Source organism: Phyllobates terribilis, unplaced genomic scaffold (assembly GCF_046119375.1).
Source record: "Phyllobates terribilis strain yellow unplaced genomic scaffold, ASM4611937v1 Scaffold_2__4_contigs__length_985480577, whole genome shotgun sequence".
NCBI classification, from domain to species: domain Eukaryota; kingdom Metazoa; phylum Chordata; class Amphibia; order Anura; family Dendrobatidae; genus Phyllobates; species Phyllobates terribilis.
This window is the reverse complement of record NW_027362762.1, coordinates 536,487,799-536,559,887: the sequence shown is the minus strand read 5'-3', so window position 1 is coordinate 536,559,887 and position 72,089 is coordinate 536,487,799. Positions and strand designations below refer to the sequence as shown.

Genomic DNA, 72,089 nt, shown 5'->3' with positions numbered 1-72,089 from the left:
GGAACAGTCGACTCTTCTCAGCCCACAGTTGCTTGGCTTCCTCCGGAGCGTCTGGGTCAAGGCGAGCCTCTGGCCGAGTCAGCATCTCCTTCACCAGCCGGACGGCAGGGTCACTGTCTTGCGTTTCCTCCCAGTTGTAGTGAGGCAAGGGGTTAAACGTAGCGGCTTGCTTACTCCTTACCCGATGGGAATACTGGATAGTCCCATGACGGTGGAACGCGGGGAGTTCGACTTCTTCCAGTCCCTCTGGATCTTCTCCTACGTCCGGTAGGTTTGGCATCCTGGACAGGGCATCCGCGTTGGTATTGGAGCGTCATGCCCGGTATTTGATTGTGAACTCGTAGTTGGACAGACGGGCCATCCATCTCTGCTCTAGGGCACCGAGTCTTGCCGTGTCCAGGTGTGTCAACGGGTTGTTATCCGTGTACACGGTGAACCGGGAAGAAGCGAGGTAGTGCTTAAAGCGTTCGGTGACTGCCCACACCATTGCCAGGAACTCTAGCTTAAATGAGCTGTAATTCTCAGGGTTTCTTTCGGTGGGTCGCAGTTTTCGGCTAGCGTAAGCGATTAATCGTTCTTTCCCCTGCTGGATCTGGGACAGTACGGCTCCTAGCCCGATGTTACTTGCGTCGGTGTAGAGGATAAAGGGCTGGCTGTAATCAGGGTACGCCAGGATTTCATCCCCCGTGAGGGCCATCTTCAGCTGGCGGAAGGACTCTTCTTCTAACTTCTCCCATTTGAAGGGCGGCTTCTGGTTCTTGGCCTTCCGGGACTGGCCTATCAGGAGGTCCTGCATAGGAGCTGCCTTTTTGGTGAAACCGGGGATGAATCTGCGGTAATAGCCTACCAACCCGAGGAACTGCCGCACTTCCTTTACACTGGAGGGACTTGGCCATTCCTTAATTGCGGTGATCTTATCAGGGTCGGGAGCCACTCCGTCAGCGCTCACCACGTGTCCCAGGTACTGCACCTTTGGTTTCAAGAGGTGACACTTGGAGGGTTTTACCTTTAAGCTGTAGCTTGCCAGAGCTTCGAACACTTCCGCCAGGTGTTTCAGGTGGTCCTCATAAGTCTTGGAATATATGATGACATCGTCCAGGTACAACAGGACCGTCTCGAAGTTTCTGTGGCCCAGACAGCACTCCATTAATCGTTGGAAGGTTCCCGGTGCGTTGCAGAGTCCGAACGTCATACAGGTAAACTCGCTAAGTCCCATCGGGGTGGTGAATGCGGTCTTCTCCCGGTCCGCCTCTGCTACAGGAACCTGCCAGTACCCGCTAGTGAGATCCAAGGTAGAGAAGAAGTTAGCAGATCTTAAAGCAGCCAAAGACTCCTCTATCCTTGGTAAGGGGTACGCATCCTTGTGTGTGATACGGTTAATTTTCCGGTAATCTACACACATCCTCATGGTGTTGTCTTTCTTTTTGACTAAGACTAGTGGAGCTGCCCAGGGGCTACAGCTATCCCTGATCACCCCAGCCTCCTTCATGTCCCTAAGCATCCCCTTGGCGTGTTGGTAGTGTGCAGGGGGTACGGGTCGATACCTCTCTTTTATGGGAAGATGGTCTCCCGTGGGGATGTGGTGTTCTACCCCCTTGACTCGCCCGAAGTCTAACGGGTGTTTACTAAACACTCTCTCGTACTCTTGAACCACCCGATAGACTCCCTGTTTCTGGTGTGAGGGAGTGGAGTCAGTACCCAAATGTAGTTGCTGACACCAGTCCTCCATTGTTTCTTTAGAGCCGTTACCTTCCTCCGGGGAAGATGGAGGCAAGGGTTCTACGGACTGTATGGAATTTTGATTGATGGTATACAATTTGGCTAGCGTGGCATACCGGGGCAGGTACACTTCCCTCTTCCCGATATTTATTATGCGAACGGGCACCCTCCCATGGCGTACATTGACCACCCCCCGTGTTGTCAAAATGGTGGGCCTACTGTCTGAGTAAACTGGTTCTACCATTGCCTGGTAATCTCTACCTCTCAGACCAATAGCTGCCCGGCACCAAATCATCATTTCACTTTTTGGGGGCATGGCAATAGGGAAAGGGTCACACATTCTTACGCTACCAATCTCACCACCGGAGAGTTCTATCTGTTGCCGTCGCATCAGTGCCCGGATCTCTTTCTGGAGCACTCGCTGCTGGCCGGAGCTGGCGTTCTTGGCAACCTGTTGTAAAAGGAAAATCACCTCTGCAAGACAATTTTCAATTACATTAGTTCCTAGAGTTATCTTTGGGTGACTCTCGTGTTTGTCAATGTCTACAATGATCAGTCCCTGTGCTGCCAGTTCGACTCTACCGATTTTAATGGTCACCTCTTTAAATCCAATCTGTGGCACGGGCTGACCATTGCTGGCGATGATACTCAAGTCGTCGTCAGGGTAGCGGGTGATATCCGAGTCATTCCAGTACTGCTTGAAGAGCACGTACGGGATAGTGGTGACCTGTGACCCGGTGTCCAAAAGGGCACTCATAGGGATGCCATCCAGTACCACAGGCAAGACTGGACGTCCTCCCACATATCTGTCGCGCCAGTTCGATCCCAGATGAGGGTCCTGTAAGGCCATTGCCCGCAACTGGGTTCGGTGGGCATTGCAATATAAACCCTCTATAAATTGCTCAGTCAACAGCCTGTCCTCGTCTCCCACGCCGTCAGGGTCGGTCTGCTTAATGGCTCTCAGGGCCTCTTGTAGGTTCAGGGCATAGTCCCTTATACTCTCATGAGCCCGCTGTTTGCACCCGTAGAATCTAAGCTTGATCTCGGCTGAGGTGCGGGTATCAAAGGTGTCCCTCAGCCGGGTTAGTATCTCTGCGACAGTCCTCCTCCCAGGTGGCCAGGACTTTACCTCCCTTTGGGCTGCCCCGGTTAATTGGGCCACCAGGATGCTCACTTTTTGCTCCTCTGTGAGGGGATACACCTGGAAGAGGCTATCCAGCTTTTCTCTAAAGTCATGCAGGGTATGTGACTCCCCTGAGTACTGGGGTAGCCAGGCTGCCCCCGGGATATAGGGCATGGTGAAAGGCATGACCGCAACAGCGGTGGCGCTGGCGGGGGTTGAAGCGGTGAAGCTCTCCTCCGTATCCGACATCCTTCTCCCCCCTAGTGGACCGTGGCCTACCTTGCGATGATCCTCTTCCGTAGGCCGCGGCTCCGCAGTGGATCGTCAGGGTTGAGGACCTTCCGTCGCGCTCCTGTGACGTCGGCGTCTGCTGGGCTCCTTCCAGGACCTTACGCAACGTCCGGACGTGAGGCGGGGCTTCAGTTCTCGCGCGCTTTCGGAGTCCACGCCCCTCTTCTTCCCGCGCGGCGTCTTCAAGATGGCGTCCAACGGCGGGAAAACTCCACGGATGGCGGGAAGAAGGCAGAAGATGGCGCCGGATGGCGGGAAAACTTCGCGGATGGCGGGAAGAAGACAGAAGATGGCGCCGGATGGCGGGAATCTTCACCACTGGTAAGTTTGAACAGTCTTTTTCAGGCACGCAGTACCTGGTGGTTGCGGGCACGAGATCCTGCCGACTACGCCAAAAGTTGACGCACCCCTGGGCCTGTGTCGCGCAGCGTTGCGCACGCGGGAGCTTACCCGGAGCCGGATCTGTTGAGGGTTGTAGTCTCGTGGCGGTGACCCGGTCCGTGCCCAGGGAGTCAGACTAAGTGGCGCTGTATTAGCGGTAGATGTTGGACGACTACGCCACCCGTTGAATGCAGCGAAGGAGCTGCCGCTGCAGGGCAGACCGAGGCCGGTGGTAGGATTGTGCAGCGTGATAGTATCACCCCCAACGGGAGGGGTATGGCCTCAGGGCAGCCGACGTGGATGATGGGGTAGCAGGAATCACTCAGAGACAATGCGGTGTAATTCAGGGTCTTTACTGGTGATAAAGATAGACCCTCCCGGAGTACTGGCTAGCGATCGGGGCCTGGTCAGTCCTTGAGCAGATGGGATCTCCCCTGGCCAGGCGGAGTTGTAGGCCTCCCAAACTGACTGTACTCTTCTGGCTACCTTGCTAGAGGCGGGTATAAGTAGCCCACGTCCCTGAGTGTACCGTGTGGTGCTCACCCGTATGGCCGGTGACTCGGGGCCTTCTAGTGGCGTCCGCTCCACGACGGCGGTGCTGGTCCCACGCGTGTGACCGTGCCTTCGGGTTTCTTGGCCAGAGGACCTGAAATCCCCTGCCGGGCGGTTTCTGCTGCCGGGTAAAGATTAGTCCCCACAGCCTCGGACTCCGGGTCCGGTGATAGCTTCTCAGTCAGGGCGAGCTCTGCAGCTGCCAGCCCCTGACTCCTTATAGCACTGCTCCCACAGAGCTCCTGATGTTCTTTTCCTATATCTGCTTCTCTTCTCTGTCTCTACTTCTTCTCTACTCACTAACCCTGCCTCAGCCCTAGGTTTATATAGGGGAAGTCCTTCCCCTCCCAGGACTGGGCAGGAGGTGTGGCATGCATAGGATTCCTGACCAAGAGACCTCCCACCTGCTCTCAGACATAACATTGCTGTTACTGTGGAAACCAGACCCCTGGGGTGCCACATAGGCACCTCCATTTTGGAGGAGGTGCTTTATATAGGAGTGGTCCTCTGGCCATTGGCCGGGGTCTCTTTAGGACGGCGAGCGTGGCCCCTTTAAGAGGGAGGGAGCGCGTGTGCGCCCTAAGCACAGTGCCCGGGTAGCTGCAAGCAGTGCACGCAACAGCAGCAGCAGGGGAGCTGGAGGATGCTGGACTGGGACCGCGGCGGTGAGGGGAACGGCGTCTCTGCCCGGCCGGAGGCAGAAATGCCGACGCTACATGGTCTTCCAGCTGCTGTTCACCGTCATTATTCTCATTTATCAGTTTAATTGTACTTATCATGTTTGACGCATTATCAGTTATAATAGCAAGAACCTGTTCTTTTTTGTTCTTAATCCTGCTTTCCTGTTCACTCTAGCAGTTCTGAGATGAGTGCAGGGATTCCATCCCTGTGTCTTTGTTTTTTTTCCCCTTATCTGTAGATGAGGAGCTTCAACACTAATCAAGTACATAAACTGCTGCACAGATTCATCTCAGCTAAAAGTCTAGCCCCTTAGATCAGGAATAAGACAGACATTTATAGGACATTTCATAATTTTCCCAAATTCTTATGATAAAATATTTCCCACAAACTGCATTGAACTAGTGTACCCAATTTATTATATATTTTAGGAGTCGATCCATTTTATACCGACTCCATGACTCTGACTCCAACTCCACAGCCACCCCCCGCAAATAAAATCCAGTGAAGTCTGCGCTTCCAAATCTAAACGCCGTCTCCTTCTGAGCCCCACTGTGCCTAAACCACAGTAAGCGGCCACATGCTTGGCATTATTGTAGTGTGGAGAGTGCACTTAACAATTTACAGTGTGCGTGTCGCCAGAAGCACAAGCTAGGCACAATATATGGGGGCGCTACAATATATGGGGGCACAATGTATGTGCACTAAACTGGCATATTTGCAATTCTCCAGAAAAAAAAGCATGGTGTGGATGTTGTAAAATAGTCACTACAGCCGTAGATTAATTCATTGAGAGGTGTAATTTCTACAATCGGGTCACTTTTGTTTTTTTGCTGTTCTGGCACTTCAGAGGCTCCAAAAATGTCGCCCATAAACTATTCTAGCAAAATCTGTGCTCCAAAAGCTAAATAGCGGTCCTTCCTTCTCAGCCCTGACATGTGGCCTAATATATGGGTCATTGCTGCATTTGAGAGAAATTGCACAATAAATTATGGGGTCCAGTTTCACCTATTAACCGTTGTGTACCTAACAAATTTGCAGCAAATACACAAAATAGAAGATTTCTCCCGAGCTTCCGCCCTACTCTGGAACTCTCTACCCCATCGTATCAGACTCTCGCCTACCGTGGAAACCTTCAAAAGGAGCCTGAAGACCCACCTCTTCCGACAAGCTTACAACCTGCAGTAACTACCGCTGCATGACCAGCTCTACCCTCACCTACTGTATCCTCACCCGTCCCTCGTAGATTGTGAGCCCTCGCGGGCAGGGTCCTCGCTCCTCCTGTACCAGTCGCTGTCACATTGTGTTCAAGATTATTGTAATTGTTCTTGTATTATACCCCTTTTTCACATGTAAAGTGCCATGGAATAAATGGCGCTATAATAATAAATAATAATAATAAAATTCTTACCACTAAAATGTCATATTTCCACGTCATAAGGTTATAAAACTTTGTGAGTCACCTATGGGTTCAAAATACTCACTACGACCCCCAGAATTAATACCTTAGGCAGTGAAGTTTCCGATATGGGGTCACCTGGGGGGGGGGGGGGGGGGGGGGGTTCTTCTGTTCTGGCACCTCAGAGGCTTGGCTAATGAAACCCACAATCTATTAAAAAAACAAACTACGTTCTAAAAGCCAAGTAGCGCTCCTTCCCATCTGATCCCTGCCATGTGCTGAAACAGTAGTGTACAACCACACATGGGGTACTGCCACATTCGGAAGAAATTGCATAACAATTTGTGGGGTCCAATTTCCCCTAGTGTATAAAATAATAAATTTGGTGGTAAAACGGTATTTTAATGGAATTTTTTTTTTTCTCATCTAAAAGTTATAACGTTTGGTCAATCACCTGTAGGTTAAAATGCTCAGTACACCCCTAGATGAATTCTTTGAGGGGTTTTGTTTCCAAAATGGGGTAACTTGAGGGAGGGGAGTTTCTGCTGTTTTCTCATGTCAGGGGCTCTCCAAATGCAACATGGCATTCACAATCTATTGCAAACAAATAAGTGTCTTTTGATTCCTAGCCCTGCCATGTGCTCAAACAGGAGTTTTTCACCACATATAGGGTATTTTTTTTTCTTTTGTAGCTCCACTCTGCATAGATACTCTCTGATGCTTACATTATCATAATTGAATGGGGCCATGAAGATGTTTGCTTAGAGACCATTCTAAGCCTCCTGAAGATCCATGTGAACGATATCCTCTGGACAACATTGCCATCGACGTCGCCTTCATAGACTCATTATTAACCATCCTATGGAATCACAATATATCCATCATTGCGTGTTGCTTTTCCGGACTCCTCATTAACCAATTCCTGGAATCGCAATACATCCATCATTGCATGGGTGATGGATTGATCGACCGCCGGACCAGCTATCCATAGACATTCTTCCAATATGGCATATTTGACATGTCGGTACCAGGTCTATTTTTTGTCACTATGGAACTGTCTCATGATTATGACTTTATGCGACCTCCATTTTTTTCCCTTGTAGCTGCTAGATCCAGCTTTTAATAAAATGCCCGTTTATAAGGATGAACTGTATATTTGGCATCATACGCCTTTGCTTGGGCATTGTCAAATCGCCTGATCTAGTCTAAATTGAGACCATTGGCCCTTTATTCTATAGGATTTGTTGGTTTACGATGTACATCCCTAATTATATAAAGCATTATCCTATAGGTGGATACAGTTTTAGGATATCATACTATTTTCAAACATCTTGACTACGTGTATACTTTACAGGGGTTTATATCTGCTGGCATAAATAGGATACCTTGATCCGATTTTTGACAATCCTTCATCTTTATATCAGGTGTCCACCCATGATGCCGCCATGGTGTCCCCCATACATTGATCTTGAAAAGATAATTTGGGTTTTGTTATGGGCATTACAATCCACCCTGTATATATGGGGGTATTATTTACCCGCTGGTAGTTAGATCATGCTAGTATTAATTTACGTGCATTGCCTATTATAATATCGCTATACAGGTCTAAATTATCTATATCATCGCTATAGAGGTCTAAAGTAATGTTGCTAGACCTCGTTCTATGGCCATTACAATCCATGGGATTCCACCATGATAGATTCCACCTTTTTCGCCCTCCAATAGGGCCATAACTAGACATGCCTAATATAATATCTCTAGGCACTTAAGTAACCTTATCTATGCATAGCCACTGGTGGCACCAGATGCCATGACCACAAGGCTTTTTTGATCGTCAACCAACGGGACCATGATCATGTGTGTCTATAATCACGTCACTAGACGTCAAGTGGCCATTACTCACCTTGTACTAATTGTCTGTAATCATGTCGCCAGACACTTTATGTGATATATGAGCATCATAAGAACCGATTTTTTTCTTTTTACATAGCAGATGTTGCCACCATATGCACCATTTATATCTGGTGTGCCTCCCTAATATGACCACACGAGGGTACTTTTTCTGTTTGTCTGTTTCCACCTGTGCAATTAGGCCTTGGTCCTTGCATACAGACTATGGTCACACCCACTTGATCATGTAACCGTTTCACCTCCCTGCTCTATGCCTCAGTGACATGCATGCAGGCGCAATCGCGCCAACCACAAGTAGATGAATGGCGGTCATCTATTCAGGGCGCAGGCGTTGCATTTGATTTTTATAACACAAGCATCTCATTATGACCAATTCCGGATTCTGAGCACACACCACCCCAGCGGGATGTGACTAATTAATTTTGAGGACATATATGTTTACTGAATCACCAGGGAGATTGCATTCCCCTGATGAAGCTGTGTGCTACACGGTGATACATGTGGGGTTCTCCCTGCATCCTCTTTTGTTCCATTTCCCCCTACCCTTCTGCACTCCCACTTACCTAGTAAGCAGATGCCAGCAGGTATATCCCCATTACTTCTGGGCTATTTTTGGGTTACTATCTTTGGGGCTGTGTTCTGCCATTATGGCACAGTTTTCATGATTTGTTTGCCTATTCTATTGCCTTCCTCTCAGATTTGAGATAGGCTCCCACTATTGTCTTGTGTGAGGCTATATTATTACCCTCTGTATCATGTCCTGATTCCCATTCTCGATAGATGCTTGCATTATGCGTGTATTTGATGGTTTTACTAGATAACACTAATCCTGCAATATATCTGCTTTATTTCATGGTGATATAACAACTATTGCCACTCATATATTCACATAGTGGGGATCTCTGTGCACCATATTATTGGCTCATGGAGGCTGCAATATATTTGGTGGATTAATGTGGCTATAGCAGACACTGTGTCCATTTCTGCAAAATATCTGCTTTATTCCATGGTGGTACAATAACCAATGTTTTTCATATGTCTACATAGCTGGGATCTCTACTTACCATATTATTGGCTCATGGAGGCTGCAATATATTATGTGGATAAATGTGGCTTGGGGATGCTCGATATGTCATTTATTGGTTTTTAAATGTTTTTAATGTTGTTTTCTGTGATTTCAATAAACTTTTTTGTATTGTATATTACATGAGGTGTACACATCTCTATGCAGTGTCTTTTTTTTTTACAGCTCTACCTTATAAACTTTTGTGAAGCACCTGGGGGTTTAAAGCTGCTCACCACACATCTAGATACATTCTTTGAGGGGGTCTAGTTTCGAAAACGGGGTCACTTGTGGGGGGTTTCCACTGTTTAGGCTCATCAGGGGCTCTCCAAACACGACATGGTGTCCGCTCTCGATTCCAGACATTTTTGCGTTCAAAAAGTCAAACGGTGCTCCTTCCCTTCTGAGCCCTGCCATGTGCTCAAACAGTGGTTTTCCCCCACATATGGGGTATCGGCATACTCAGGAGAATTTGCACAACAAATTTTGGGGTCCATTTTATCCTGTTACCCTTGTGAAAATAAAAAAATTGGGGCTAAAGTAAAATTTTTGGGAAAAAAAAAAGTAAAATGTTAATTTGTTCCTTCCACGTTGCTTTAGTTCCTGTGAAGGTTAATAAACTTCTTGAATGTGGTTTTGAGGACTTTGAGGGGTGCAGTTTTTTGAATGGTGTCACTTTTGGCTATTTTCTGTCATATAGGCCCACCAAAGTTACTTCAAAGGTGATGTGGTCCCCAAAAAAAGGTTTTGTAAATTTTGTTGGAAAAATGAGAAATTGCTGATCAACTTTTAACCTAACTTCCTAACAAAAAATGTTTAAAAATGATGCAGATGTAAAGTAGACATGTGGGAAATGTTATTTATTAACTATTTTGTGTGACATAACTCTGGTTTAAGGGCATAAGAATTAAAAAGTTGAAAATTTTCAATTTTTTTGCCAAATTTTCCATATTTTCACAAATAAACACAAGTCATATAGAAGAAATGTTGCTACGATCATGAAGTACAATATGTCACGAAAAAACAATCTCAGAATCAGTGGGATCCGTTGAAGCATTCTAGAGTAATTACTTCATAAAGTGACACTAATCGGATTTCAAAAATTCTGGCCATTAAGGTCAAAATTTGCTCGGTCACTAAGGGGTTAAAATGCTTACCAGTCTCTGACTTTCCCAATTGTTATCACTGCTATGGTCGTCTTCTGGTACATTTGTCTACTCTTCAGCTTTGTCCGTTTATACTATGTGGGGCGGTGCAGTTTTTGCAGTGAAAGTACATGAGACTTAAAAACTCAGACTACACAGACTTACAATGAGAAGGCAATTTTTAGTCCACAATCCCTTCCGTGTGCCAGCTCTGGATACCAGGTGAAAAGACGTCAATTGTATAAACCTACACTACAGTACATATGATCATCTTTAACCATGCATTACCAGTATACAAAGTAATGTTCCCAAGAATTATTTTCCTATTAAAAGTCCAGAAATATAGTATAAGAGGTTGTCCAATAAAAAAAGAAATATTAAGAGGTGTTTAAAATTGAAAAATCTATAAGTCATGACAAGTGATCTGTATGAAGGGGGTAGCAGACTGGCTCATTTCAATAGCTAAACCAGTGATAGTGCAGGGATATTCATCAGCAATATGATATTGACCTTATGTTAACTAAGAGCGACGATCGTACACAGGAAGAAACAGTTTGAGAGGTCTCTTCATAGCTCACACAAAGTGTCACCACTGCAGTCAATCAATTGGCATCAGGCTTCAGGGTAGAGGAACAGCGATAGTCTGGTAGGTATTTTTTAAATTAATTTTAGAACTCCCATGGGACCATTTTATAGGTAAATGGTAAGCTAGTACACATCCCCTTTAGCTGCTTGGCTTCTGCAATTACAATGGCTGACAGTGAACATTGTTTACTATCTTAATCACTCACTTGCCTTTTGAATTACCAACATATATTGCACATAATTGCATACTTGTCTCCATTTTAAACTTCCATTATCAGTAATTATGTTTTCCAGATTATTGTCACCACAATTCAAGCATTGTTAGATGATGTATTTTCTGATTTTGTGCTGCCTTATCCTTTGACTTCTCCTTGACTGCTGCCTGCAGCTTGCACACAGAGAAAAATCAAGGCTATGCTTTCACTTACATAACACATTAAAGCTTTGTAACTTCAATACTTTTATTTGCTTCTGTCTTTTATTTTTGTTTTATCAGGGGCTTACAAGAAAACAAATCTAATTCTCTAAGCAAAGTTTTTGGCAGAAATTATGGAATCATCCCACCTGCAGAATGTTCACTCAAATTCTTTACTTTGTCACACATACACAGATTATAGATATGATGCAAAATAATGTTTTTTTGATAACTAAAATTGAGCATTCAGACATCAGGGAACATACCTCATAAGCCGCCTATATGGCTATGTAGGACATAGGAAGCTGAATAAAATGATACATTGGATCCCAAATATCAAAGTATTATTCCAGAGAAATCCACGTTTTTCTTATTTATAAATAATCTGCTAAGATCTATGGGCCTGACACTGATCTGCATGAGACTCTGTCTCCAGAGCTTATTTGAAATAAAAGTGTGCATTACCAGTGTGATGCCTGACACTTTGCTCTCATAATCAGGAGAAGTGAACTTTGTCTCATTACAAATATTTGCAGCAGCACTTGTCCTCTCATAGTGATGGCAGCTCTGCTGCAAAGCTGTTCCTGATTAAAACTCCATTTTAAAAATACCTTTTTCACAAAATTTAAATTCATAAACCCTTAAAAAAAGTTTTATTTTTTTAACATTTTTTAAAACATCTAAAATATACTTTACTATTAGGCCAGTCCACTCTGGGTATTGTGGGCTTCTTACTAGTGTTTTCCTTGTGGGCTGGCTGCACCATGATAAAAAGGAGACCAGTTCCAAGGAAGAGGTATACCTTGATGAAGAATAACCGCGTTTTCTCCAAAATGCGTTGATTTTTTGCCTCTGGGCCACCGTACTAACCAATCAGAACGCCTTGTATGTGGTAGCCAGGCATGCTGACAGTCCGGGCATTCTTGGCACTTTTTCACCGCATGCACACAAGACTTTGTGTACACACCTACCAGCCCTACGGGAATTGATTGAAAGCCTACACCAGCATCTCCAGTTGTACTGGCATTTATACCTAGAGGAGCCGGTACTTCCACTACTAACACAAGTGAAGTGAACACCACCATTTATTTCATTTTACTCTCTCCACTTGATCATATTACTGAAAATTCTGTAGTAACTGTTACCCATACGCACCTCTATTTTCCGACTAACTCAACTTTTTATTACAATACCAGCAATCCCCGCCTATATAGCCAGAGAAGTATTATCTCCATTTTCCTTATTGTGATCATTATTCTTACCAGGATAGAGAAGACAACCCGGTTGTTTACCTCCAGCTACTGTAGCCCACTTCTTGTTTGGTGCGAGTGTTTACCACAACCTTTCTACTGATTAGAAAAACATGTCTGCTCTTGTACAGAAACTATGCCACACCTGTCCGGTATGCGTGTGGTAATGCCCCCATTCATTTGAGCGGAGCTGAAATTCCAGACACAACCAATGAAGAGGTGCACCATGGTATCTGGAAGAAAGCAATTGTGTTTTTACAATGCACAATCCCCTTTAACCACTTCCCTACATGTGATGCAAATGTAGGTAAAATATCTGGCACTGGTGTATCAACCAAGCGTCCGTTATAGCTGACAACGACTTGTAACTGATCCAATCAGCGCTAGCGCCAGTCATGATATTCCATGATAATCCACTAGATGATGCAATTAACAGTAATCTCAGCATAAATGTGGTTAGATGGGTTGGGGGCCTCTGTCTCACTATCAGTCCCCCACAGCGAGATTGATTAGAGCACTCATCAAATTTATTTTAGTACATTATAGTAAACTAAAGGATGATACTTAAAAGGGTTTTCCCACGATCAAAAGTTGATTTGAAACAATAAATATTGGAATAATAACAATTTCCACAATTGGATGTGTTTAAATAAAATGTTCCTGTGCTGAGATAATCTTATATATGTGCCCCTGCTGTGTACTGTGTAATGGCTGTGTCTCACCTTATAGGGTAATGGTCTGATCATACCTTATCTTCCAGGCAGGGGAGGAAGCAAAAAAGTATACAGACATTACAGCTCAGGATCACAGCTGATTCTGTGAGGTAAAACATTTCCCTGCCTGTTTTTAAACAATGTTTTGCTTTAAAGAAAGAATCATTTGCGATCCCTTGCTATAATGTCTGTATACTATTTTTCTCCCCTCCCCCTGCCCAGTAGATGTGGTATGATCAGGCCATGTTCCTACACGTGTAAAGCCTGCAGTATTAGTGGCGAAACGTGCGTCGGGGCTCTTTCCTGGCCAGATGGCGATCTGATCCTGTATTTCTCTTGTCTGTTCCCCCCCTTCTTCTGGCTCCCCTGCGAAATTGGCCGGTAAGCGGAACCCTCGGTTGAATGCTGTCACTGCAATCACACACAGTTGTGGATAATATATATTAGTAGTCCGCTGGGCGTGCCATATTTATATCAGGGTTTAGACTTTGTGTTAGCCTTTTGGGGTATTATGACCTGTGTGTACATTATTTTTCACCATGTATTGTGATAAATAACTTATATTCTGATAGTATTCTTGTGGACTAGATTTTAACTATATATTAAATAAAATAATCTGTTATGCCACCTAGACTCTGTTTCTCCTGTTATACATATAGTATTGAGTAGGCATGTGGCTGACAGACACGATGCATTGACAAGGTGTCTGTCAACCTGTTTTGAAGGATGAAGGCTGTCTTTTGTGTGTTCATGTTCCTACACGGTAGGAACACATTACACAGTACACAGCAGGAGCACATGTACAGTGGGGGAAATAAGTATTTGATAAACTGCCGATTTTGCAAGTTTTCCCACCTACAAAGAATGGAGAGGTCTGTAATTTTTATCCTAGGTACACTTCAACTGTAAAATAAACTGTCCCTGAGTTAAGGGGGACATTTTCGTGTGGCTGACCATCCTCTATGTGGTAATTATGTTTTGAAAAGAATTTATGAGGATTTGTTCAAAGTGATGGTGCTCCCTGGACATTGATATATTATGTCATGATGTGTTTGAACTATGTTTAGTGTCTAGTGTCCATACAGCACCATTAGCATGATAGGTAAACAGGATGATAAAAGTACTTAGCAAGTTGTGGTGAAAAATTGATTCCAAATTATTAAAACAAAGATTTGTTGTTTTTATAAAATATATTTATTAAATTGCAACACTATAATATTTTCCTAGCACTATGCACTTTAAAAAGTTGTATACTATGTAACCTGTTTATGAATAAAGATTTAATGAATTTTTCGGTCATGCCACTAGATGTCCATTACTGCAATATTTTCATGCCTTTTTTAGTTTTTTGTTGTTTTTAACTGTATATGCAATAAAGAGTTGTTAAATTTTTAAGAAACCTGTGTTTATTGGTTTTCTTGATTAATTAAAGAGGTTATTATAGAGTTGGCCCATTTATTGGTATTTTATAAAAGATAGAATCTTAAAAAAAATCCAGAAAATCACATTGTATGATTTTTACATAATTAATTTGCATTTTATTGCATGAAATAAGGATTTGATACAAAAGAAAAACATAACTTAATATTTGGTACAGAAACCTTTGTAATTACAGAGGTCAGACATTTCCTGTAGTTCTTGACAAAGTTTGCACACACTGGAGCAGGGATTTTGGCCCACTCCTTCACACAGATCTTCTCCAGATTTTTCAGCTTTCGGGGCTGTCGCAGGGCAACATTAAGTTTCAGCTCCTGCCAAAGATTTTCTATTGAGTTCAGGTCTGGAGACTGGCTAGGCCAGTCCAGGACTGTGAAATGCTTATTATGAGCCAATCCTTAGTTACCCTGGCTGTGTGTTTTGGGTCATTGTCATGCTGGAAGATCCAGCCATGACCCATCTTCAATGCTCTTACTGAGCGAAGGAGGTTGTTGGCCAAAATCTCGCGATACATGACCCTGTCCACCCTCCCTTTAATATAGTGCAGTCTTCCTGTCCCCTTTGCAGAAAAGCACCCCCAAAGTTTGATGTTTCCCCCACCAAGCTTCCCAGTTGGGACGGTGTTTTTGAAGTTGTACTCATCCTTCTTCCTCTAAACACGACGAGTTTAATTGATATCGAAAAGTTTTATTTTGGTCTCATCGGACCACATGACCTTCTCCCATGCCATCTCTGGATCATCCAGATGGTCATTGGCGAAATTCAAACGGGCCTGGACATGTGCTGGCGTGAGCAGGGGGACCTTGCGTGCCCTGCAGAATTTTAATGCATAACGGCGTAGTGTGTTACAAATGGTAATGATTGAGACTGTGGTCCCAGCTCTCTTCAGGTCATTGACCAGGTTCTCCCGTGTAGTTCTGGACTGATTGCTGACCTTTCTCAGAATCATCCATACCGCACGAGGCGAGTTCTTGCATGGAGCACCAGACCGAGGAAGATTGACAGTCATCTTGTGTTTCTTCCATTTTCTAATAATTGTGCCAACAGTTGTTGCCTTCTCACCAAGCTGATTGCCTATTGTCCTGTAGCCCATGCTAGCCATGTGCAGGTCTACAATTTTGTCCCTGGTGTCCTTAGCTCTTTGGTCTTGGCCATGGTGGACAGGTTGGCCTCTGAGGACAGGTGTCTTTTATACAGATAAGAAGTTCAAACAGGTGCAATTAATACAGTTAATGAGTGCAGAGGAGGAGTGCTTCTAAAAGAAAAACTAACAGGTCTGTGAGAGCCAGAATTTTTACTGGTTGGTAGGTGATCAAATGCCGTATTTTTCAGACTATTGGACGCACTTTTTTCCTTCAAAATTTTGGAGGAAAGTGGGGGGGTGCATCTTATAGTCCGAACTGTGACCTGTACTATATACCCATGGCTGTGGGTAGTGGAGGTGTGGGGGGGCAGCAGCAGGGGATGAGCGGGGCACAGGATGCAGCAGCCGCCTGCTGCAGCCTATGCTGTGCCCACTGCTAAAGAAAATGACTATTCACTGCTCCCCATGCCCATGCTCGGCTCACACAGTGAGAGTGTCGGCAGCAGAGCGGGACGCAGCGCTGGAGGAGAAAGGAGGTGAGTATAATTGTTTATTTTTGTGTGTGCAGTGTGATGGGGATCAGGGGGTGCCATGCATACCAGGATGGGGATCAGGGGGTGCCATGCATACCAGGATGGGGATCAGGGGGTGCCATGCATACCAGGATGGGGATCAGGGGGTGCCATGCATACCAGGATGGGGATCAGGGGGTGCCATGCATACTAGCAAGAGGGATAAGGGGTGCCATACATACCAGGAAGACGGATGAAAGGTGCCATACATACCAGGATGAGGAGTGCCATGCTAACCAGGAAGAGGGATGAGATGTCAAGCATACCAGGAAGAGGGATGCCATGCATACCAAGATGAAGGGGGCCATACATACCAAGATGAAGGGTGCCATGCATACCAGGATGAGGGGTGCCATGCATACCAGGATGAGGATCAAGGGGTGCCATGCATGCCAGGATCGGGATGAGGGGTGCCATGCATATCAGGATGGGGATGAGGGCCACATATAACATGAAGGTGGGGCCAATATATACCAGGATGGGGGATATTAACAGAATTGGGGGACATTACCCCTATAACAGTGTCAGCAGCAGACCCCCTCCCCCTTAACAGTGCATCATGACCACATTTTTTTTTTCTATTTTCCTCTAAAACCTACGTGCGTCTTATAGCCCGAAAAATACTGTACTTATTTCATGAAATAAAATTCAGTTTAATTATTTAAAAATCATACAATGAGATTTTCTGTTTTTATTTTTAGATTCTGTCTTTCACAGTTAAAGTGTACCTACGATAAAAATTACAGACTTCTTCATTCTTCGTAGGTGGGAAAACTTGCCAAATCGGCAGTGTATCAAATACTTATTTTCCCCACTGTATACACCCGGATGGGGCCCAGAATAAATGATATATACCAGGATGGGGGATATATATACCAGGATGGGGCCAGGATGAGGGACATAGAGTCACGGTCAGACTGGGGTGTCTGGACTTGTTAACACAAGTTGGCAGGGGGAGGCGTCATTCCACGCACCAATTAGTGGCGTACCGCCAATGGTGGCAGGCCATGCCACTGCTGTGGGGCCTGTGAGCCTGGGGGCCAGCAGTGAGCCCTCCACCCCGCACCGGGCCCCGCTTACACCCGTCAGCATCCACACTGCCCGGCCGCCTGCACAAAATGATGGGGGGGGGGGGAAGCCTCTGCTGATGCTCCCTCCTCTATCATTATTGCTTGCGCTGACAGCCGGAGAGGGGGCCCAGTGCGAGCAATGATGATGGAGGAGGGAGCGCCAGCAGACACTTCCACCCTCATCATTCTTCTCAGCATTTGACGTGTCAGCAGCGGGCGCGATGACGTCATTGCATGGCACCTGCTGATCTGAGATGTCTGGCACTTCACACCGCACTCTGAGAAGACTGGCGCATCCGCTGGATCCAGGAGAGGTGAGTACTGTATTTATTTTTTTTAATCAGTGACCAGTGGCCATAATACAGTATGCGGGGAGCATTATATTGTGTGGAGGACCATTGGGGTGCATTATGCTGTATGGAGGACCATGCAGGTCCATTATGTAGTATGGATTACCATGAGGGGAGTGCATTATACTGTATTAAGGACCATGGGGATAGTGCATTATACTGTATGGAGGAACATGGGGGGGTGCATTATATTGTATGGAGGAACATGGGGGGGTGCATTATATTGTATGGAGGAACATGAGGAGTGCATTATACTGTATGGAGGACCATGGGGGGTGCATTATACTGTATGGAGGACCATGGGGGGTGCACAATATTATATGGAGGGCCATGGGGAGAGCATTTTCTTATATGGAGGACCATGGGGAGTGGATTATATTCTAAGGAGGACCATGGGTAGTGCATTATACTATATTGAGTATTAGGGGGCACATTATACATATGGAAGGCTTTGTGGGGCCACTATAATATGTGGGGGTCCATTATACTGTATGAAAGCAATTATACAGCGTGAATGTTTGTGCGGGTCCATCATACTGTTTGGAGGGCTAGTGTGGGCCATTTTACTGTATGTAGGCCCATTAATGTGCATGGAGAGCTGTGTGGGGGTTACAGTTAGGGGATCATACTGTGTTAGGGTCACCATACTTTGCCGCAGGAGTTGAGGTGGGGTACAGTAGGGTCATTATACTGTGCATGTGGAGGAATTCACTGTAGGGGTATCATACTGTGTTTGGGAGGCACTTTTGTTTGCATAATATTTTATGGGGGCAATGAAAGAGCAATCTGGGACTTCAGCAGTAAGAAAATGACTATGTAAAGGCTGGAAAGTTATGAGATATGCTCTTCCGTAACCCCTTTTTTTTGGTGTGGGGGGGCAATTAGAACTTCTGCTATGGGGCCCCATGATTTTTATGAACGCCGCTGGCACCAATCGCCGCGCCCGTGACTGTGGGTCGCCGATGGGTTGCAATGACAGCAGGGGGGGGGGGGGGTCTGTTGAAGCCTCAAAGGAGACAGTGATTTTCGCTATATACAACAGTGTTGTGGCATTGGTGTATATTGCACAAGTAATCAGACAGTTACAGCTTCAAGTCCTCTAAAAAAAAAAATACATTCTTCATTAAAAATAAAGATAATAACAAAAAATACACGTGGTATTGCAGCGTTCTGAAAAATGTGATCAAAATATAAAGATAATAAACCGGATCAGTAAATACACAAAATTCAAGAACACCAAAATTATGTTTTTTTTTTGGCTGCTGCAATACCACAAAAAATGCTGTAATAAGCGATCAAAACGTCACATCTATCCCAAAATTGTATCAATGAAAAAAATGTCGTCTTGCCCCGCAAAAGATAAGCCATCACACAGCTCCATCGACCAAAAAATAAAAACGTTATGGGTCTCGGAACACAACACCAATTTTTTTGCAAACTTTTGATTTTTTTTTCACCACTAGAATAATAAAAAACTGGACAAGTTTGGTATCGCCATAATCGTATCAATGAGCAAAATCATATAGTGAGGTCATTTCTACCACAAAATGTACACCGTAAAAACAATTCCCAAAAAAACAATGTCAGAATTATGGTCCCCGCCCTGCCCCCCCCCCCCCCCCAATCTCTCCCCACTTGGAATTTTTTTCTCATTTTCCAGTACACTATGTGGTAAAATGAATGGTGCCATTGAAAAGTACAACTTGTCCTGCAAACAAGCCCTCATATTTCTATGTGGACAGAAGAATAAAAGAGTTATGGTTCTGGGAAGAAGGCGAGGAAAAAACGGAAACACAAAAACAGAAATTGGCCACGACATGAAGGAGTTAATGACCAAGTGAGACATTGCACAGCTATAGACTTTAAGCACACACCATTTTGCTGTAGCCTAGTAGTGCAGGAAATTCTGCCATTCTGCTATGGTACAACACAGGGCATATTAGTTATGGTGCCCGCCTGCATACAATGAACGTAGACCCGTTACCACCCATACAAACCCCATGAGGTGAGCACATGACTGCCTGCAGCGGCTCCAGCGAGTCACGGCACGTATACCGTCCTGAGGGACGTCATAGGTCACAGCTCTTATCACGCGGCTCAACTACATTCTGGTCTTCGGAAAAATGGCTTCTCGCATACTACACCGGGTACCGAAAAGTAAGTACCTCTACCATGTAACCGCAAACCATAACCAGGACACCGTCAGCAATCACCAATCAATGTCGAGTAGGAAGCAGCAAGGAGCCAATCAGAAACATAACGGAAGTATTATAAACCAATCATAAGCAAAGACTAGACAGACACAGCCAATCAACAGTCTAGACTAAATTACCTCAGCCAATCACAGTGTTCCTTGGGAGGGTTCTGGTGGGGCGGTGTCCTAGCTGGTTGTCTTGTAGTTCCCCGGTGAACGGAGTGAAGAACCCGGGGTTAAGGTGAGGCCAAGCGGGGGTACTTATGTTCGGGGCAGCAACTAGTTTGGTGACATAGTTCTACCGACTAGTACATGGGATAATACAGAAGGTAGAAGTGGAAAAGTTATTAACTACTGAAATGCTGAGACTTCACAGCAGTGTCAACGCGTCTACCTACATAGTAACCATATACAACTTATGTGGGCCAGTCAATACACTGGCTATACTGAAGGGTCTAATAATATAAATATATACATATATATATATATATATATGTCATGTATTATAGGGAGCAGGAAACATACCAGGTGACATGTAATAAACATCTGGTGACGATGTATCTATGTACAGTCTATGTCATGTATTGTAGGGAGCAGGAAACATACCAGGTGACATGTAATAAACCTCTGGTGAAGATGCATCTATGTACAGTCTATGTCATGTATTGTAGGGAGCAGGAAACATACCAGGTGACATGTAATAAACCTCTGGTGACGATGCATCTATGTACAGTCTATGTCATGTATTGTAGGGAGCAGGAAACATACCAGGTGACATGTAATAAACATCTGGTGACGATGTATCTATGTACAGTCTATGTCATGTATTGTAGGGAGCAGGAAACATACCAGGTGACATGTAATAAACCTCTGGTGAAGATGCATCTATGTACAGTCTATGTCATGTATTGTAGGGAGCAGGAAACATACCAGGTGACATGTAATAAACCTCTGGTGACGATGCATCTATGTACAGTCTATGTCATGTATTGTAGGGAGCAGGAAACATACCAGGTGACATGTAATAAACATCTGGTGACGATGTATCTATGTACAGTCTATGTCATGTATTGTAGGGAGCAGGAAACATACCAGGTGACATGTAATAAACCTCTGGTGACGATGCATCTATGTACAGTCTATGTCATGTATTGTAGGGAGCAGGAAACATACCAGGTGACATGTAATAAACCTCTGGTGACGATGTATCTATGTACAGTCTATGTCATGTATTGTAGGGAGCAGGAAACATACCAGGTGACATGTAATAAACCTCTGGTGACGATGTATCTATGTACAGTCTATGTCATGTATTGTAGGGAGCAGGAAACATACCAGGTGACATGTAATAAACCTCTGGTGACGATGTATCTATGTACAGTCTATGTCATGTATTGTAGGGAGCAGGAAACATACCAGGTGACATGTAATAAACATCTGGTGATGATGTATCTATGTACAGTCTATGTCATGTATTATAGGGAGCAGGAAACATACCAGGTGACATGTAATAAACCTCTGGTGACAATGTATCTATGTACAGTCTATGTCATGTATTGTAGGGAGCAGGAAACATACCAGGTGACATGTAATAAACCTCTGGTGACGATGTATCTATGTACAGTCTATGTCATGTATTGTAGGGAGCAGGAAACATACCAGGTGACATGTAATAAACCTCTGGTGACGATGTATCTATGTACAGTCTATGTCATGTATTATAGGGAGCAGGAAACATACCAGGTGACATGTAATAAACCTCTGGTGACGATGTATCTATGTACAGGCCATGTCATGTATTATAGGGAGCAGGAAACATACCAGGTGACATGTAATAAACATCTGGTGCCAATGTATCTATGTACAGTCTATGTCATGTATTATAGGGAGCAGGAAACATACCAGGTGACATGTAATAAACCTCTGGTGACGATGTATCTATGTACAGTCTATGTCATATATTGTAGGGAGCAGGAAACATACCAGGTGACATGTAATAAACCTCTGGTGACGATGTATCTATGTACAGTCTATGTCATGTATTGTAGGGAGCAGGAAACATACCAGGTGACATGTAATAAACATCTGGTGACGATGTATCTATGTACAGGCCATGTCATGTATTATAGGGAGCAGGAAACATACCAGGTGACATGTAATAAACCTCTAGTGACGATGTATCTATGTACAGTCTATGTCATGTATTGTAGGGAGCAGGAAACATACCAGGTGACATGTAATAAACCTCTGGTGACGATGTATCTATGTACAGTCTATGTCATGTATTGTAGGGAGCAGGAAACATGCCAGGTGACATGTAATAAACATCTGGTGACGATGTATCTATGTACAGTCGATGTCATGTATTATAGGGAGCAGGAAACATACCAGGTGACATGTAATAAACCTCTGGTGACGATGTATCTATGTACAGTCTATGTCATGTATTGTAGGGAGCAGGAAACATACCAGGTGACATGTAATAAACATCTGGTGACGATGTATCTATGTACAGTCTATGTCATGTATTATAGGGAGCAGGAAACATACCAGGTGACATGTAATAAACATCTGGTGACGATGTATCTATGTACAGTCTATGTCATGTATTATAGGGAGCAGGAAACATACCAGGTGACATGTAATAAACCTCTGGTGACGATGTATCTATGTACAGTCTATGTCATGTATTGTAGGGAGCAGGAAACATACCAGGTGACATGTAATAAACATCTGGTAACGATGTATCTATGTCATGTATTATAGGGAGCAGGAAACATACCAGGTGACATGTAATAAACCTCTGGTGACGATGTATCTATGTACAGTCTATGTCATGTATTATAGGGAGCAGGAAACATGCCAGGTGACATGTAATAAACCTCTGGTGACGATGTATCTATGTACAGTCGATGTCATGTATTATAAGGAGCAGGAAACATACCAGGTGACACAAAATAAACCTCTGGTGATGATGTACAGTACAGACCAAAAGTTTGGACACTCCTCATTTAAAGATTTTTCTGTATTTTCATGACTATGAAAATTGTACATTCACACTGAAGGCATCAAAACTATGAATTAACACATGTTGAATTATATACTTAACAAAAAAGTGTGAAACAACTGAAAATATGTCTTATATTCTAGGTTCTTCAAAGTAGCCACCTTTTGCTTTGATGACTGCTTTGCACACTCTTGGCATTCTCTTGATGAGCTTCAAGAGGTAGTCACCGGAAACCAACTATCTTGAAGGAGTTCCCAGAGATGCTTAGAACTTGTTGGCCCTTTTGCCTTCACTCTGCCGTCCAGCTCACCCCAAACCATCTTGATTGGGTTCAGGTCTGGTGACTGTGGAGGCCAGGTCATCTGGCGTAGCACCCCATCACTCTCCTTCTTGGTCAAATAGCCCTTACACAGCCTGGAGGTGTGTTTGGGGTCATTGTCCTGTTGAAAAATAAATGATGGTCCAACTAAACGCAAACCGGGTGGAATAGCATGCCGCTGCAAGATGCTGTGGTAGCTGTGCTGGTTCAGTATGCCTTCAATTTTGAATAAATCCCCAACAGTGTCACCAGCAAAGCACCCCCACACCATCACCCCTCCTCCTCCATGCTTCACGGTGGGAACCAGGCATGTAGAGTCCATCCTTTCACCTTTTCTGCGTCGCACAAAGACACGGTGGTTGGAACCAAAGATCTCAAATTTGGACTCATCAGACCAAAGCACATATTTCCACTGGTCTAATGTCCATTCCTTGTGTTCTTTAGCCCAAACAAGTCTCTTCTGCTTGTTGCCTGTCCTCAGCCGTGGTTTCCTAGCAGCTATTTTACCATGAAGGCCTGCTGCACAAAGTCTCCTCTTAACAGTTGTTGTAGAGATGTGTCTGCTGCTAGAACTCTGTGTGGCATTGACCTAGTCTCTAATCTGAGCTGCTGTTAACCTGCGATTTCTGAGGCTGGTGACTCGGATAAACTTATCCTCAGAAGCAGAGGTGACTCTTGGTCTTCCTTTCCTGGGGCGGTCCTCATGTGAGCCAGTTTCTTTGTAGCTCTTGATGGTTTTTGCAACTGTACTTGGGGACACTTTCAAAGTTTGCCCAATTTTTTGCACTGACAGACCTTTATTTCTTAAAGTAATGATGGCCACTCGTTTTTCTTTACTTAGCTGCTTTTTTTCTGGCCATAATACAAATTCTAGCTGTCTGTTCAGTAGGACTATCAGCTCTGTATCCACCAGACTTCTGCACAACACAACTGATGGTCCCAACCCCATTTGTAAGGCAAGAAATCCCACTTATTAAACCTGACAGGGCACACCTGTGAAGTGAAAACCATTTCCGGTGACTACCTCTTGAAGCTCATCAAGAGAATGCCAAGAGTGTGCAAAGCAGTCATCAAAGCAAAAGGTGGCTACTTTGAAGAACCTAGAATATAAGACATATTTTCAGTTGTTTCACACTTTTTTGTTAAGTATATAATTCCACATGTGTTAATTCATAGTTTTGATGCCTTCAGTGTGAATGTACAATTTTCATAGTCATGAAAATACAGAAAAATCTTTAAATGAGAAGGTGTGTCCAAACTTTTGGTGTGTACTGTATCTATGTACAGTCTATGTCATGTATTATAGGGAGCAGGAACCATACCTGATGACGATATATCTGTACAATGTATGTTATATTTTATAGGGAGCAGGAAACATACCAGTTGACAGTAATAAACATCTGGTGACAATGTATATGTACAGTGTATGTTATGTATTATAGGGAGCAGTAAGTTCAAGTACATCATGTGGAATATCTCCTGAAAAAAAATAATCTAGAGAAAAACAGTTTTTTTTGTATAGAGCACTCTTGTTAAATACAAAAGATCAAATGATAAACGACAATTGAAAGCAAAAAAACAATGAGGGAAAAATAGAAAAACCTAAAGCTTGCTCTTACACTGCTATTGGCACCCTTTACATTAATTTAGTATGGAAACACATTTTGACTCGCCTGTGGTAAATCACAAAAGAGATTCACCTGTGATTAATTGTTGGTGCCCATGTGACATGAATTAGCCAATGAATCATAACTTTTTAAAAAGCCACTTGGTAGGCCCTGTTCCTTTGTCACACTGGTGAAGACAAAGGAGCTTGTCTGAGGGCATCAGAACTGCTATTATTGGCAGGGTATAAGGCCATATCCAATGACCTTGGTATCTCAGTTTCAACAGTGTGCAATTTTATTAAGAAGTTTGCCAAGCATGGAACGGTCAAGAACCTCCCAGGATGTAGGGGAAAGAGGAATATTAACAACAGATGTCTTCGAAGTTTGGTGCGAATGGTGGAAAAAACACCACGTCAAACATCCAAAGACCTGAAGGCCAACCTGGAACAGTCTGGGGTCATGGTTTCAACAAGTATCATACGCCACACACTAAACCAAACAAAGCTTTATGGGGGAAAGCCAAGGAAGAAACCATTGCTGAAGAAAAGACATAAAAGGAATGACTGATCTTTGTCAATGAGTACCTTGACAAACCCCAATCCTCCTGGGAAAATGTTCTGTGGACAGATGAAACAAAAATAGAGCTTTTTAGCAAAGTAACAGTATGTTTAAAGACGGCACAATGAAGCTTATAAGGAAAAGAACACCTGACCAACAGTTAAGCATGGTAGAGGATTCATAATGTTGTGGGGTTGCTTTGCTGTGTCTGGTATTGGAGGCCTTGCCTGTATCACATGAATCATGAAATCAGAAAATTATCAAGAGATTTTAGAGCGAAATGTCCTACCCAGTGTAAGAAAACTTGGTTTGAGTCGAAGATCATGGGTCCTCCAGCAAGGCAATGACCCAAAGCCCACATCCAAAAGTACACAGAAATGGTTGAAAAAGAAAAAATGGACTGTTTTAAAATGGCCAGCAATGAGTCCTGACCTCAATCCCATTGAAAATCTTAGGGGTGAGCTGAAATTTGCCATTGGGAAAAAGAACCCTGCAAACATTCAAGAGCTTGAACAAACTGCAAAGGAAGAGTGGGAGAAAATTCCAGCTGAGAAGTGCAAGAAGCTTATAGATGGCTACAAGAAACGTTTGGAGGCTTTCAGCAATGCTAATGGGTGTGCAACCAAGTATTAATTAGTGGTGGCTTTATTGCTGCATATGCTGTTTATTCTATTTTTTCTTTGAAATTGCAACATGGAAGTTGAAAAACAAAACAATGTTTTATTGTTATATTACTTTGGACCACTAATAAAAAAAATCCTGAGGATATAACTTTGGTACATTTCCATTTATTTCTGAAGATATTGTACAATCTATGAAAAAAATGAAGGGGTGCCAATAATGGTGAGCAGCACTGTATATAGTGTATGTTATGCACTATATGGAGCAGGAAACATACAGTGGCATGTAAAAGTGTGGGGCACCCCTGGTCAAAATTACTGTTATTGTGAACAGTTATGCTAGTTGAAGATGAAATGATCTCTGAAAGGCTTAAAGTTAGTCATTTTTTTCATTTTAAAAATTACAAAAGGAAAATGGGCTGATACAAAAGTTTGAGCACCCTTGGTGATTTGTGTCCTCAGATTACTTTGACCAAGGTTTCAGCCCTTAATCACTGTGCTTGATTGGCCAGATGAGCTGAAGGCTGCTATCAAAGCAACCTTGGCTTCCATAACACCTCAGCAGTGCAACAGGCTGATCGCCTGCATGCCACGCCACATTGATGCAGTAATTGATGCAAAAGGAGCCCCGACTTAGTATTGAGGGCATTTACTGAACACACTGTTACGTGTCCGGATGATGGAACCACTGTGCCGTGGTACAAGAAGGGACCGGAGGGGCATAACTAGGGACCTCACCCTGGATCGACCTTGGCTATACGGCGACTTAGGGTATGTGCAGACTATCCTGAGCCGGCAGTGGCCCCGCCTCCGATTTCAGCTCATTATGCTAATGAGCGCCGGCCTCTCTTTTTTTTTTTCTTTTTTTTCTCACATGCATACTTTATCCATAGAGATTAGGTCTATGGGGAAGCCCGCATGCGGACCCGCAGGAGAAATTGACATTGACAAGCTGTTGTTATAAAGTATTCTAATTTACTGAGAGATAATGACTTTTTTGTTTTCATTGGCTGTAAGCCATAATCATCAACATTAACAGAAATAAACACTTGAAATACACTGTGTTCCAAATTATTATGAAAATATTTTCTCAGATTTTCCCAAATTACCTATATGAATTGCAGTCATTGTAATTTTCCAGTCAAATAACTATTAGAGTACAATTGAAATGTTTTTGTACAAACTGCCTATGATAACAGTATATTTTTAAAAAAATAAAAAACTCAAACTGCACTCAAAATGCATGTTCCAAATTATTATGCACAGCAGAGTTTTCAACCTTTTCATTTTAATAAAGAACAAAAAAATGGTCATTTTTGAAATTATAAGCATTAGCAGGTTATTACAAACAGAAATCAAACAGTTTTCAACTCAAAACTTTATTCTAGGTGATGTTACATTTGCACATAGGACCCCTTGTTCGAAAGGAGCTTCTGAACTCTCTCGTCCATTGAATTTGTCAGGTTTTGGATGGTTTCTGCTTCAATTGTTTTGCATGAGGACAGAATATCCTCCCAGAGCTATTGCTTAGATGTGAACAGCCTCCCGCCATCATAGACACTCCTTTTGATGATGCTCCAGAGGTTCTCAATGGGGTTGAGGTCAGGGGAGCATGGGGGCCACACCATAAGTTTGTCCCATTTTATGCCCATAGCAGCCAGAGATGCAGATGTGTTATGTGCAGCATGAGACTTTTTGCCCCATTCAAAATAAAACAATAAAAAGAAAATCAAATATAGACGTATTTGGTATCACCATATTCGGAATCGCCCGATCTATCAATATAAAAAAATAATTAATCCAGTGTGTGGCTGACCAGGGTTAAATGCTCAGTAATTTTTTTTTCTCTGGAGTGTGTGGTATGGAGAGTGAAGTCTCCAGGCTGTGTTGGGGCTGAAGCCAGAGAGCAACACCGGAGGACTGGTGTTTGCTGAGACTTCACAGTGCTACCCGAAGCGGGCCTGTTTATTTTTATGGGAAGCTGCTGGAGTTTATGCCACACAATAAACCAGCACGAAGTTAACCCGAACCATGTGTCCTGTGTCTGCCGCTGGAGAGCCGAGCAAGTCGCTTTACGCAAGTCACTTTACCACACTTGATATTGCAGTCCACCCATTTCCTTAATTACCTTGATTATTCTTCTCTGCACCTGCTTGAGTTCAGCTTTATCCTTCTTATACACTGGAGACCAAAATTGTACACAGTATTGTAAGTGTGGCCACACTAGTGACTTGTATAGAGGCAAAACTATGTTCTTGTCATGAGCATCTATGCCTCTTAATGCATCCCATTATTTTATTTGCCTTGGCAGCAGCTGCCTGACAGTGTAAAGTGGAGTCCACCCATACACCCAAGTCTTTTTCAGCGACAGTTTTACCCATTGTTTTACAATTTAGTACATAATTATATATTTTGTTTCCTCTGCCCAACTGCATGACCTACATTTATCTACGTAAATTTTCAGTTGCTGTTTCTCAGCCCAAGAATCCAGCTTACATAAATCCTTCTGTAATATTAAATTATCCTCCTCTGTGTTGATTACCCTGCAGAGTTTAGTATCATCTGCAAATATTGTAATTATGCTCTGTATGCCCCTTACAAGGTCATTAATAAGTATGTTAAAAAGAAGAGGGCCCAATACTTACCCCTGTGGTACCCCACTGTTAATGGTGACCAAATCCAAGTGTGTTCTATTAATAACCACCCTATGCTTCCTATCACTATCGCTGAGCCAGTTGTTAACCCAGTTACACATATTTTTCCCTAGTCCCATTCTCATTATATATACCAGGCTTTTGTGTGGCAACGTATCACACGCCTTTGAAAAGTCCATATAGACAATATCCACTGCTTTTCCCTGGTCCAGTCTGGAACTTGCCTCCTCATAAACATGTGGTGACGATGTACAGGTGCTTCTCATTAAATTAGGATATCATCAAAAAGTTAATTTATTTCAACTCTTCAATACATAAAGTGAAACTCCTATATTATATAGAGTCATTACAAACAGAGTGATCTATTCCAAGTGTTTATTTCTGTTAATGTTGATGATTATGGCTTACAGCCAATGAAAACACAAAAGTCATTATCTCAGTAAATTAGAATACTTTATAACAACAGCTTGAAAAATGTTTTTAAAATCCGAAATGTTGGCCTACTGAAATGTATGTTCAGTAAATGCACTCAATACTTGGTCGGGGCTTCTTTGCATCATTGCGGCGTGGCATGGAGGCGATCAGCCTGGGGCACTGCTGAGGTGTTATGGAAGCCCAGGTTGCTTTGATAGCAGCCTTCAGCTCATTTGCATTGTTGCGTCTGGTGTCTCTCATCTTCCTCTTGACAATGCCCCATAGATTCTCTATTGGGTTAAGGTCAGGCGGGGTTAAGGTTAGGCGAGTTTGCTGGCCAATCAAGCACAGTGATATTGTTGTTTGTAAACCAGGTATTGGTACTTTTGGCAGTGTGGACAGGTGCCAAGTCCTGCTGGAGAATGAAATTTCCATCTCCAAAAAGCTTGTTGGCAGAGGGAAGCATGAAGTTCTCTAAAATTTCCTGGTAGACGGCTGCGCTGACTTTGGTCTTGATAAAACACTGTGAACAGCCAGCTTCTTTAGCAATGACCTTTTGTGGCGTACCCTCCTTGTGGAGTATGTCAACGACTGCCTTCTGGACATCTGTCAAGTCAGCAGTCTTCCCCATGATCGTGGAGCCTACTGAAACAGATTAAGGGACCTTATTTTTTGTTAATTGTTAATTATTCTGATTTACTGAGATAATGACTTTTGTGTTTTCATTGGCTGTAAGCCATAATCATCAACATTAACAGAAATAAACACTTGAAATAGATCACTCTGTTTGTAATGACTATATAATATGAGTTTCCTTTTTTGTATTGAAGAGCTGAAATAAATTAACATTTTGATGATATTCTAATTTAGTGAGAAGCACTTGTATTTATATACAGTGTATGCCATGTATTGTAGGGAGCAGGAAGCATACCAGGTGACATGTAATAAACATCTGATGATAATGCATATATGTATAATGTATCATAGGCAACATGAAACATGTTTACATCATTACTAGACATTTACATATACAATGTATATTAAGTATTATAGAGAGCAGGAAACATACCAGATGATATCTGGTGACCATGTAACTACTGTAATGGCCTAAAGTTTTGAGACTGATAAAACTTATTTTTTACAAAGTTTTCTGATTCTGTGTTTTTAGATCTTTTAGTTAAATAAAATTAGCATTTCATAGGTTTTTAAAAAATTTTTATTGTCCGCCAACTTGGACTTCAGTTCCCCCAGTAAAGTCCAGCAAGGGTCAGGATTGTTTCTTAAAGAGGTATTCAGCTACACTATCAGTTGAACAACAGGGGAGAGCTAGCTGTAGAATGTCAGCAGGCAGGTGTAGGCAGGGGTGGGATTCAAATTAGTAACCACAGATTCATTGTTTGTGTTAGGAAACCAAGACCATTTAAAAACACATCTATTTGAATGCCACAACCTTTTTGCTAGCCATGCCTTTTTTCACACACACTTTTTAACCACAAAATACAAGTAATGGTAGCTAAAAGTAAAAGCGCTTTACCTTTCTTAACCTACTTATACCTTCATTTATAGCCTCATTGCCTCATGTGAAGTACATGTTGTTCCAGTCAGTCACTTCTTAGCATGGTGTACAGTATTAAAGGGTTGTTCTACAAGTTTTGAAAATTAGTACTAAAGGAACCCTGCTCAAATTGGGAAGGATGACCACCATCCGTCACCTCAACTGTCTGCTGCACCTAATCTCTGGCCTCAGCAGCCACAGTGACTGAATAATATAGCATACAATGAACAAATACCACTACACAATGACCACACCACATATTACTACCACATCAAGATCAAATACAATACTGATCATTAATAAAAACCACAATACTAATAATACTAATCTCATCACCAGTGACATTATACACAGGAGCACTGTATAAAGTATATAATGTAAGTGACTCAGGGCGGTGGAGTCGGTATAAAATGGATCCACTCAGACTCCTAAAATATCTAATAAATTGTGTACCGTAGTTCAATGCAGGATGTGCTGTAAAATTTTTCATAAGAATTTGGGAAAGTTATGCTAGCATGTGATAGCATGTGATAGGCTGAGGAGGCAAAGCTGCAGGACAGAGTGGATACAAATTCCTGAAGAGTTCGGCTGGGCCCCCCTTTGATTTACAACCAGAGTGGTGGTCAGGTGCTGGGTGGAGAATAGTGAAATACACAGTAAGTTGTTCGACACTTAGAAGACGTGTAAGTGACCGGCGTAACACGCACATTCAGTTGAAACCCACAGTCTTCAATGTTTGATTGGGGCACTGCTTCTTGCCGGTTAGGAAAACAGGCTGTAATTTTAACAACCACTTCCACCAAGAACCGCCTGAATCCCACCCCTGGCTGTTAGTGCATCTGCATTTTTGGAGGTTAGCTTGGTGTCAAAAAGGGCAGCAAAGAAACCACTTCTCTTCAAGAAAAAAATAAAGTATAAACTGATATTCTGTAGGAAGTAAAGGGATTGGACTGCAGAGGACTGAGGTAAAGGTATTTTGTCTGAAAACACCTTTCAGACTGTTTGAGACATTTGAAAGAATGTCCTGTGTCATGCCCATGGTAAAGCATCCTGAGACCATTCATTTTTGGGGTTGCTTTTCATCCAAGGGAGTGGGCTTATTAACAGTTTTGCCTAAAATCACTGCCATGAATGGTATCTAAACACCCTCCAAGAACAACTTCTCTCAACATTCCAGGAGCAATTTGCTGATGAACCATGTCTTTTTCTAGAATTAGGAAGCACAATGTCACTAGGCAAGTGTTTTGGTGCACAAAATATTGAAATTTTGGGTCCATTTCCAGGAAACTCCCCATATTCCAGTCCCATTAAGAATCTGTGGTCAGTCCTCAAAAATTGGATGGGCAAACAAAAACACAGAAATTTTGATAACCTGTAAGCATTGATTAGTCAAGAGTGGGTTGGCATCAGCCAGGATTTGGCCTAGAAGCTTATATAATATGCCAGGGCGAATTACTGAAGTCTTGGAAAATAAGGGTTAAATATGGAGTCTTTACCTAAACTTGTATTTGTCAATAAAAGTATAAAAGCTTATGAAATGTTTTATTGTACTGCACTATAAAATTGAAACATCTGACTTAAAGGATTAAAAACAATGAAGCGGCAAACTTTATGAAAACCAAAATTTGTGTCAGTCTTTAAAGAGAACCTGTCATCAGGATCATCGATGTTAAACAAAAGGTATTTTCAGAATGGCGCTGTCATACTGATTTAATACATATCTATAGTGTAAAAATCTGCAGCCTGGTTTTCGTTAAATCATCGTGATAAATTTTGTTTTTCTCGGTGCTTCGGGGCATGACTTGTGGGTGGGACTGTGCGTAGGGTCTTCGACTCAGAGGGCTTAGCCACAGTCCATCCAATGGCTCTGTTGCATTCATCATCATGCATTCATTTAAATTTTGGGCTGTCTCCGTCTTAGCTGTGGGCGGCGCTCTCGCTCGTGGCGGTCTTCATGAAAATGGCCCGGAGGTGGTGCATGCACAGAATGAGATCTCAACTCAATGACGAACCGAGATCTCATTATGCGCATGTGCAACCTCCAACGCCATTTTCCTGAAGACCGCCAGAGGTTGATCAACGAATGCGCGACAGCCCAAAATTTAAATTAATGCATTATGATGAATGCAACAGAGGTAGCGGAGGGGCCGTGGCTGAGCCGAATACCCTACACACAGTCCGGCCCACAAGTCCCAACTCGAAGCACCGAGGATTTACCACGGTGATTGAACGAAAATCAGGCTGCAGATTTTTACACTAAAGGTATGTATTAAATCAGTGTGACCGCGGCATTCTGCCCACACCTTTATTTTTAATATAAATGTTCCTGCTGACAGGTTACCTTTAAACTTTTGTCAATGATTGTACAATATATGTTTAAGTATTATAGGGAGCAGGATGATTGGGTATTGCCAGGTGCTTCAATGCAACCTGGCAATACCCAGGTAAAATCTACATGTCTAATGTATGGAAGTTTCTACTTTTATCTTCTGATGTCAAGACATTGTGATAGTATGTGTGTGTGTATATATGTGTGTGTGTGTGTGTGTGTGTGTGTGTGTGTGTGTGTATATACATACTACATACATACAGTGAAGGAAATAATTATTTGATCCCTTGCTGTTTTTGTAAGTTTGTCCACTGACAAAGACACGAACAGTCTATAATTTTAAGGGTAGGTTAATTTTAACATTGAGAGATAGAATATCCCCCCAAAAAATCAAGAAAATCACATTGTATAAATTAGATAAATTTATTTGCATTTTGCAATGAGAAATAAGTATTTGATTCCTCTGGCAAACAACACTTAATACTTGGTGGAAAAACCCTTGTTGGCAAGCACAGCAGTCCGACGTTTTTTGTAGTTGATGATGAGGGTTGCACACATGTCAGGAGGAATTTTGGTCCACTCCTCTTTGCAGATCATCTCTAAATCATTCAGATTTTGAGGCTGTCGCTTGATAACTTGGAGCTTCAACTCTCTCCATAAGTTTTCTATGAAATTAAGGTCTGGAGACTGGCTAGGCCACTCCATGAGCTTACTGTGCTTCTTTTTGAGCCACTCCTTTGTTACCTTGGCTCTATGTTTTGGGCCATTGCTGGAAGACCCAGCCACAACCCATCTTCAATGCTCTTACTGAGGGAAGGAGGTTGTTGGCCAAAATCTCGCAATACATGACCCCATCCATCTTCCCTTCAGTACGGTGCAGTCGTCATGTCCCCTTTGCAGAAAAGCACCCCCAAAGTATAATGTTTCCCCCACCATGCTTCACGGTTGGGACGATGTTCTTAGATGTTGTACTCATCCTTCTTCTTCCTCCAAACACAGCGAGTTGAGTTAATGCCAAAGAGCTCAATTTTTGTCTCATCTGACCACAGCACCTTCTCCCAATAACTCACAGAATCATCCAGGTGTTCACTGGCAAACTTCAGACGGGCTTGCACATGTGCCTTCTTGAGCAGGGGGACCTTGCGGGCACTGCAGGATTTTAAACCTTTAAGATGTAATGTGTTACCAATGGTTTTCTTGGTGACTGTGGTCCCAACTGCCTGGAGATCATTAACAAGTTCCCCCCGTGTAGTTTTAGGCTGATCTCTCACCTTGCTCATGATCAAGGATACACCACGAGGTGAGATTTTGCATGGTGCCGCAGATCAATGTCGATTGACAGTCATTTTGTATTTCTTCCATTTTCTTACTATTGCACTAACAGTTGTCTCCTTCTAACCCAGCGTCTTACTTATGGTTTTGTAGCCCATTCTAGCTTTGTGCAGGTCTATGATCTTGTCTCTGACATCCTTAGAAAGCTCTTTGGTCTTGCCCATGTTGTAGAGGTTAGAGTCTGACTGATTAATTGAGTCTGTGGACAGGAGTCTTTTTATACAGGTGACTATGTAAGACAGCTGTCTTTAATGCAGGTAACGAGTTGATTAGGAGCGTCTAACTGGTCTGTAGGAGCCAGAACGTATGGGATCAAATACTTATTTCTCACTGCAAAATGCAAACAAATGTATACAATGTGATTTTCTTGTTTTTTTTTTTGGGATATTCTATCTCTCAATGTTAAAATTAACCTACCCTTAAAATGATAGACTGTTCATGTCTTTGTCAGTGTGCAAACTTACAAAAACAGCAAGGGATCAAATAATTATTTCCCCCACTGTGTATATATATGTGTGTGTATATAAACATAACGTATGGTACAGTCCGTGTTGCTGCACAGATCCGCCTGCTCATTTAGCTCTGAATGTCACATCTCCTGGCACACCCAACAATGAATCAGCCAGAAGATTGTGTATTTATCCTCTGGACTCCACCCTGGGGTGGAGATATGTTGAACAGCCACCCACCCACTCTACAGCTGTTCAATCAACCTAGCCCTAAAAATAGCCGATTAACCCCTCTCAGCACTTAGTGTACTGGAGCATTTTTCTTTTTTCTAGGTTCACATCACTGAAGCTAACATATCTATATATATATATATATATATATATATATATATATATATATATATATTTATTTATTCACATACATATACATATATATATATATATATATATATATATATAGCTTTGTTTAAATAAGATGATAGAAGTATCTCTATTTTTCTCATTTATAGAGTCATATCATCAATGAAGTGTAACCTTTTGCTAGACCTCAAATTTGTTGTCAATAAACTCCAAATAATGAATAATAAAGAAGAAATTGTCAAGATTTACTAAATCTTTAATATCCCCATCTCCTATCATCAGTTTTCATCTCAGGCCGCAGGTAAACAGTGTACAAAGACAGAACAGAACGGTTACAGTGGATATTGCCGAGAACTGCAGCACAGCTCTGCTTACTTTTACAATTTGTTGAATTTTAAGACTCCTCAAATCTTCAAAACAGTGTAGTGAGGCACAAACCATGCCTAAAAACATGATAAATTTGACTCAAAACATAAAGCTTATTTTGGGGGCACAAATTAGAGCATTTACTTTAGTAAATATACCCTAATTTTGTAGCCAGAGCCTCACAAAGGTTAGTCGTGTCTACCATAGCCACTGTGACAATATGACTGTTGTCTTTCCCTACCTGTGTACTGGCTTCCTCTACAAGGCCTGATGCCTTGATATTCTATCAGAACAGGAAGAAACAGTAAGTGAATACTGTTTTAATGCTCTATGCCACATAATCACGGTGATCAAGGGGCTTGACCCCTTTATCAGGCTGCTCTAAGATTAAAGGGTGTCTGTCAGCGCAGATGACAGTTCAAACCAAGTACAGGCGCTCAAAGCAACCCTTGGTGTATCCAAATATTTAAGTGCGCCTTCTGAGCTACTTGTTTCCCTTTTATCTTAACCCCCCTCTTTGATTGACAGCTCTGCCTTTATTGATCCAGAGATGGAGAGAGAGAGATGAAAAACAAGCAGGTGGCAAGGTGCACTTAAATGTTTGGCCACGCCAAGAGTACATCGAGTACCGTATTTTTCGGACTATAAGACGCATCGGACCATAAGACGCACCTAGGTTTTAGAGGAGGAAAATAGGAAAAAAAATAGTTAAGCAAAAAATGTGGTCATGATGCCCTGTTATAGGGGAGGGAGTCTGCTGCTGACATTGGTATTGGGGTAAAGACCCCCCAATTCTGTTAATATCCTCCATCCTGGTATGTATGGCCCCTCCTTCCTGGTATACATGGCCTCCATCCCATCTTGGTATACGTGGCCCTCATCCCCATCCTGGAATGCATGGCACCCCTTGATCCCCCATCCTGGTATTCATGGCACCCCTTTGATCTACCATCCTGGTATGCATGGCACCCCCTGATCCCCATCCTAGTTTTCATGGCACCCCTTGATCACCCATCCTGGTATGCATGGCACCCCTTGATCCCCCATCCTGGTATGCATAACACCCCTTGATCCCCCATCCTGGTATGCATGACACCCCTTGATCCCCCATTCTGGTATGTATGGCACCCCTTGAGCCCCCATCCAGGTATGCTTGGCACCCTTGATCACACATCCTGGTATGTATGGCCGCCCTCATCCCCATCCTGGTATGCATGGCACCCCTTGATTCCCCCATCCTGGTATGTATGGCACCCCTTGAGCTCCCACCCTGGTATTCATGGCACCCCTTGATCCCCCATCCTGGTATGTATGGCACCCCTTGATCACCCATCCTGGTATGCATTGCACCCCTTGAGCCCCCATCCTGGAATGCATGGCACCCCTTTATCCCCCATCCTGGGGTTCATGTCACCCCTTGATTCCCGCATCCTGGTATTCATGGCACCCCTTGAGCCCCCAACCTGGTATGCTTGGCACCCCTTGAGCCCCCATCCTGGTATGCTTGGCACCCCTTGAGCCCCCATCCTGGTATGCATGGCACCCCTTGAGCCCCCATCCTGGTATCCTTGGCACCCCTTGAGCCCCCATCCTGGTATGCTTGGCACCCCTTGAGCCCCCATCCTGGTATGCTTGGCACCCCTTGAGCCCCCATACTGCTGCCCACAAAAAAAAATAAACAATCATAATCACCTACTCTCTCCTCCAGCGCAGTCCCGCTCTGCTGCTGACACTCTCACAGTGTGAGAGCGCGCACACTGTACCGCAGCGCGGCTCCTGCTGCGCTCTGCGGTCAGTGTTCCTGCTATTAAAGACCATGGATATTCACTACAACCCATGGGATTGGGTAGTAGTGAATATTCATGAGCTTTAATAGCGGACACACAGACCGCAGAGCGCAGCAGGAGCCGTACAGTGTGCCGGCTATTAAGGAAAATGAATATTCCCTGCTCCCCACGCCCATGAGCGTGGGGAGCAGGGAATATTCATTTACTTTAGTAGCGGGCACAGCGCAGGCTGCAGCAGTAGGCTGCTGCCTCCTGTGCCCCGCTGATCCCCTGCTGCTGCTCCCCCAGACCTCCTACCATTCAGAGCCACAGTATATACAGGGAGATAGTATTCGGACTATAAGACGCACCCCCCACTTTCCTCCAAAATTTTGGAGGAAAAAAAGTGCGTCTTATAGTCCGAAAAATACGGTACCTACCTGTACTTGGTTTTAAATTGATTCTGTGCTGACAGATTCCCTTTAATTCCTTTCTGACATGGTATGTAATAGTACGTCCCTGGGCCTGCGCTCAACGAGTGGTGTCCTGTCACCCACTGAGCTCAGTGCAGCTCCGGGGCTCGCTCGCTGCATGAGTGGTCATGTGGATTACAGCGGGGGACATCTTCGGACAGGTGAGTATAAGGATTTTTTTTTAATTTTATTCTTATTTTTACACCAGGACACAGCGGGAGCAGAATACTACTCTCATCATTGTCCCTTGCTCGCGCTGATTTCAGCTCAAGCAGAGGACAATGATGAGAGCAGCGTTCAGCACCCGGCTCTTGGGAACAGCGATAACTGTACACTGATTCCCAGGCGCCGGTACGTGTCACACTGATGACACATGGATGTTAACCGCGTATCATCAGTTTGGGACGTTTTGCGTGAATGGATCCCTCGGGGGTTCATCTGAATTACGTAGGAGCTGTGTATATGGAGTCTGCATACTATTCTAGGAAAATCTGCCCTCCAGGAGGCAGATAGCGCTCCCCCCTCCCCCCCCAGTCTCGCCATGTGGCTAAGCAATACTGTACAGCAACACATGGGGTATTTCTACATTCAGTAAAAATTGTGTGACAAATTTTGGTTCAATGTTTGCCCATTTCCCGGTGTGAAAATGTAAAATCTGGGGCTAAAACAAAACTTTGGTGGTAAAATGTAATTATTCTTTCTTCACCTCCCAATGGTGTAAAATTCTGTGAGGCACATGTGGTGTCAACATGCTCACTGCAACCTTAGATTAATTAATTGAGAGGTGTAGTTTGTAAAATGGGGTTCTGCTGTTCTGGCACCTTAGGGGCTCTGTCAATGTGACATGGCATCGTCAAACCAACCCAGCAAAATATGAACTCCAATATGGCGCTTCTTCCCTTCTGAGCCTTGCTCTTAAATTGCACAACAAATTTTGGGATCCACTTTCTCCTGTTACCCTTGTGAAAATAAAAAAAAAATGGGGCTAAAAGATAATTTTTGTGGAAAAAAGGTGATTTTTTTTCATTTTCATGGCTTTACATTATAAACTTTGTGGAGCACTTGGGGGTTCAAAGTGCTCACCACACATCTAAATAAGTTACTTAAGTGGTCTAGTTTCCAAAATGTGGTCACTTGAGGGGCATTTCCACTGTTTAGGCACATCAGGGGCTCCCCAAATGCGACATGGTGTCCGCTAATTGTTCAAGCAAATTTTACATTCAAAAAGTCAAATAGCGCGCCTTCCTTTCCGAGCCCTGCTGTGTGCCCAAACAGTGGTTTTCCTCCACATATGGGATATCGGTAACAAATTTTGGTGTCAATTTTTTCCTGTTACCCTTGGGAAAATCAAAAAATTTGGGTCAAAATTAAATTTTTTGTGAAAAAATTAAATGTTCATTGTTTTCTTCCACATTCCAAAAATTCCTTAGAAGCACCTGCAGGGATAATAAACTTCTTGAATGTGGTTTTGAGTACCTTGAGGGGTGCGGTTTTCAGAATGGTGTCACTTTTGGGTATTTTCTGTCATAAAGACCCTCAGAGTCACTTCAGATGTGTGATGTGGTCCCTAAAAAAAATGCTTTGATAAATTTTGTTGGAAAAATGAGGAATCGCTGGTCAACTTTTGACCCTTATAACTTCCTAACAAAAAAAAATTTTGGCTCCAAAATTGTGCTGATGTAAAGTAGACATGTAGGAAATTTATTAACTATTTTGTGTGACATATCTCTCTGATTTAAGGTCATGAAAATTCAAAGTTTGAAATTTTCAAAATATTCGCCAAATTTCTGATTTTTTTCACAAATATACTCCAGTCATATCAAATTTTACCACTATCATGAAGTACAATATGTCACAATAAAACAGTCTCAGAATCAGTGGGACCCGTTGCAGAGTTATTACCTCATAAAGTGACGCTGGTCAAAATTGTAGAAATTGGACTGATCATTAACGCGCAAACAACCTTCAGTTGTAAAGGGGTTAAAGAGGAACTTTTACCAGTTTGAGCATGTTAAACTGGCCACATCATAAAGTAGTCCCTATAGAGCTGAATAAAACTTCAGTTGTTATTTTTTTAATCTCTTCTTTATTTGTTATTTTTTTTATCTGAGCAGATATTGGCTTATAAAGTTAAATACTAATTACCCTTCAACCAAGAGGGTATTAGAAGAGATTCATCCCTGGGGGCGTTGACTTGTTATCCTGAATGTTGCTGACCAATCATAAGCTGGAGGCGTCATTGCAGGGAGAAAAAAAAAAAAAAATGTGCCTTTAGAGAATGCCAGACCTGGCTTTTTCTGTGAGACATGTAATTAAACAGCCGTGCTCTCTTCACTGATTTCACTGCTGACATCTACTGTGATTACAAATGAAGTATGTGAGTGGAGAAGAGTTGTGTGTCATTGCAAATAACTCTGCAACTCACATTTCACAGCACTGTTAATGAGGTGGAAGGGGTTGTAGAGCAGAGTTTCCTGGTTTTATGCTTGGAGTGATGTAAATAAGTGCTATTCTAAGGTTGTATTCACACTGTGTTGTCAAGTCATGGCAAAAAGCAGCAGTTTTGCCATGATTTTGTGGCAAAACCGTGTCAATAAATCATGAAATTAGCTCACTGTTTGGAATACCAGATGATGGTTTAACTGAAAAAGTAATAAGCAAAAGCAAAAATAATCATCTTTGACTTTTCTACTATAATTTTTTTTCCTTCACTTGTCCTTGATTTAAAGGGGTTGACCGGGACTTGGATACCGATGACCTATCCAAGGGATAGGTCATTATATCAGATTGGGTGGGGGTACAACACCTGAGACGCCCATTTTTATTGTTGTTCTACAACAGGGATGGAAAACATTTTTTTATGCCAAAGGCCATTTGGTTATTTAGAACATCATTCACGGGATATTCAAAATTATCAACTTAAAAATTAGCCTGTTATCTTTGATCAGACATTTAATTAACTCGCCTCCTAATGTGATGGCTGGAGCTGCTTCTCTTTGGTGAGATGTGATGTTAGGTGGTATTGATGACGTTGCTACTTGCAACGGATGGGGGACATTTTACCATTAAGGGTACCAGGATGGGGACATTATAGCAGGAAGGGGACCAGGATGGGGGACATTATTACTGGAAAGGGCCTCCATTACTATGTACCATCCTCTCTAGTTATGTATGGGGCAGTCCCTTATTATGTACTGTCTTCTTTTGTTATGCACAGTGCTGTTCCTTTATTATATAGTGTTATGTCTTTTTATATATATAACACCGTCCCTTACATAGCACATTCTCGTTATTTTTGATAGTCACAGCGTCCTCTCCTTATTACATAGTCCTCTGTTGCTAGATATAAAATGTCTGCTGATGGGTAGCATCTGACCAGTAGTCTAGTCCATCAGCCACCTCCAGAAAAGAAGCTTTACCATGCTCCATCAACATTCATTTTATTATATATTTTCATGATATATATTTCATTATATATGGGCAGCACGGTGGCTCAGTGGTTAGCACTGCAGCCTTGCAGCGCTGGGGTCCTGGGTTCAAGTCCCACTAAGGACAACATCTGCAAGGAGTTTGTGTGTTCTCCCGGTGTTTGCGTGGGTTTCCTCCGGGTTCTCCGGTTTCCTTCCACACTCCAAAGACATACTGATAGGAATCTATATTGTGAGCCCTATTGGGGACAGCGATGATAATGTATGTAAAGCGCTGAGAAATATGTTGGCACTATATAAAAATAAAGATTATTATATATCTAACAAGAGAGGGCGCTATATAATAAAGAACCGGCGCTATAAATAACGAGAATACGATATATAAGGGACGGTGCTGTACATAACAAGAGAGGGCACTGTGTAATAAGGGGCGGCAATATACATAATGAGAGGAGACTATGTAATATATATATATACTGCTCAAAAAAATAAAGGGAACACTCAACACATCCTAGATCTGAATGAATGAAATATTCTCATTGAATACTTTGTTCTGTACAAAGTTGAATGTGCTGACAACAAAATCACACAAAAATCATCAATGGAAATCAAATTTATTAACCAATGGAGGCCTGGATTTGGAGTCACCCCCAAAATTAAAGTGGAAAAACACTACAAGCTGATCCAACTCTGATGTAATGTCCTTAAAACAAGTCAAAATGAGGCTGAGTATTGTGTGTTGCCTCCACGTGCCTCCCTACAATGCCTGGGCATGCTCCTGATGAGGTTGCGGGTGGTCTCCTGTGGGATCTCCTCCCAGATCTGGACTAAAGCATCCGCCAACTCCTGGACAGTCTGTGGTGCAACGTGACGTTGGTGGATGGAGCGAGATCGGATTCAGGTCTGGGGAATGGACGGGCCAGTCCATAGCTTCAATGCCTTCATCTTGAAGGAACTGCTGACACACTCCAGCCACATGAGGTCTGGCATTTCTGCATTAGGAGGAACCCAGGGCCAACCACACCAGCGTATGGTCTCACAAGGGGTCTGAGGATCTCATCTCGGTACCTAATGGCAGTCAGGTTACCTCTGGCGTGCACATGGAGGGCTGTGTGGCCCTCCAAAGAAATACCACCCCATTACTGACCCACTGCCAAACCAGTCATGCTGAAGGATGTTGCAGCCAGCAGATCACTCTCCACGGCGTCTCCAGACTCTCACGTCTGTCACGTGTGCTCAGTGTGAACCTGCTTTCATCTGTGAAGAGCACAGGGCGCCAGGGGCAACTTTGCCAATCCTGGTGTTCTGTGTCAAATGCCAAGCGTCTTGCACGGTGTTGGGCTGTGAACCCAACCCCCATCTGTGGACGTCGGGCCCTCATACCACCCTCATGGAGTCGGTTTCTAACCATTTGTGCAGACACATGCACATTTGTGACCTGCTGGAGGTCATTTTGCAGGGCTCTGGCAGTGCTCCTCCTGTTCCTCCTTGCACCAAGGCGGAGGTAGCGGTCCTGCTGCTGGGTTGTTGCCCTCCTACGGCCCCCTCCACGTCTCCTGGTGTACTGGCCTGTCTCCTGGTAGCGCCTCCAGCCTCTGGACACTACGCTGACAGACACAGCAAACCTTCTTGCCACAGCTCGCATTGATGTGCCATCCTGGATGAGCTGCACTACCCAAGCAACTTCTGTGGGTTGTAGAGTTCGTCTCATGCTACCACGAGTGTGAAAGCACAACCAGCATTCAAAAGTGACTAAAACATCAGTCAGAAAGCATTGGTACTGAGATGTGGTCTGTGGTCCCCACCTGCAGAACCACTCCTTTATTGAGGGTGTCTTGATAATTGCAAATAATTTCCATCTATTGTTTATTCCATTTGCACAACAGCATGTGAAATTGATTGTCAATCAGTGTTGCTTCCTAAGTGGACAGTTTGATTTCACAGAAGTTTGATTTACTTGGAGTTATATTCTGTTGTTTGTGTTCCCTTTATTTTTTTTGAGCAGTGTATATACCGAATTTTTTGGACCGTAAGACGCACTTTTTTCCCCCCAAAATTGGGAGGAAAATGGGAGGTGCGTCTTATGGTCCGAATGTTACTTTACCGGATAGTTATGGTGATGATGGAGCGGGATCGCAGGGCCCTCCCTCCTTCAGGAACGCGGTGGCGGCAGCAGCGGTGAAATGCTGTCAGCGGTGAGGCAGAGCGGCTGGTGCCGAAACCTGTACCTGGCCGGGGCCGGTGTTGGGCTGTGAGCGGCGTCGGGCCGTGAAGCGGAGCGGCCTGCGTGGCTTTCCTGTGTGTGCTTCCATCTTACTGAGGTTGCGATCTACAGGAAAATGGCCGGCGCATGCTCAGGCCGGGAGCTCCGGCAGCTATTTTCCTGTAGATTACAGCTTTAGGAAGATGGCTGCGGCCACTGGAAACCCATATACGCCGCTCTGCCTCACCGCCCCACCCCGCTCACAGCCTTGCACCAGCTCCAGCCCGGTACAGGTCCCGGCCCCAGCCCTGCACAGGCACCCGGCCCTGCTCATGCACCCGACCAGGCTAAAGCCAAAAATTGGAGAACTGCACAAGGCTTGGCTGGGCTACAGGACAATAGGCAAGCAGTTTGGTGATAAGGCAACAACTGTTGGCACATTTATTAGAAAATGGAAGAAACGCAAGATGACTGTCAATCTTCCTCGGTCTGGGGCTCGATGGAAGGTCATGCCTCGTGCAGTAAGGACGATTCTGAGAAAGATCAGGAATCAGCCCAAAACTACATGGGAGGACCTGGTCAATGACCTGTAGAGAGGTGGGACCACAGTCTCAAACATTACCATTAGTAACACACTACGCCATCATGGATTAAAATCCTGCACATGCGAGGTCCCCCTGCTCATGCCAGCACATGTCCAGGCCCTTTTGAAGTTCGCCAATGACCATCTGGATGATCCAGAGGAGGCATGGGAGAAGTTCATATGGTCAGATAAGACCAAAATGGAACTTTTTGGCATCAACTCCACCCATTTGGAGGAAGAAGAAGGATGAGTAGAACCACAAGAATACCGTCCCAACCAGGAAGCATGGTAGGGGAAACATCATACTTTGGGGGGTGCTTTTCTGCAAAAGGGACATGACGACTGCACCATATTGAAGGGAGAATGGATGGGGTCATGCATCTCGAGATTTTGGCCAACAACCTCCTTCCCTCAGTAAGAGCATTGCAGATGGGTCATGGCTGGGTCTTCTAGCATGAAAATCACCCGAAACACACAGGGCAACTAAGGATTGGCTCCGTAAGAAGCATTTCAAGGTCCTGGAGTGGCCTAGTCAGTGTGCAGACCTGAACCCATTAGAAAATCTTTGGAGGGAGCTGAAACTCAATGTTGCCCAGCGACATCCCCGAAACCTGAAAGATCTGGAGAAGATCTGTATGGAGGAGTGGGCCAAAATCCCTGCTGCAGTGTGTTCAAGCTTGGGTAAGAACTACAGGAAACTTCTGACCTCTGTAATTGCAAACAAAGGTTTCTGTACCAAATATTAAGTTCTGTTTTTCTATTGTATCAAATACTTATTTCATACAATAAAATGCTAATTAAAAGGAGTGAGGGCCCTGCTCGCAAGCTTGCAATCTATGACGAAATAGAGGGGGGGGGGGGGGGGGACAGAAAAGGTAAAATATACAAATATTGTATAATACAGCTTTAATATGCTATTATACAGTTTGTTTTTGTCTCCTCCTGTCTCCAATGGTTATGACCAGCGGACACCTGTTTACACAAATGGTATGACACAAACAAACTATATGTTTTAAGTAATCATAATAACTGCGAACAACAGCCAAGAAGCAAATTATTGCCAACTGATGAGCAATGATTGCAAACATTTATTCAATTTTATGATTTGTTACACAATAAACCTCCAGTGTAATAAACAGTAAGTTGCAGCTAAACATGAAGTTATACAATCCCACAATAAGAAGTCTAAGGGTGCATTCACACCTAGCAGTAGCTTCACCTTGAATTGCAGTTTTTCAATGCATTTATTGTCCAGAAGGTCCACGCAGTTTTAATGTATGGCACACTCCTGCTCCATGTAAATGCACTCTTGGACTGCAGTTTTCAGTCTGAGCTTCATTAGTCCGTACCTAGAATGTTTGGCAGCTGTAATTGTACACTGAATATTAGAAAGAAGAGCTGTTTTTGTGCAGGGAACCATTTTCAGTGTCACAGTGACTAGTGTTGAAGGGGTTACAGCTGCAGTATCTGGCTGCAGGCTCTGAGCTGTAACCAATGAGATGTGGAGAAGGGGTGTGCCAGCCTTCACACCTGGATCTCTTGGCAGCTTTCTGTCTCTCTGTTAATCCCTCTAGGGCCCGCAGCCTCCGCCTGCATGATCAGGCCAGCTCTGGCCGATGGAGTGGGGGATATAGTGACTCCTCCCGCAGTTAAGAGCCAGATGCTGACAGTAAATATAATGACATTATTCATGAAAAGAATATATATATATATATATATATATATATATATATATGTGAGTGCTGCATGTGTGTTATTGCTGGCCTATTTATGTCCCAGTCAGATGTGGCTTTCCAAGCTGTTAGGCCCATACATTGGGATACGCACTCTTCATTCACATGCAGCAATGAACATTTACCCTGTGTCTGGCCATGTATGATGTGATTGCTGCCTGCCCTAAGCATGCCCTCTGTCTACCATCCAGCGCAGCAGCTTGGAAAGTGAAATCTGAGTTTGTTCACATATATGGTAAAGAGTGACCGAGGTCCAGTGACCGAGCCGTTAGGTCTCTGCTGAATACTGGAGAATCTGCGAGACAAATTACCAGTCCTTATCCTGCACCCTAAAGAGCTTCCAAACCTGAGCACGTGTGTAGATCCAGTATGTGCCAAGTGAACCTGTGTTTATGCCATTTTTGCACCTTCTGCATAACTAGGATGTGTGTCATATATATATATTTATTTATATTATTTATATATAGTGTGTGTGTGTGTAATGTATGAGACACACATCCAGTTATGCAGAAGGTGTATCGTATGATGGCTAGTAACAGTCTTGAAAGAACCCAAGTATATCAGTAATGAATAAAACCCACAAAGTGCCACTATTTCCATCTCTAACAAATCTGTTCCTTTTCTTTAGCGTCAGCGTGTATTATTTGTAAATAAATTAAAAGGACAAATGTTGATTTGGGGTAGTGGAATAGTAACCCTAAATTTCTATTCCCCATCAGTCAGTATGTACGGGATAGACACAGACAATTGCGTGCACATTTATACAGCACAGGTTGCCGTGTATACAGCCGATTAGTAAGCCTTGTGGCTAACAGTGCATGTTGGGAATTGCTAATTAAGGATGTCCGGCAGAGACTCCACTTTCCTCCCGCCTCTCTGGCACAGCATTACATCCTGTCTATCTGCAGAGCTCCAGAACATTCTGCTTCTACTCAACCCTTCTCACTCATTCTTTCTACCTCAGATGTGAACAGCGATCAGTGTAGGGTACTGAATAAGCAATATGTGCAAAAAGGTGTAAATGATCTCTGTATTAATATATACCTTGTATAAACGATCATGTTGATATTATTGTAATATAAATTGGCGTAGTACCATTATATGGCACTTAGCACAAATGGCTATAGTATCCATATAATATATGATACTATACGTCACTGTGAGAGAGATGGTGCCCGAGTAGGGATCCAGTCCATGAAACGTATAAGAAAAAAAACTCGGAGGCTATGGGATGAATTAGTGACAGTTTTAATATGGTAATCCAATTACAATAATTTTTAACATTTTGATCCAAAACTTCGGACCGTCATCAGAAAGTAATGGATTGTCGTGGGAAAAGCAGTTCCAGGAGACTAAGCGCAGAGGTGAGGTGACTGTAGTCGCATGTGCAGAGAAATCTGCTTCTTTCTCCTCCTGGATTGATGTTTCACTCTGTTTACAGGTACAATCAGATTTTCTCATTACTAAGATTGTTAATGACAGTTGGTGCTTTTTTTTTCTGTTCAGAAGGGAGGAGGAGAAGGTTGGAGCTTGAGGCAGATACAGACATTCTGCTGAGAGTTCACCTGATGCCACAGTTACAGTTCTCTATTGAACTTTATAGACACCAACTGCCATCACCTGTCTCAATAGTGGGGGTTTCTGTGTTCACTGAAGACAGATTTTACCTGTGTATTTAGAATTTCAAGACTGAAAGATCAGTCCTGGAGGAGAAAGAAGCTGATATGTTACAAAGTATCTTATTGTCATGTGTACCATTGATTTAAAAAAATAAAACAAAACAACCGCTACATTTTAAGCTCTTGCAGCTCAGTTTAACCTGAAGGTTGAAGGGTAAAGTCTCATTCAAGCATCCAGGTTTTTTGAAGTATGTGAAAAAATGGGATAGATTTATCAACAATGTGTGGTCAGTGTTGGTGGTGTAGTTTAAAGCACATGGGCTTCAATGCGAAATCTCTAACAGAGCCCTCAACAAATAGTTCTGGCCTTACAACATGGGTCAAAAAGATTTTTTATGTAGCCCTCGGCTCCAGGACTCAGATGCCACTGCAATCCCTGCACCCATTATAATTACGTCCCTTGTCACCGTGTTAGTTTTTACCGTTAGTGTTTCATCAGTAATTTTCTTGTATGCAAAAAAAATAAAAGCTTCTAGTAATAAGTGTTAAAAACAGACTACATGCCAATACCATCCAAGTACTGTCTGTTATTGAGCCATTCATCATTGTTTTTGTGCCTTTTTTTCTGGAGTATAAATGGTTCTTATAGGGACTTTTATGTTTGCACTTTATTTATTATTTAATTTGCACCTTATTTGAGTTAAGGGATTTATCCAGGACTTGTTTTTTTTACTACAGAACTAAAAACTAAAAAACAGGTGGTTGCTACCTACCTGGCTGATGTGCCCGGCGCCAATCTCTGCTAGCAGTCACAGACTGCTGCTGCCAGGGATTCAGCAGCTTCTGTCAACATCACGTCAACAGAGTAGTGGCTTCTCTTCTGCTCTGTTGATGGGGCGTGACTGCTGACAATCGTGCTGATTGACAAGCTGTCTCCACCCTGCCTAACTGTGGGCAGTCACACCCCATCAACAAAGCAGCATGGAAGAGGAAGAGCAGCTCTGTTTGAGGTTGAGCAGCTGAATTGCTAGCCAGAGCGGTCAGTGACTGCTCCATGCTAGCGCTGGGTAGAACAGGCAGGTATTTAGCACCTGCCTGTTAGTTTTTAGGCCCATAGTAAAAGAAAACAAATAGTCCCGGGTAAACCATTCAAGTTAGGCCACGGCCGCACTATCAGTATTCGGTCAGTATTTTTTCTCAGGAGTGGAAGCCAAAACCAGGTGAGGAACAATCAGAGAAAAGGTATAATAGAAACAAGTCACCAATTCTACATTTATCACCCACTCCTGAGAAAAAATACTGGCCAAATACTGATAGTGGGGCTGTGGCCTTAAAGGGTTCATCCGGCACTATTTTTTTTTATATACCATGGGCCTGAAAAGTTGCTAACTACCTGCCTGTTCTATTCGGCGCTGGCACAGAGCTGCCATAGATGACTCCGGCTGGCGAATTAGCTGCTCAAGATCAACAGAGCGGCTCCTCTTCTTCTGGGCTGGTATGTCGACTGGGTGTAACTGCCGACGTCATGCTGATTGCCAGCCAGCTTCCCACAGTTAGCCAGGGCAGAGCCAGCTTGTCAATCAGCATGACATCAGCAGTCCCGCCCTGTCAACAGAGAAGAGCGGAAGAGAAGTTGCTGCTCTGTCAATGTGACATTACTGGGAGGTCTGTGGACCACTAGCTGAGATCGGCGTTGAGCACAACAGGTAGGTAGCGTTGCCCTGCCTGTTCGTTTTTATCCCTATAGTAAAAAAAAAAAAAAAAGTGGATACACCCTCTAACTACCCATTCAAATGAATAGGTAAAAAACTCATGCAAAAAAATGCGTAAACAATTTTGGGATTTTCTGCAGTATTTTTCCTAATCTTTAATAATAATCTTTATTTTTATATAGCGCCAACATATTCCGCTGCGCTTTACATACATTATTATTGCTGTCCCCAATGGACAGCAATAGATAAATTGAAATGTGCATTTTGTACAGAAATATCTGCTGCAAATACTTAACATGTTGATTTTTTTTCTTTAACAATATGAATGTGGTTTTAATTATGTAAATGTTTAGCCACATTCATCATTTTCGGCTATTAGAGTATGAAATCTGTCTATTTTTTTAGTTTTGCACAGTTTAAGACAAAGAGGAGTCATTTTAAAGGATGATTATGTGAATAATTGCAAATAACGAATCGGGATGTAAACTTTTATGTTTGACTTTGGTTTGTTGCTCTGATCAACTATGAACAAGTTTCTTTGATTTTTCTTTTGGACAAATCATCTACAAAATACAAGATCAAAACACAGACATGTGAACAACACTATAGATTTTAATGGGTACGTGTTCTATCCGTGAATCACAGATACAGCACGTACAGTACAGACCAAAAGTTTGGACACACCCTCTCATTTAAAGATTTTTCTGTATTTTCTTGACTATGAAAATTGTACATTCACACTGAAGGCATCAAAACTATGAATTAACACATGTGGAATTATATACTTAACAAAAAAGTAGCCACCTTTTGCTTTCATGACTGCTTTGCACACTCCTGGCATTCTCTTGATGAGCTTCAAGAGGTAGTCACCGGAAATGGTCTTCCTACAATCTTGAAGGAGTTCCCAGAGATGCTTAGCACTTGTTGGCCCTTTTGCCTTCACTCTGCGGTCCAGCTCACCCCAAACCATCTCGATTGAGTTCAGGTCTGGTGACTGTGGAGGCCAGGTCATCTGGCGTAGCACCCCATCACTCTCCTACTTGGTCAAATAGCCCTTACACAGCCTGGAGGTGTGTTTGGGGTCATTGTCCTGTTGAAAAATAAATGATGGTCCAACTAAACGCAAACCGGATGGAATAGCATGCCGCTGCAAGATGCTGTGATAGCCATGCTGGTTCAGTATGCCTTCAATTATGAATAAATCCCCAACAGTGTCACCAGCAAAGCACCCCCACACCATCACACCTCCTCCTCCATGCTTCATGGTGGGAACCAGGCATGTAGAGTCCATCCGTTCACCTTTTTTGCCTCGCACAAAGACACGGTGGTTGGAACCAAAGATCTCAAATTTGGACTCATCAGACCAAAGCACAGATTTCCACTGGTCTAATGTCCATTCCTTGTGTTCTTTAGCCCAAGCAAGTCTCTTCTGCTTGTTGCCTGTCCTTAGCAGTGGTTTCCTAGCAGCTATTTTACCATGAAGGCCTGCTGCACAAAGTCTCCTCTTAACAGTTGTTGTAGAGATGTGTCTGCTGCTAGAACAATGTGTGGTATTGACCTGGTCTCTAATCTGAGCTGCTGTTAACCTACGATTTCTGAGGCTGGTGACTCGGATAAACTTATCCTCAGAAGCAGATGTGACTCTTGGTCTTCCTTTCCTGGGGCGGTTCTCATGTGAGCCAGTTTCTTTGTAGCGCTTGATGGTTTTTGCAACTGCACTTGGGGACACTTTCAAAGTTTTCCCAATTTTTCGCACTGACTGACCTTCATTTCTTAAAGTAATGATGGCCACTCGTTTTTCTTAGCTGCTTTTTTCTTGCCATAATACAAATTCTAACAGTCTATTCAGTAGGACTATCAGCTGTGTATCCACCTGACTTCTGCACAACACAACTGATGGTCCCAACCCCATTTATAAGACAAGAAATCCCACTTATTAAACCTGACAGGGCACACCTGTGAAGTGAAAACCATTTCCGGTGACTACCTCTTGAAGCTCATCAAGAGAATGCCAGGAGTGTGCAAAGCAGTCATCAAAGCAAAAGGTGGCTACTTTGAAGAACCTAGAATATAAGACATATTTTCAGTTGTTTCACACTTTTTTGTTAAGTATATAATTCAACATGTGTTAATTCATAGTTTTGATGCCTTCAGTATGAATGTACAATTTTCATAATCATGAAAATACAGAAAAATCTTTAAATGAGAAGGTGTGTCCAAACTTTTGGTCTGTACTGTATGTCTGTATGAGGCCTAAGGCTAAAAAGAGTGGCAGCAATGTGGTAAAAAAAAATTTCAATCAGACATTTTTTTTCTATTTGTTTAGCAACCACTAGAGCAAACTGATAGTAATGTGAGCTGACAGGCTTGTAGAAGTATTGGCAATGACCATGCTGTAGCTTCAACTGTATTTGCAATACCGCAACTTCCTGTAACACGTAAATGGTTCATTTAGGTAATGATTTTTTGTTACCTGGCTTGACCACTGTAAAAATAATAATAAAAAAAGCTCTACTCGCCCACCACAGTTCCAGCGATCCTTACTGCCTATATAGTTGGCCCTTGTTGACGGGCAGTAGTATTGTCACAAATACAGCGCATTTGACCAGTGCTGACAATCAGTGGGCTCAGCAGTGATGCTGCGGTAGTCGGCTCAAGACCGCTTTGCTCTGTGACATCACCTGTCAGTGTATACCAGTGGCAGGAGTGGAGACAGTGCTGGACCTGTGGTGGATAAGGAAAGGTTTTTCTACTGTTATGTTAGAGCTGGCAAATAAGGGAACAAAAATAATTGTGGAAAACTGATTAAGGAGAGGTGCGCACACGACTGAGCTTTCCTTGGAAGTCTCCACATGGTTTTCTACATCAGGATCTAAGAGAGCTGTGGTCCTTATTTTCACTGGAAGTACGGTACTTTTTAAGCACTTCCATCTTTATGTGAATATAGTTTATATGTATCCATTAGATGTGGCCATTTCTGGAGGTGGAACCCACACTACAGTATGACATCATGCTAGTCATATCCTACACTACGATTTTATTTTTTGGTAGTAAACCATTAAAGGACAATATTTTTAGTTATTTGAATTCCAGTAATATTTGTCTTTTGTGGCACTTAAATTGAACTTGTCACAATGAAGATGCAGTCCAATCTGCAGGCCCCATGTTATAGAATAGAGGGAGCGGACTAATATATACCGGTATTTGTGAGAAAAGATTCAGTATAATAGGTGTTTTAATCACTTAAACCTTTGTTGTCGCTGGGATTTTTTTTCCAGTGAACAGTCCTATCAGTGACTGACAGCATTGTTTGTGTAAGGTCTTAAGCACACGACTATATTTTTGGTCCAATTGCTATCTGTTAAAAAAAACTGACCGCACTCAGACTAATGTTATTCAATGGGGCAGTGCAGATGAACGATTTTTTTCACTGACTTAAATCTGCTTGTGAAAAAAATCGCAGTGTGCACAGTTCTCCGAAAATCAAATGAGACTCACCCATTCAAGTCTGTGGGTGTGATAAAAAAATCGGATGCCCTATGGAGCCACAGTATAGCATGTGATTTTTATGTATACACTGCAACTCTGTAACATAGGAAACTGTAAATGGTCCTGTAAATGATTAATAGCGCCTGCTGTAAAAAAAGGATTGTACACAGATGACAAGTGAGAAAAAAATCGCCCCACTTCTCTGGATAGAAATCTGAATGATTTTTTATACTGTCTTGTTACCCCAGCCTAAGAGTGCATACAGTGTAGCTTTCAGTCACTGATGGGACCCCCCGCTGGGCTGAATATCCTGGAAAGAGCAAAGGAATAAGTGATGAAAACAGGTTATACTGAATCCTTTCTCCCATATATCACTTTGCTCAGCTCCTCCTTCTCTATAGCCTGGTGCCTGCAGATTGGATTGCACTTTCATGGTGAACCCCAGGGAGGGCAGGGATTGTAAAGCGCTGGTCTGCGGTATAATAATGGTTAATTATAATCATCACACCTCATGTGTGATTCCACAAGTTTGCGCAGAATGTTTGTTACCAAGGAGACCTCCGGCTAATCACTCAGTCCATTTGTACAAGTGCGTGCTAGTGCTGGCTACAGCTTCATCACTCCTTTTATTTCAACCTATCTGACATATAGTGAGCTGCATCTAAAGAATGTTTCTGTATATACACAACTATGCTTTATTAGGTTAAAGCCCTGGGGAAGAACTTGATGTATAAACCCTTGTAGTTACTAGTGTGCATGTATATCAGGATATTCACAGACTTTATGCTGAGCTATGGAAATGGAGAAGTACTTTACTTATGAATCATCATGGATAGACTATCGAAAAGTGTATCATAGACAGTACCCGTGACTAAGGTTATTATTGTGCCATTAGTTCATTCTTAATATTAAGTTATCTTCCTGATTGACGTTATGTTATGATATTTGGAAAGTTTCTGAATGAATGTTGTTGAAGTAGAAAGTATAATAGACCAGTGCACTAATTGGTGTCTCTTTCTTTATTTTACCAGAATGCCGCTGGTTGCCCGCTGCATTGAGCCGCGCCATGTGTGCCGGCAAAAGCTGCCCAATGTCCGCAGTGAATTGGAATGTATGACAAACATTTCACTATCTAATGTCATTCGCCAGCTAGGAAGCCTTAGTAAGTAACAGGGGGATTGCATTTTTGCTTTTTTTAAGAGCAATGTTGCATTGTAAAAATTGTGATTTTGTAACTGCAGTGTAAAATACAACAGTTAAAGCAGAACTCTTGGCTCAGATGCCTGCCTGAAGGGTGAGGTCCATTATATGCCTTACAAGATGTAAGCAGAGCAGAGCTTCCTCTTTGAGAACTTCCTCTTGGAGCAGAACTATTTATACAAGGAAAGTTAAATCTGTAATAGAAGCATACCAAGATGTTCCATACCTTTGTGCCACATTTATCTTTCATTGCTTGATTTGGTTACTTTAAATGTCTTTTATATTTTTGCAAACCTGATTCATTTCTTTTTTCTTGCAGGCCGTTATGCTGAGGACATATTTGGAGAGTTGTTCACTGAGGCGAGTCTGTTTGCGCAGCGTGTAGGAACGCTAGGTGAGAGAGTCGAGAAGCTACAGGTCAAAGTGACCCAGCTGGATCCTAAAGAAGAAGAAGGCAAGTAGTTTAAAAAGCCATCACATGGCGAATATAAGGGGCTGCAATGTGAAAGCTGTATTCCTCTTACCAGTAATCCTTACACTTTTAGTATCTTCATGGGTAGTTATGTTGATACCTAGTTTAAAATACATAGTATACCAGTACTCCCCCGTGTTTGATAAAATCTTATATTTAAAATGGCTATTAAAATTTTCTTTTTTTCTCCTGCAGTGTCTTTACAGGGTATAAACACAAGAAAAGCATTCCACAGTAATACCTTGCAAGATCAGCAACTGTTTGCACGTGACTCTCTATCTATTCCTGTCTTGGAAACATATATCACATGTGACATGCCACCACCACTCAACATCCTTTCTCCCTACAGGTAAGTAAGTGTTTTAAAAAAAAAAACTAAAACTCCTCTTCCAAAATATGTGCCTTTTCTTTAAACATTGCTTCATTTTTCTCAGGGACGATGGGAAGGAGGCATTGAAATTTTACACTGACCCCTCATATTTCTTTGACCTATGGAGGGAGAAGATGTTGCAAGACACCAAGGATATCATGAAAGAAAAGCGGAAACATAGGGTGAGGAGCTGTCACATTTTCAGTAATGCTATTCTCAAATTTTTCACTGTCAACACGTTGGAGAAATATCTTGGTAGTCACATGTTATTGTTTAAAGTGAACCTGTCATGTCCTGCCTACTATGTAAACTGCCCCCATTGCGTTGTTAGTGATGCAATGTGCATCACTGACACACTCTTTTCATTTAAATTGGCACTAATATCTTGAGTATATAGCACTTTATATAGTTATATCCTACCTGCTTGTTTAGTCATAGGGGTGTGATCCTCACATTCAGTCAGGGCTGGCGCCGCCGACACATTTGAATTCTGCTCTCGGCCTTAAGTATGGGGTGCTTGCGCAGTATGACATGGCCAGCCAGCAAAGCTTGTAGCACTGGGAGCCGCCAAGCGCTTTGACGAGCAGCGCCCCCCGAGTGCGCAGTGAAGCTGTGTGGTTCCCATCTTCACTGTGTGTGGCCATAACTACACAGCATCACGGCGCACTCGCTGGGAGCCACTCATTACAGCGCATGCGCGGCTCCCAGCGCTACAAGTTTTGCTGATAGGCCATGTCATACTGCGCAAGCGCCCCATACTTACAGCCGGGAGCAGAATTCAAGTGAATGGTGGTAAAACCAAGTAGCTTAAAGGACGACTCTTTTTTTTTTTTTCAAACAATATCTTTGGGTCCAGTTTCTCCAAACTCCAGTAAATCGGCTGTCATTGCCAAGGAAAGCTGCATTTGGCTTCATATATCCTGGCAGGCTTATAGAGGTGGTACATGCAAATGGAAGTACCATGATAAAGCATATGGATATTTGTTGTCCACTTCCAAAAAATCATCTTTACTTGTCTTTTAAATATAAAACCACATATCTTACTAATGTAGTTGTTACCAAGGTTCCCCCATCTTCAGATATTAGCAGCAGTACTCCTCTCTATATGCATTGCCCATGGTGAAGAAGGGGACTGCTTTGCTAATGAACCAGTCATCCAGCTTCTTCACATACCGAACTGGCCAAGTGCCGACATGGGAAACGCTCTCCTTTGTCAAACACAAACTGGAAATGGACCTGCCGAGACAATTGTTGATATCTGAAGATCAGAGGGCCTTTTGTAAATGATAATGTAAGTTGTGTGGATTTATATTAGAACCCATTTAACCCCTTTTCCCCCAAAGGCTGTTTGCACGTTAATGACCAGGCCAATTTTTACAATTCTGACCACTGTCACTTTATGAGGTAATTACTCTAGAACGCTTCAACGGATCCCAGTGATTTTGAGTTTGTTTTTTTTCGTGACATATTGTACTTCATGATAGTAGTAAAATTTATTTGATCTGACTGGTGTTACTTTGTGAAAAAATCTGAAATTTGGAAAAAATTTAGCAATTTTCAAACTTTGAATTTCATTGCCCTTAAATCAGAGAGATATGTCACACAAAATAGTTAATAAATAACATTTCCCACATGTCTACTTTACATCAGCACAATTTTGGAACCAACATTTTTTTTGTTAGGAAGTTATAAGGGTTAAAAGTTGACCAGCGATTTCTCATTTTTACAACAAAATTTACAAAACCCTTTTTTTAGGGACCACATCACATTTGAAGTGACTTTGAGGGGCCTTTATGACAGAAAATACCCAAAAGTGACACCATTCTAAAAACTGCACCCCTCAAGGTGCTCAAAACCTCATTCAAGAAGTTTATTAACCCTTCAGGTGCTTCATAGAAATTTTTGGGATGTGTAAGAAAACAGTGAACATTTAACTTTTTTTTCACAAAAATTTTACTTTAGAACCAATTTTTTTTATTTTCGCAAGGTTAACAGGAAAAAGTGGACCCCCAAATTTGTTGTGCAATTTCTCCTGAGCATGCCGATACCCCATATGTGGGGGAAAACCCCCCACAAGTGACCCCATTTTGGAAACTAGACCCCTTAAGGAGCTTAGCTAGATGTATGGTGAGCACTTTGAGCCCCCAAGTGTTTCACAAAAGTTTTATAACGTAAAAAAATGCTCAGAAATTATCTTTTAGCCCCATTTTTTTTTATTTTCACAAGGGTAACGGGAGAACTGGACCCCAAAAGTTGTTGTGCAATTTTTCCTGAGTACGCTGATACCCCATATGTGGGAGAAAACTACTGTTTGGCCGCACGTCACGGCTCGGAAGGGAAGGAGTAATGTTTTGGAATGCAGACTTTGATGTGGAATGGTCTGCGGGTGTAATGTCCATGATGTGCCTAAACAATGGAAATGCCCAACAAGTGCCCCCTTTTTGGAAACTAGACCCCTCGAAAGAATTTATTTAGATGTGTGGTATTTTAGCCCAAAAAATTATTTTCACAAGAGTAACAGGAGAAAGTGGACCCCAAAATTTGTTTTGCTATTCCTTCTGAGCACGCAGATACCCCATATGTGGGGAAAAACTATTGTTTGGGCACACAGCAGGGATCAGAAAGGAAGGAGAGACATTTTGGAACGCAGACTTTGATGGAATGGTCTGCGGGTGTCATATCGCGTTTGGAGTGACCCTAATGTGCCTAAACAGTGGAAACCCCCCACAAGTGACCCGATTTTGGAAACTAGACCCCTCAAGGAATTTATTTAGATGTGTGGTGAGCACCTTGAACCCACAGGTGCTTCACAGCATTTTACAAAGTGGATCTGTAAAAAGGAAAAAAATATATTTTTCCCACAAAAATGTTGCTTTAACCCCCAATAGTTTAATTTTCACAAGGATAGCAGGAGAAAATGGACCCCAAATTTTGTTGTGCAATTTCTCCTGAGTACGCTGATACTCCATATATGGTCGAAAACTACTTTTGAGGCACAGTGCAAAGCTCAGAAGGAAGCTCCCTATATTTCCATTAACAGATGACGGACCTGAGTGGGGACTTGCTTTTTTTGTGGATTGAGTCGAAGCTTTTATTGTGATCGAAAATGTTATGTAAAATGTTCCCATTTATCTTGTGCTCTACACTGAGCACTGATATCGGGGTTTCCATTCAAATCTCCAAGAGACATAGTTCAGATGAAACCCCAGAGTTATCCAATAACTATAATGAGGCAGCAGAGTTACTCTGGACTCTGTCTGGCTTCTGTTTAGCGGTGTCCTTTTTTTCAGAGGTTCACAAAACTGTGGCTTACAGCATTTTTATGCACGCCTAATGAAAAGATGGACACCGTGGGATCACAGGCCAGACGGTGTCCACGGTGCCTCCATCTGTGTCATTACAGGGAATCTTCCGCTGGGGGTTTCTTCTGAATCATGTATTTTCAGAGATTTACACGGGAACCCCGGTGTAAGCGCTCAGCGCAGAGCGCAGGATAAATGTGAGCCAAGCCTTACTGCAATCTTTGAGAGGCAGAATTAACAAATCAGCAGCAGGTGAAGAATTGGTTTCATTTATTTTTTACGCCTTTTCTCATGCGGTATAAAGGATTAGACGACTTTATTCTTCGGGTCAGTGCGATTACAGCAATACCAGATTTATATCGGGTTTTCAGATTTGGCAGCTGCTACACACTAAAAATGTTTTTTTCTTTGCAAAGACTAGATTTTGCATTGCCATATTTTGAGAGCTATAATTTTTCCATATTTCGGTATTCCGAGTCATGTAAGGGCGTCATGTAAGGGCTTGTTTTTTGTGGGACAAGTTGACAATTTTATTGGTACCATTTTCGGACACTTGATCACTTTCTATTTTGATTTTTGGGAGACAGAATAAACAAAAACCAACAATTCAGGAATTGTTTTTTTTTTTTTTTTTTTTTTATATGCCGTTCCGCGGGTGGTAAAATTGATAAGGCTGCTTTATTCTTCTATTCTTCGGGGCAGTACGTTTAGAGCGATACTACATCTATACATTTATATCATAATATTTATTTATGGGTACAGTATGTGTGTGTATATATATATATATATATATATATATATATATATATATATATATATATATATATATATATATATATATACATATATACATATACCTCTTGAAGCTCATCAAGAGAATGCCAAGAGTGTGCAAAGCAGTCATCAAAGCAAAAGGTGGCTACTTTGAAGAACCTAGAATATAAGACATATTTTCAGTTGTTTCACACTTTTTTGTTAAGTATATAATTCCACATGTGTTAATTCATAGTTTTGATGCTTTCAGTGTGAATGTACAATTTTCATAGTCATGAAAATACAGAAAAATCCTTAAATGAGAAGACGTGTCCAAACTTTTGGTCTGTACTGTATATATATATATATATATATATATATATATATATATATACAGTACAGACCAAAAGTTTGGACACACCTTCTCATTTAAAGATTTTTCTGTATTTTCATGACTTTTGGTCTGTACTGTGTATATATATATATATATATATATATATATACAGTACAGACCAAAAGTTTGGACACACCTTCTCATTTAAAGATTTTTCTGTATTTTCATGACTATGAAAATTGTACATTCACACTGAAGGCATCAAAACTATGAATTAACACATGTTGAATTATATACTTAACAAAAAAGTGTGAAACAACTGAAAATATGTCTTATATTCTAAGCTCTTCAAAGTAGCCACCTTTTGCTTTGAAGACTGCTTTGCACACTCTTGGCATTCTCTTGATGAACTGCAAGAGGTAGTCACCGGAAATGGTTTTCACTTCACAGGTGTGCCCTGTCAGGTTTAATAAGTGGGATTTCTTGCCTTATAAATGGGGTTGGGACCAGCAGTTGTGTTGTGCAGAAGTCTGGTAGATACACAACTGATAGGCCTACTGAATAGACTGTTAGAATTTGTATTATGGCAAGTAAAAAGCAGCTAAGTAAAGAAAAACGAGTGGTCATCATTACTTTAAGAAATGAAGGTCAGTCAGTCCGAAAAATTGGGAAACTTTGAAAGTGTCCCCAAGTGAAGTTGCAAAAACCATCAACCGCTACAAAGAAACTGGCTCACATGAGGACCGCCCCAGGAAAGGAAGACCAAGAGTCACCTCTGCTTCTGAGGATAAGTTTATCCGAGTCACCAGCCTCAGAAATCGCAGGTTAACAGCAGCTCAGATTAGAGACCGGGTCAATGCCACACAGAGTTCTAGCAGCAGACACATCTCTACAACACCTGTTAAGAGGAGACTTTGTGCAGCAGGCCTTCATGGTAAAATAGCTGCTAGGAAACCATTGCTAAGGACCGGCAACAAGCAGAAGAGACTTGTTTGGGCTAAAGAACAAAAGGAATGGGCATTAGACCAGTGGAAATCTGTGCTTTGGTCTGATGAGTCCAAATTTGAGATCTTTGGTTCCAACCACCGTGTCTTTGTGAGACGCAGAAAAGGTGAACGGACGGACTCTACATGCCTGGTTCCCACCATGAAGCATGGAGGAGGAGGTGTGATGGTGTGGGGGTGCTTTGCTGGTGACTCTGTTGCTGATTTATTCAAAATTGAAGGCATACTGAACCAGCATGGCTACCACAGCATCTTGCAGCTGCATGCTATTCCATCCGGTTTGCGTTTAGTTGGACCATCATTTATTTTTCAACAGGACAGTGACCTCAAACACACCTCCAGGCTGTGTAAGGGCTATTTGACCAAGAAGGAGAGTGATGGGGTGCTACGCCAGATGACCTGGCCTTCGCAGTCACCAGGCCTGAACCATATCTAGATGGTTTGGGGTGAGCTGGACCGCAGAGTGAAGTCAAAAGGGCCAACAAGTGCTAAGCATCTCTGGGAACTCCTTCAAGATTGTTGGAAGACCATTTCCGGTGACTACCTCTTGAAGCTCATCAAGAGAATGCCAAGAGTGTACAAAGCAGTCATCAAAGCAAAAGGTGGCTACTTTGAAGAACCTAGAATATAAGACATATTTTCAGTTGTTTCACACTTTTTTGTTAAGTATATAATTCCACATGTGTTAATTCATAGTTTTGATGCCTTCAGTGTGAATGTACAATTTTCATAGTCATGAAAATACAGAAAAATCTTTAAATGAGAAGGTGTGTCCAAACTTTTGGTCTGTACGTATATATATATATATATATATATATATATACACACATATATATATATATATATATATATACACACAGTACAGACCAAAAGTCATGAAAATACAGAAAAATCTTTAAATGAGAAGGTGTGTCCAAACTTTTGGTCTGTATATATATATATATATATATATATATATATTTATATATATATTTATATATACAGTACAGACCAAAAGTCATCTTTAAATGAGAAGGTATGTCCAAACTTTTGGTCTGTACTGTGTATATATAAAATACGTCAGCAGAGCAATCCAGCGACTTTCTACTGAATATATATATAAAATACGTCAGCGGAGCAATCCAGCGACTTTTTGCTGAATACATATACACTGCTCAAAAAAATAAAGGGAACACTTAACAGAATATAACTCCAAGTAAATCAAACTTCTGTGAAATCAAACTGTCCACTTAGGAAGCAACACTGATTGACAACCATTTTCACATGCTGTTATGCAAATGGAATAGACAATAGATGGAAATTATTGCCAATCAAGACACCCTCAATAAAGAAGTGGTTCTGCAGGTGGGGACCACAGACCACATCTCAGTACCAATGCTTTCTGGCTGATGTTTTGGTCACTTTTGAATGTTGGTTGTGCTTTCACACTCGTGGTAGCATGAGACGGACTCTACAACCCACAGAAGTTGCTCAGGTAGTGCAGCTCATCCAGGATGGCACATCAATGCGAGCGGTTTGCTGTGTCTGTCAACGTAGTTTCCACAGGCTGGAGGCGCTACCAGGAGACAGGCCAGTACACCAGGAGACGTGGAGGGGGCCGTAGGAGGGCAACAACCCAGCAGCAGGATCGCTACCTCCGCCTTTGTGCAAGGAGGAACAGGAGGAGCACTGCCAGAGCTATGCAAAATGACCTCCAGCATGCCACAAATGTGTATGTGCCTGCACAAACGGTTAGAAACCAGCTCCATGAGGGTGCTTTGAGGGCCCGACGTCCACAGATGAGGGTTGTGCTCACAGCCCAACACCTTGCAGGATGCTTGGCATTTGCCACAGAACACCAGGATTGGCAAAGTCGCCACTGGCGCCCTGTGCTCTTCACAAATTAAAGCAGGTTCACATTGAGCACATGTGACAGACGTGACAGAGTCTGGAGACGCCGTGGAGAGCGATCTGCTGCCTGCAACATCCTTCAGCATGACTGGTTTGGCCGTGGGTCAGTAATGGTGTGGGGTGGCATTTCTTTGGAGGGCCGCACAGCCCTCCATGTGCTCGCCAGAGGTAGCCTGACTGCCATTAGGTACCGAGATGAGATCCTCAGACCCCTTGTGAGACCATATGCTGGTGCGGTTGGCCCTGGGTTCCTCCTAATGCAGGACAATGCCAGACCTCATGTGGCTGGAGTGTGTCAGCAGTTCCTGCAAGATGAAGGCATTGAAGCTATGGACTGGCCCGCCCGTTCCCCAGACCTGAATTGGATTGAGCACATCTGGAACATCATGTCTCGCTCCATCCACCAGAGATCCCACAGGAGACCATCCGCAACCTCATCAGGAGCATGCCCAGGCGTTGTAGGGAGGTCATACAGGCACGTGGAGGCCACACACAATACTCAGCCTCATTTTGACTTGTTTGAAGGACATTACATCAAAGTTGGATCAGCCTGTAGTGTGTTTTTCCACTGTAATTTTGGGGATGACTCCAAATCCAGGCCTTCATATATATATATTATTTATTTGTTTGTTTGTTTTTATCATATTGTAATTTTTTTAAAAAAATATTTTTCCAACTTTTTGTTCACTCTTTTTACTTAGTCCCACTATGGGACTTTCAGTTTCTGCAGTCTGATTGCTGCTGTAAGCAACAGCAGTGCAGGATCACAGCTATACCTTATAGCTGTCAGCCCTGCAGGCACAAGATAGTTTGACCATGCACTGTGCATGATCAAACTACCTTGCTAGTGCCTGGTGACCCGGATGTCGTCATGACGACATCAAGTCACCATGGCAATGATCGGAACCCCGTGATGACGTTGCGTGGTCTGTGATCCAAGAGCAGAGGGGCTTCTGTCCAGGGCTGTGGAGTCGGGGTGGTGGAGTCTAAGTCGGAGCCCATTTTGGTGGAGTCGGAATAAAATGGACTGACTCAATCTCCTAATATATATAATAAATTGGGTACAGTAGTTCAATGCAGTTTGTGGGGAATATTTTTTCATAAGAATTTGGGAAAGTTATAAAATGTCCCATAAATGTCTGTCCTATTCCTGATCTAAGGGTCTAGACTTTTAGCTGAGATGAATCTGTCCTACAGTAAATTTAACACTTAACCATGAGCCATGTATGAGGGAGTCGTGGAGTTGGTGTCATGGAAATTGAGGAGTCGGAGGTTTGGCTTACCAACTCCACAGCCCTGCTTCTGTCCCTCTGCTCGCTCGCTAAATGCTGTGATCGCAGCATTTAGGGGGCAAAAGTGCCGGGAGAGGTGCGGGCACCGCTTCTGGCACGGAGTGCTAGGTGTCAGCTGTAAGAATCAGCTGAAACCCGGCGGCGATCGCACCCTCACAGCCTCTGTGTGGGCGTGATCACTGAGGTGTAATAATACATACCTGGTCATTAAGACCAAGGGCACAGGTACGTGTTATTACGCCTCACGTCAGAAAGCGGTTAAACATAGTTTTTTTTTAAGTGAGCAACCCTTTTAAATAAACATTTTAGAGAGAACTAATGTAATAGTGGGCAGGTTCTGAGGACCAGTGCATGATACAGAGGTGTTCTTATATTCTTCTCGATTTATTCAATATCAAGTATGAGGGGCACACTCAGAAATACCCACACTTACAGCTTTGGCATGCAAACAATGAGGTTATTAATAATTGTCTGAGGAATATTGTGCCGCTAAATGCAGTTGGACATGTTAATCGTCTAGATCCACTCCTGCCAGCTCCCTTTGCAATTGCTAACCAATGATGGCTCAGATGTGCTCAATGGCAGACAAGTCTCAGGACACTATTACGTTTTGGTCACACAGACTGTTCACAGTAAACACGAGCAACGCATAGCTTTGCATTGTCGTGTTGAAAAACAGCTCCTAGGACACTGGAAGAAATGGCTGTACCACTGTTTCCACAATTTATCCATTCTGATTCTGAACTGCAGGTGAAATTGGACGTCACATACTAATCCTTAGGCATCAAACAGCATCCAAACATACCATCACAAGGCATGTGCACGACATTAGGCTATGAGCCAGACGTCCAGCTACAGGATTTCTATTGACCTCATGTCACCGCTCTAAAAAGCTATCATGGTACAGACCAAGACAGCAATGGAGACCGGAATGTAGATGGGATTGTTATGCTGGAAGGGAAGCTATTGCATATAACACTTTAATGTCATTTTTGCTAATTTGATAGATGTTTACTCTTTCATTTATTTCAATGTGTTTCATTGGTTTAAATATATATTGTAATGTATAATCTTTTCTGTGTTCTAAATCTAATCAAATGCAATCTGGCTTGGTGTTTATTGTTAAAACTAACCAATATATTACATTTAGAAGTGAAACATTTCACTAGAAACGTGTTAAAACGACTGTATATTTTCTCTAAATCCGTAGAAATTTGTTATACCAGTTTGAACAAATAATGGTGTGCAAGCTGCTCTTTACATATAGGATCTTATATAATATAGTTGGCACACTATGTGCATTTCTATTTAAAATTTCTTCTTGTGGGAAGAAGGATTTGAAAATTGACTCCCATGTGCCTGCTCATGTACATGCTACCATACACAATCCATCTCTGTGTTTTACTGTAAAGAAAGAAGAAAAAAGGGATGTTAGACTACGGTCACACTATCAGTATTTGGTCAGTATTTCACATCAGTATTTGTAAGTTAGAACCAGGAGTGAGTCACAAATGCAGAAGTGGTGAGGTGTTTCTATTATACTTTTCCTCTGATTGTTTTCCTCACCTGGTTTTGGCTTACAAATAGTGATGTAAAATAATGACAAAATAATGATAATGTGAACGTGGCCTTAGAGTGAAATAGGAAAGGGAGCTGTGGGAAAGAGAAAGCATAGCTTATTACTGAACGACTAGCCGCTGTTAGTATATATTCCGAAATTGCCTTCAAGTCATTAAACACATTTTACATATTTTTTTTTTTTTTTTTTAGAAAGAAAAGAAAGATAATCCCAACCGTGGTAATGTGAATCCTCGGAAGATCCGCACACGGAAAGATCAGTGGGAGCAATTAAAGATGGGACAAGAATTTGTGGATGCAAAAAGTCAACTTCCTGGGTATGGTTCTCCTGATTTAGAACTGTACAAAGCAAGATTTAAGTTTCCAGACTGAAATTATCATAGACTGTGCAATGCACTAGTGGTCCAAAACTTTTTTTTTTTTTTTTTTATAAAAAGATAATTTCTAACACATACTGTTTTTGTATTTTTAAGGGCCCAATTAACTCACAATGGTTCTGTTAGCCCTGTGGATATGGGAGAAATAAACCTTTATCCTCCTCCACCACCAAGTGATGACATGCCAAGTCCAACTCTACCTTCTGGTGACTCATTGCCTCCTCCTCCCATGGAATTTAGGTGAAAGAAAGATCAATAACATACAATATAAAAGTGAATGAAGGATAAATGTGTGTTGTATTCTATAATGGTAATCTTGGATGTGTCTCAAGGCTATTTACATAGAAGTTAAAAGTAATTTTCTGGTATATCTGTGAGGCATGTTAGAAAATGACAATATTGGAGTCAATACCTTTGCCATTTTACAAAACTGAGACAATTCATCACAAGAAATTTGTGATTGAAGATTTCTAGTAAAGTAAATCTTTTCATGGCAGTATGAGGGTTTGATCACATTGTATAGCACTACAGCCCACTCAATTGATCTGGAAATCAATGGTTGCCAAATGGATAAGGCTGGAATGTAGTACATAGCAAAGTTATGAAATGGAGCAGTGATTTTAGGGGGAAAACTGTAAAGGAGACATAGCATTTGACTAGATCTAGGTAATTTATTCTGATGTTCATGGGGGATAACAGTAGTTGGATGCCCACCAAATAACAAGTTATGCCATAACACTGATTGCAGTGGAAAAAACACGGTTGTTATGGGTAAGCCCTACTGGTATTATTTGTACAGCAAATGAGACACAGCCTTACTTCTAGGGTACGTCCTGATCCATTTATGTTGCGGATGTCAGTGTGAATTTCACCATTTGCATTGTTCCCTTTCACTTTTTTCATAACAATGTCTGTAGTGGTAAATACAGCTGTGGATCGTACAAGCTGCATCTTTCCTTTTAGAGGGCTGTCTCTTCTATGTACTTCTTTGTATTACAGTGTCATTGCGGAGAAATGTAAACCCACTGGCAACTGAACCCTTCCTGCCCCCCAGCTTATCGTTAGAAATCAGACAGTTTCATGTAGTTAGGAAGATTGCTGAAAAAAACTAATGATAAGTCAATTTTTTCTTCTTTCATTTTCTTCTTTAGTTCACCTGGAAACTCCAATCGGTCAAGTCTTGTTAGCCCAATCCAACCACCCCTAGCAACTCCATCTGGCCCTCCTAATGGAGGACGACCCAATTTTTCTCCTCCACCACCACCACCACCTGCTAGTGTATTCCCAGAAACCACTTACCTTCCACCCCCCTCACCACCAGAGTGCCCTCCTGCTCCTGGTTTTCCTGCTCCTCCCCCTCCTCCAGATTATACTGCTGTCTCTCCTGTTCCTCCTCCCGCTCCTCCTGCAGGAGGTCCCCCTCCTCCCCCACCACCTCCACCTCCGCCAGGTCCACCACCTCTTGGCCCCCCTCCACCTCCATTTTTTTCTCCTCAAGATGGAGATTCTCTGATTCAGCCATCCAAGCCCAAAACTTCCCTGCCACCAGTGAGCGATGTTCGGAGTGATCTCCTGTCTGCAATTCGTCAAGGTATTTGTTCACCTCATTATTTATTTTCTTGCATTCAGTTGTTTCTTGTTGCTTTGCATTGTATGAAGAGTGTTAGCCATTTCTCAATACTCCAGTCTAGATCAAATAAACAAATGAAGACTTGTTGAATTATTCAAAGTTTTATTGTAAAGGTATCCTTTTGCATTATTGGCATGTATTTTTATTTTTAGGTTTATGGGCTTTGGTGTTTTTTTCTGTGGGAGAGGGGGGTGGGTTTACTGTCTTAAAATTTACATATAATTTTATGACTTGTTGTGAATTTTAATATCTAAGAGCTGTGTCGCACAAGAGGATAGTGGCCACTGGCTTATTTTGTTTGCAGAGACCCCATGATTGCACTTTGTAGAAATAAAAGTCTACTGTCAAATCTGGTTTAAAAATTCTGTATTTTAAACTAGTTTTGACTTTTTGTTTTATGTCGTTCTTTTTCTTTTCTTCAGGATTTCAGCTCCGCAAGGTGGAGGAACAGCTGGAGCATGAGAAGCGAGATGTTGGAGGTAATGACGTGGCTACCATCTTATCTCGCCGTATAGCAGTGGAGTACAGTGACTCGGAGGACGACTCTTCGGAATTTGATGAAGATGATTGGTCTGATTAAACGTGCCAAAATTGGTGGTAATAGGTTTGTGGTATCAGTGTTATGGAGGTTTTTCACTGCCAAGAGATCTTTCTCCAGAGTATGTCAAAAGGCAGGTATTCTTATATGTAAGAGAACACTTAACATTGTTGTAACATAAACTTACCTATGGGCAGTCTTTGGAACAATAGTTTGGATTGTGTGACTTTATTCTTAAGCTACAGAGTTAATCTGTTACTTTGCCAAAACTCATGCCTCTTACACTCAGGCTACATTCACACAACCGTATTTTTGATGAGTGCTGTCCGTTGAAATACTAGACAGCACTTGGACCAATGTTAATCAGTTGGGCAGCTCAAATATCTGAATGGCCATGTGAAAAAAAAATGCAGCGTGCACTAATCTGTTCTGTATTTTGAGAGAAACCTGCCTATTCAAGTGTATAGGTGAGCAAAAAAAATCAGATGTCATACGTATCAACAGTATAGCATGCAGGTTTTATGGATACATTGCACTTCTTACCATAGGAAACTGTACTTGGTCTTGTAAATTTGCTTCACTGCTAATATATAAAAACATGCTATATGGATGACATATGGATTGTATATGGATGTCGTATGGACAAAAATACAGAGGAAAAGATCGTCTGTATTTTTCTGAATGAAAGTCTGATATTTTTTTTTGTACGCTTGTGTGAACTTAACCTCAAAGAAGAAGTCTGCTTTAGTGATGTGTAAATGAATGAAAATACTTACCAATCGCTGACTTCCCTGGTTTCCAGCACCACTCTGGTCTACATACCTGAAATCTGGCTGGCTGGCTGGCTCACAGAGGAGTTCATGTGTGGACCAATGTAAGTCTATGGAGCCTCTTTCCTGGTCTCATACACTTACACTGGTGAAGCAGCACCACCGCATGCAGTAGACGTTGTGTGTGAGCCGACAAAGTGGTCATGTGGAAGCATAGTGACACTGGAAACCAGAGAACAATCGGTAAGTATATTAATACACTTACACACCGTTACATAACTAGGACAGATTACGGAATAAACATTTTGATGAGACTTCTTCTTTAAAGAAGAAATAAAAAATCTAATCTTCAGCTACAGTGTTAACAATTGCTAGATTCTAATAAAGAGAATGCTCCAGCTTTATTTTGGTCTACAGAAAATAGATTTTGGTGAAATAAGAGTATTTCCATGTCTGCTTGCGACAATCATATAACTTTTTTGTGCCACATCTGGACAGTGAGTAGGTTATTCAATCCTTCTCGTGTGACCATTCCTTAGTTTCAATGCATATTTGCACTTGATGGCAAAATGTTAAGATTATTAGATGAACTTTGATAAAACTGTGCCTTCAATTTAATATCCTTTAAGTAACCTTTTAACATTTAAGAAATGACCATTTGTGGAAGTGGAATTTATGATCAAATATTACTTTATTTCTCATAAATATGGTTATAATAATGTGTGAAATTCTGGAAGCTCAATGGAGTTAAAATAAAAAACTGATTTACAATGCAGATGAATGTGTCAAGGATTTACAGATAACTTGCTATTTTTGGTGTTAGGGCAGGCGGGGTACTATTCTATGCATACACTATAGTTATCTTATACGGTTTGTTATTGTAATTTTGTGTTTGTATCAGACCCAGTGGGGAATATATGCCCTTATGAGTAGTTTATTGCAATAAACTGTCTGGGACACTGGGGAATAACATGAGATAATCGGGGAAAAATCTAAACCTAATAATTATGTGTAATTTGTTATTATAATGTATCTAGAGAACAACTTAATCTATTCTATTCTTTAAATCTTAGTCTATGCAAAACATATACCTATAAACTGTCTGTATTCAATTTGTGCTCCTCAAGTACATAGATAAATCTACACTCAAGAAGCTGCAAACTACTGAGTTGACTGATGATATGGAGATCTGAAGTGCCTTAATAGAAGTGACTTGGAAACTCGGTGCCAAAAGAAAAAAAATGTCATCATCCTTTGTACTTTTTGTTCCATGTCCTTCTCTTTATAACCTGCTTTTATAGATTTCCAATTATTTTCACTTGTATATGTATACTGTTTAATAAGAACTCTGTAAAACTACTTTAATGTGTTTTGTGTGTTTTTTTTGTGGTCTATATGGTCTTGAACCAGAGATTAGGCATTTACTTGTAGAACTCAGAGTTGGCCTATGTATGAAATAAACCTTTACACTATTTAACAAAGAGTTCTCCATATATCAGGACCTATTTACACATTTTTTCCTTAAAGGGGTTGTCCATTACTAGGACAACCCTTTCTTGATGTAAATGTTTGGCCCCGATAAAATAAAAAGCCTATACTCGCCTCCCGTGCCGGCGCCGTTCCCTCGATGTTGGCACTCACTCTTCCAGGGGCTCCTGTGCTGTTGTTGTGACACGTGAGCCCGGCACCCAATCAGTATTGGCATCACTGTCCCCACCTTCGTATGAATTGAACATGAAGAGGAAGTCCGGGCTGCAGATGATTGCTGACTTCCCCTTCATGTTCAATTCAACAGAGGGCAGAGACAGTGACGCCAATACTGATTGGGCACCGGGCTCACGTGTCACAACAACAGCAGCCTGGAGCCCCAGGAAGAGCAAGTATAAGCTTTTTTATTTTATTGGGGCCAAGCGTGGGGTATGAAAAGGAATTGTCCAAGTGGTGGACAACTTCTTTAAGCCTGTTTTACAATTCATCTTCTTACATCGCATTGTTTAACTGTATCTTTTTCTATGTATTTGTTTAACAGACTAGAATATCAGATTGGTTAGCAGTACTAAATTTTGTTTCTTGGTGTATTCTAGTATATCACTAAAGTAAAATTTCAGACACATAATAAAAATATACATACTTCATGTATGGTTAACTTCTTCTAAACTGCCTGTAGACAATAAACATCCAGGCAGTCCACACATTACTCTGCACTGATGTTCTGAAATGTCAATGCAGTGTAAGCAGCTTCCACAAAGTCGTGCAGCTGTGGTTGTGGGAAGCTGACTGTCAGACGTTGCCAGACTTACCAGAGTGGAGATAAACTTGGTTTATTACCACGTTAACTTCTCAAACTCTCTAGCGCTAAAGCAGTGTGTGTGTGTGTGTGTGTATGTATATATGTATGTATATATGTATGTATATATGTATGTATGTATGTATGTATGTATGTGTGTGTGTGTGTGTGTGTGTATGTGTCATAGTGTAGGCACCCTTGATTTTTTTTTTTCCCCAAAAAATGAAGTATTTCTCCTAGAAAATTGCTGCAAATACACGTTTATTTCCTTTGTGTGTATTGGAACAACACAAAAAAACAGCAAATTGGACTCAATTTCATGCAAAACCCGAAGAATTGGCCATACTAAATTGTTTGCACCCTCATCTTAAGGATAAAATTATACATTGTATAATGCGCCCTTCAATTTACAACTTTTAAATAAGTATTTTTGTAAATACATAATGCTGCCATATGTGCCTGTGAGCGGCGCTATCGCTGCTCACTCAGTCCGCATCACGTGACCCTGGGTGTAGCCACCGCTGACATCCACTGATGTCACGTCAACTTTCGGATTTCATGGATTCACCCAGGCGTGACCCAGTCGCACTCATTCCACCCCCTTGATTGACTGGGCTGTGGGTGGCGTTTCACATCACAGCTCCGTATCCAGCACGTGCTTTCCCTCTTCCCTCTGCTTTCGCAAGTGGATACTGGGCTGTGACGTGCGGTGAAACGGCGCCCACAGACCAGTCAATCGGGGGGGTGCTTGCGATTGGGTCACACCTTGGTGAATCCAGGAAATCCGGAAGTTGACTTGACATCAGCGGAGCCGAGGTCACGTGATGCGGACTGAGCGAGCATAAAAGCACCGATCAGAGGCACATAACGCAGCAGTATGTATTTACAAAAATACTTCTTTAAAAGGTGTAAATCAATGGACGCATTATACACTGCTCAAAAAAATAAAGGGAACACTTAAACAACAGAATATAACTCTAAGTAAATCAAACTTCTGTGAAATCAAACTGTCCACTTAGGAAGCAACACTGACTGACAATCAATTTCACATGCTGTTGTGCAAATGGAATAGACAATAGATGGAAATTATTGGCAATTATCAAGACACCCTCAATAAAGGAGTGTTTCTGCAGGTGGGGCCACAGACCACATCTCAGTACCAATGCTCTCTGGCTGATGTTTAGGTCACTTTTGAAGGTTGGTTGTGCTTTCACACTCGTGGTAGCATGAGACGGACTCTACAACCCACAGAAATTGCTCAGATAGTGCAGCTCATCCAGGATGGCACATCAGTGCGAGCTGTTGCAAGAAGGTTTGCTGTGTCTGTCAGCATAGTGTCCAGAGGCTGGAGGCGCTACCAGGAGACAGGCCAGTACACCAGGAGACGTGGAGGGGGCCGTAGGAGGGCAACAACCCAGCAGCAGGGCCGCTACCTCCGCCTTTGTGCAAGGAGGAACAGGAGGAGCACTGCCAGAGCCCTGCAAAATGACCTCCAGCAGGGCACAAATGTGCATGTGTCTGTACAAACGGTTAGAAACCGACTCCATGAGGGTGGTATGAGGGCCTGACGTCCACAGATGGGGGTTGTGCTCACAGCCCAACACCGTGCAGGACGCTTGTCATTTGCCACAGAACACTAGGATTGGCAAAGTCGCCACTGGCGCCCTGTGCTCTTCACAGATGACAGCATGTTCACACTGAGCACATGTGACAGACGTGACAGAGTATGGAGACGCCGTGGAGAGCAATCTGCTGCCTGCAACATCCTTCAGCATGACCGGCTG

General features: G+C 42.4%; 1 protein-coding gene across 1 annotated transcript; it reads left to right on the top strand.

Annotated features, from left to right (window-relative positions):
- The first annotated feature begins 20,050 nt into the window (after window positions 1-20,050).
- Window positions 20,051-69,377, top strand: WASF2 (WASP family member 2). The gene is made up of 9 exons (XM_073666194.1): window positions 20,051-20,173; window positions 53,540-53,670; window positions 54,028-54,162; window positions 54,376-54,529; window positions 54,615-54,732; window positions 64,896-65,020; window positions 65,177-65,320; window positions 66,232-66,671; window positions 67,133-69,377. The coding sequence occupies exons 2-9, from the start codon at window positions 53,541-53,543 to the stop codon at window positions 67,288-67,290; spliced, it is 1,404 nt and encodes a 467-aa protein (XP_073522295.1). The 5' UTR covers window positions 20,051-20,173; window position 53,540; the 3' UTR covers window positions 67,291-69,377.
- Window positions 69,378-72,089: the final 2,712 nt, after the last annotated feature.

Coding starts and splice junctions, on each gene's coding strand:
- WASF2 (XM_073666194.1), top strand. CDS start 53,541: ATGCCGCTGGTTGCCCGCTGCATTGAGCCGCGCCATGTGTGCCGGCAA. Junction 54,733..64,895: donor AAGAAAAGCGGAAACATAGG/GTGAGGAGCTGT, acceptor TTTTTTTTTTAG/AAAGAAAAGAAAGATAATCC. Junction 65,321..66,231: donor CCTCCTCCCATGGAATTTAG/GTGAAAGAAAGA, acceptor TTTCTTCTTTAG/TTCACCTGGAAACTCCAATC.